The sequence below is a fragment of the Uranotaenia lowii genome, chromosome 3 (assembly GCF_029784155.1).
Source record: "Uranotaenia lowii strain MFRU-FL chromosome 3, ASM2978415v1, whole genome shotgun sequence".
NCBI lineage: Eukaryota > Metazoa > Arthropoda > Insecta > Diptera > Culicidae > Uranotaenia > Uranotaenia lowii.
The window spans coordinates 216,256,265-216,328,353 of NC_073693.1; the positions used below are offsets into that span (position 1 = coordinate 216,256,265).

The window sequence follows — 72,089 nt, forward strand, 5'->3', positions numbered from 1 at the left end:
TTCCTATAGTATTAATTTTTCACAAAAAAAGGAATCTCCTTATCATCTTTACAGAGATATTTAAAAAAAAACTAGCTTGGTTCTCAAGTTACGAAAATATTATAATTTTTGAGCACCACGAAATAAGCTCTTATGATCTTGAAATAACCTTGATCTATAATGTACGCACTGCAACATGATGTACACATTGTTTCTCAATTTTTACCATCATAAAATTTTTGATTTTTCACTTTTATCAATTTTAAAACACGTTTTTACTTAAATTTGTTGACTAGGGGCATATAGAGCACCATATTATCGAGGCATAATGAGCATTTTCTGCCGTAGAATCTAGCAGCGAATTAAAATTGATTTATAGCGCCACACCTTGACTAGTTTTCATCCGACGATTTAGCCTATTGGTAAGGTGTCGGAGAGGTAATCAAAAGACTAGAGTTAGATTTCTGTTCGAGGTGATTTTTTTCCATTCACAATTCATGATCGATTTTTTTATTGTTACATTATACGGCTAGTAGCATCATCCTCCGAACAAAGCACTTAATGTATGAGCGTGCGTGAATTGTTTGTATTCTACAAACAGACCTAGATTATTTTGTTATTGCTTTGTTTGGTGAATCTACGACTCACCTGACTTCATCAAATTGAATTCGCTGCTAGATTCCCCGGCAAAAACGCACATCTTGCTCTGATTAATGGTGCTCATACTGCCTCAGGGGGGGTTCTCATTATGCCTCCACAGTGGCTGGTTTACAGCTTATGGCAAAATATTTTGAAATGCGTTTTTTAACGTTTTCATCTAGTTTTTCACGTTTCAGCCCGTTAGGGAATAGGCTTTTCAAGTGTCTGAACACGAAACAATAATGTAACCTCCATATTATAGCTATGGTTAAATAACCGTTTTCCTTAAGGTGGCCATTATGCCCCCATCTCCCCTAAAGCTAAAAAACTAATAATAATATTCGACAAAGTTGAATGAAGAAACAGAAAAAAACTATCCCAATTAACCATTTTGGCCAGGTTGACCAAAAAGAAAAATGACAAAATTGACAAAATTGAAAAAAAAAAAATGACAAAATAGACCAAATTGACGGAATTGACAAACTTGACTGACTTGACATAATTCACTGATTTGACAAAAATGGCAAAATTGACAAAGTTGACAAAATCATGAAAATTGACAAAATTTATAAAATTGACAAAATCGAGAAAATTGGCAAAATTTACCAAATTGACGATGACAAAATCGAAAAAATACACTAAATTGACAAAATTGACAAAACTGAAAAAACTGACAAAATTGATAAAATTTACAAAATTGACAAAATTTAAAGTACTGACAGAATTGACAAAATTGACTAAGACAAAATCGACTAAAGTCACTATATCCACAAAATTCATAAATTGACAAGATTGATTAAACTGGCAAAATTGACAAAATTGACCAAATTGACAAAATTGCCAAAATTGAAGAGATTGACAAATTGACAAAATCTTAGAAAATTGAAAAAAATTGTTAAAATTGGCCAAATTGACAATCAGAAAATCGACAAAATTCACTAAATTGACAAAATTGACAAAATTGACAAAACTGACAAAATTGACAAAACTGGCAAAATTGACAAATTTGGCAAAAGTGACAAAATTGAAAAATTTGGCAATTGAAAAAAATGGCAAACTTACATAATTAAAAATATTGCGATTCCAAAATTTTCAAAATTTTTGATTTTCAAAATTAATTCTACCGATTTTCTACGTTTCGGTATCGTATTTTACTCTAGCAATTGAAATTTTATCCAATAATTTTATCAATGTATTTGTTTCCATTACTTGAGAGGTTGGATTATTTAAAATACATGGTCATGCATCATTTTTCAAATTTTATTCTTAATTTTTATACCCCTTCCATTTTGAAGTTACCATATGCTATAACTTCAAAAAGAGTAAATTGAGTTAGATTATAATATCAAAGAAACGAAATTATACAAGATATTCCAGAATCTAGTCATTCAAAAATCTCCAATTAGTTGCAAATAATGTTATTGATATGAAAATTATGATTATATAAAAATACTTTTATCCTATTAAAAACTTCAAATTTTTATTTCCTGAATTCTTTTTGGATTTACTGCGTATGAAATTCATTAATCATAATTCATTTTGTGACATATGTACCCAAATATAATTTACAGGCTGTAAGAAAGGCTACAATCCACTGTCAAGTGTATTAAATCGGGTTTTTTACGAAGCTTTTGATTGTATTTAACGATTTTGCAGGAACAGGAAGTTTATAATTCTGCAAAGTTCCTTCCACAGTGCTGCTCGTTGGTCTCTTGGGAATGGGAATGTTGACTGCTAGTTAATTACTCTTAGATTGGGCATCACAAAGCTGTGAAATGAAAATAAAATATTGCTGGACATTGGACTGAGTCGATTTGGGGTGATTTTTGAATTTCTCGAACTCTGGGGACTTAAAAGCTTCGTTTTGGTCCAAAACTCATCCATGATTTTTTGCAGAATTTTTTAGTAACGTTTACATGAGGCAGCGGAAAATTTCTTTTAAATAATAATTTATAAATTGGCACAAAAACCCTTAGCAGGCTCGGTTCCACAGAAAAAACAAAAATGATGTTGATTTTTCAGTACAAAATATTCAATTTTCCCATACAAACTAAAAAGTTCAAATTTACTCATGTAAACGTTACTAAAAAATTCGGCAAAAAATCATGGATGAGTTTTATACCAAAACGAAGCTTTCAAGACCCCAGGGTTTGAGAAATTTAAAAATCATCCCAAATCGACTCAGTCTACTGTACATTAAATAAAACTGGAATAATTTCACTTTGCTTTCATTTTAATTTCTTTCGAAAACCAAGTATTCAAATATTTCAAGATTTAGATAATAAGTTATTATGTAATTTTCTATAGAATTATAAATTCTTACAAAAGTTGAAAGTACAACGTCTTTATTCAAAACTTTTTATTCCTAAGTAAAGTAAGATCTAGGTTCGAGTTAAACTGTCCTACTTCAAAAATGACTTTTGTCTTCATCTCTTCTGAAAGAATGTTTGAACGAATTAGATTTTCTGGATTTATAAAAATTACCTGTATTTCTGCTCTGGATTTTCAAATAACGTTTGGCATTTCATAATCGATCTAGTTTTTCGTCAAATGTCACCAGATACCGCCACACGGGTTGAAAAACATTCTCAATTCATTCCACTTTTTTCAAACTGATGAGGTTTCGAGTTGTCACAGTAAACAAACAAAATCGCAAGGGCTACCGTGATGGAAAATGATGATTTCTCCCAAACTGTAGCGGTGCTATCTGGTGGTGACATCGCAATCGCCTAGCTCCAAATCCGTTTTGCGAAGAATGAAAATAGAGTGTTCTGTCTGTTTGTTTGTGGTATAACATTGCGCTTAACCTCAATCGACAGAGCCGAGTAAATGCAGGATAAAAAAAAGTTATGAAATTTCGAACGATATGTTTGGGATTTGCAACAAAATCATTCTTTGGAAAATTGAGGGGTCTTGTTGTTGAAATAAGTAGTCAGTCGCATTCTTTAGACCTCTTCTATGAGTGTAGAAGGGTAGTTTTGATTCATATCAATAAATGAATAAAAAAAATTAAAATGTTTTCGGCAGAAATAGATCGAAAACATTGTTTAAACATGTACAAATATTGGTTGAGAAATAGGTGCAGTTACCTTGGAATACTGTCACGACCTATCCCAACAATGACCTGGCTGACCGTTGGCTCCGACGTCCCCTCGTTCTACAGCATGCAATATTGTAGAACAATGGCCTTGTGCTGATGCGTTGGTCGTCAATGTTAAGTGTTGATGGTTTTCCTTATCTCCACTTTTACGGAAATAATAAAGCCGATTCTTCGAGGGCACACATGCACTTTAATTTCACTTAAAAATACTGGGTTTACTTTAAAAACAATTTTTAGGCTTAAATTTAAATTGATAACTCGATATAAAAAAAAACTCTCGGGTCAACTCAGACCAAACCGATCGAGATGTGTTTCGGGCGGCAACTGTCCTCAAGACTCGTGTTGGTCGGGAAACAATGGGTCGTCGGGAGGCTGGTCAGCACCAGCTATAATTTTCCTCCTCACTATCAGTCCACCTCATCATCTCTTTTCATAGTACTCTACTAACGAATTCCAGGGTTGTGAAAAGGCACGTTATCAAACATCCTCACCCACCCTGAAAAATGTATCTTTTTTCTGAATCAATTACCCGTCAATATTCTGACAAACTTATTTCTGATTCAATCAACTCTAAAATTTATAGTTCGGACCTTTCCGACAAACTTTCTGACAATTATCTCTGATTCAATCAACTCTAAAATTGATAGTTCGGACTTTTCCGACAAACTTTCTGACAATTATCAGACACATTCTTACTATAGTTTCTGAACATAATACAGACTATTTTTATTGATATTTTTTCAATTCCGATGACAAAATTTCCTCTGACTCATTCGATTCAGATATTGGTAGCAAGCATATTTTCTCCACTGGACGTTTCAAAAATCCCTTTTCCGTTTTAACACGTTCGTCGCCACGTCACCCATATATGGGTGACGGCTCTCTTAAGCAAGGTTGCCGCTCAGTTCTGCCACGCGTTGTAAATCTGAAGCTCTCTCGCTTTACTTTCATGCTCTGAGATTTTTTTTGGGCGACGAACGTGTTAAGAGTAACAACTCTCACAATTTCATCTTCTCCCGGATGAACCTCGTGAATTCTTCCCATTTTCCACTTGAGTGGAGGAAGATGATCTTCGTGGATTACCACCAATCGACCAACATCTATCGAGACAGCAGGGCGCCATCGCTTTGTTCTTCCTTGTAGCTGATTTAAGTATTCCGTTTTCCATCGCTTCCAGAAGTTCTGAAGATTTTTCTGTACTGATTGGACGGTATTAATGCGATTAAAGGGAACCTTCAACAGCTCTTCTTCAGGAATCGACTGCAGCGAAGAACCAATTAAAAAATGTGCAGGTGTTAATGGTTTAAGGTCATCAGGGTCATCGGACATCTTGGTTAATGGTCTGGAGTTCAGGCAGGCTTCTACCTGCACCAAAAGTGTTGTCATGTCTTCGATCGAGAGCGCAGTTTCCTTCATGACCTTGAAAAGGTGTTGTTTTGCAGACCGAACAGCTGACTCCCATAAGCCACCAAAGTGCGGACCACTGGGGGGATTAAAATGCCATTTAATTCCATCATTGGCACATTCCTTCGAAACCTTCTCTTGGAAATCTTTATTTTGCAAAAGATGCCTGAGGTCCTGAAGGTAGTTTTTGGTTCCCACAAAGTTTGTCCCATTATCTGAGAATATTTCTTGGCATTTTCCTCTTCGCCCAAAAAATCTTCTCAGAGCTTGAAGGAATCTTCCTGTCGATAAGTCTGACACAAGCTCTAAATGTACTGCCTTCACCGCCATGCATACAAACACAGCGACATAAGCTTTTACTGCTACTCTCCTAGGCCCTGGTCTGATAAGAACAGGACCAAAATAGTCAATTCCGGTTCTACAAAATGCTCTAGACGGTGTTGCCCTGGCAGGGGGTAGATCTCCCATTTGCTGTTGAACTAACAGTGGTTTTAATCTGAAACATCTTACACACTGATGGACCACAAGCCTTATTAAGTTTCGCCCACCAAGGGGCCAGTATTTCAGCCTTATAACGGCTAACATTAGTTGAGGACCAGCATGCATCAGTTTTCCATGGTAGTGTTCTAATAATTTCCGAGTGAAAAGGTGTTTTGCCGGTAAAATAATCTGGTGTTTCGTATCTGATAATTCCTGTGAACGATTTAATCTGCCACCGATTCTCATGATTCCATCTTCAGGTGAAATGTAAGGGTTGAACCAACGTAGAGGGGATTTACATGCAACTACTTGACCAGCTGACAAAGCCTTCCATTCATTGGGAAACGTTTCTCGTTGAACTCGGGAAATTAAGATAAATTCTGCATGCCTTAGTTCCGCTGTTGTCAGAAATTCTGACCCTTTCCGCTTCTCTTTAGGAAGTTTCAGCATTACCATGACCTTTAAATAATATGCAGTTCTTCGTATTAGTTCTGTGTATGTGGCGTGTTTGCTGATGTACCAGATGTTGAACTCTGCAAAAGGTGCAGCGACATTGGCAACGATTTTCCGACATCTTTCCTTTTCAACATCGCTTGACAAAGGTACGACCGGTTTCGGCCAAAATTCTGAATCCATAACCAACCAACTGGGTCCGTGCCACCAAAGCGAACTATCTAATAAGGATTCTGGATATATTCCACGCGAAATAATATCCGCTGGGTTATCAATTCCCGCAACATGACTCCAAGTGTGGCCTTCGGTTATAATTTGTATTTTTGAAACACGATTTGCAACGTACGTGGTCCATGTGGTGGGTGTCGATTCCAGCCAACGCAATACGCACGAGGAGTCTGTCCAAAAATGTACCTTACACGATATTTGTAAAGATTCAGCTAGCTTTTGGTAAAGTTGAGCAGCCATCAAGGCGCCACACAGCTCCAAACGTGGAATCGACTGGCACTTGAGTGGGGCTACCTTGGATTTAGAACTGACTAAACGTATCCAAACACTGCCTTCTGCATTTTTGCTTTTCACGTAAGCACACGTGCCAAAAGCTTTGACCGACGCATCCGAAAAACAATGTATTTCCACCGAAACAGCCTTGGGAATGATAAGGCAACGACCAATAGAAATTTCTTGCAGCAAGGGAAGTTGTTTGTAGAATTTCCACCATTCCTCACCCACCATTTTGGGTAAAGGTGAATCCCAATCCAGTTTTTTACCATTACTATCTTCATAAGTCCAAAGTAATTGTAGAAAAATCTTTGCTGTTGTAATAGCAGCTCCAACCAAACCCAATGGATCAAACAAGGACGCAATTACTGATAAGATCTTCCGTTTTGTTAATTGTTCCGTTAATTCCAACCGTGGAATTTGAAATTTAAGCTTCAAAATGTCCGATTTTGGCCTCCAAACCAAACCTAGGGTTGTAACTGACGGATCTGGATCTAACAAGATTTCTTCCGACTCCTTTATCGCTAAATTTTCCTTTGAAATGCCGTCCAACACCTCAGGGCAGTTCGAGGCCCATTTTCGAAGTAAAAATCCACCTGACTTCATGATGGCATCGAGTTCGTGGCGCAACATAATTGCTTCTTCTTTTGAGTCTGCTCCCGTAATGACGTCATCCATATAAACATCAGTCTGAAGTACCTGAGCTGCCCTTGAATAGTGTTCCTTCTCATCAATAGCTAGTTGTTTCAGTGCTCTTGTTGCTAAAAATGGAGCAGGCTTTGTACCATATGTAACCGTATTCATTTCGTAAACGTCTACTTCTTTTTCTGGAGAACTTCTCCACAGAACGCACTGCAGAGGCCTGTCTTCCTGCCTAACGTAAACTTGGCGGAACATTTTCTCGACGTCTGAAACTATCAAAATTTGCCTTGTCCTGCTTCGCAAAATGATAGATCGAAGATCTTGCTAAATTGTCGGACCCAACAGTAAGGCATCGTTTAATGAAACCCCCGAAGAAGTTTTGCAACTTGCGTCGAAAACAACACGAACCTTAGTCGTTGTACTGGCCTCTTTTAGAACTGGGTGATGTGGGAGAAAACACCGCTTCTTGGAATCCATTTCTTCAACCTTCCGCATATGACCCAGCTTAATGTACTCATTCATAAATTTATGATATTCATCGTGTAAAACAGGATTTCGTGCTAACCTGCGCTCTGTACCTTTGAGGCGATCAATTGCGATTCTTTTCGATTCACCCAAACGCTGAATAACAGCCTCGTTCTTTGGTAAACTGACAACATACCGGCCATCTTCCGAACGTTGAACGTCTTGTTTGAAAATTTCTTCACAACGCGCTTCTTCAGGCGAAAAACTGGGACCAACATCGATTTCCTCGCTTGACCAAAACCGGGAAACCATTTCCTCTATAGTTTCCGTAACTGACACATTACAGGTGATTTGGTCACTTGTTTTTGATAAAGATTGACCACCGCAAATCACCCATCCAAAAACAGACTCAATCAGTGTTGGAAGGTTGTTGCCCAGAGAAATTTCCCGACCTGATTTGAAGAACGAGAAAAACGATTCAATTCCCAAGACAAGATCTACTGATCTGCATTTGAAAAATGCTGGGTCCGCCAAAGTTATTTCCTGGGGCATCCTCCAGCCCGAAATATCTACGGATTGCGTTGGTAAGTTTGCTGTAACCTTAGGCAAAACTAAGAAATCCGCCATTAAAGTAAAATCCGAAATTCTCGAACGAATCTTTGCTTGAATTTGTTGCTTCACCTGTGAATTTGATTGACCAATTCCTTGGACTGTAACCGACACCTTTTTCCGACTTGCATTGATGAGTTGACTCACTCTTTCTGTAGCAAAATTGCATTCCGACCCGGAATCGAGGAATGCTCTCGCTGGAACCTTAACGCCATGCTCATCCTCCAACCAAACAACCGCCGTGGCTAGCAAAACCGTAGATGGACGCTTCACACCTGACGCCGACGCTGACGTGACATTCTCTAACTCGTCTGACTCGACATTCGCAGCATTTACCGTATTACCATTGTTCCGATGATTTAAATTACTTGTGCTAGCAGTATTTCCGTTACCATATCGAAAGCAAACCAAAGTGTGATGGCGTCCCTTGCAATTCCGACAAGAAAATTTCGATTTGCAGTCCCTTGACTGATGCCCAGCTCGAAGACAATTTCGACACAACGCCTGTTTCAATAAGACCGAATCCCTTTCAGATGCATTGAGTTTTTTAAAATCAGCACACTCGTGCAAAAAATGACCACCAGAACACATGGGGCAATTAGAACCTGACGTTTGAAAAGACCCGTAGCTTGTTTTCACAAAAGGTAGCCGTGGTTTCGAAAGATGTTGATGCACAAATTTAGATTCAGCAGATTTGACCGGTAAAGATTCCAGAACTGTGACCTTTTTCTGAAGAAAATCCATAAGCTGATTGATTGTTTCTTGTTCTTCAGAAGCTGAGTGCTCTTCCCAACTGCGACGCGTAACTGGATCTAAACGACTGGTTAATAAGTGTACCAACAACAAATCTTTGTAATCAGCAGCTTGAACTACCTGATCCAGTATTTGAACAGCCTTGTGGAACTCTTCCACCAAACCATGCAGTTCCGATGGGGATTCTCTCGAAAGTTGAGGGAGCTTAAATAAAGCTTGAATTTGTTTCTTCTTTAACAATTTGCTGTTATTATAACGTTTGACCAAAAGATCCCAGGCCACCTGATAATTTGCCCGCGTAATTTGGAGAGAATCAATCAAACTCTTCGGCTCACCTTGCAGACAGCCCTTCAAATAATGAAACTTCTCTACATCCGGAAGATCAGTCTTCCAATGGATTAGAGAAGTGTACAGATCACGAAAACTCATCCATTCGTCGATGTTTCCACTAAATGTTTGTAGCTTTATTTGTGGAAGTCGCACGTGATCTAAGGTGTGTTGAGCAGACGTCTCATTCAAGCGATCTACACTATCCACAAAAGGCTCCTGAAGATCCTTGAGCTTATCCATTAAGACAGCCTTCGCTTCATAATAAAAATCACTAACATCTTGGCGTTCTTTGGAAAAATTAAAATCCTCAGCCACAAAATCTTCGTGAGTTTTTACTTCAATAATTGTATCGCTAAACCTCTCCCACAAATCATCAAGTCTTTCCAGCCTTACCTTGATTTGACTACAAGTGGTAGTTTCCCCAATAATGGAGATAAATTTTCGAATATCTTCAAAGTCTGTAATCGTTTCCGATAACTTCACACGCAAAGTCTTAAGACTGCTTGACTTGGACACCTTGGGAGGCATTTTGGACTTTTCCAACCACAAAACAATAAAAGGAACCTTAGCTCCAACTTGTTATAACCAAAGACCACAAGAAAAACTTGATTCCAGTTGACTTCCAACCAAGGAGTGAAAATAGATTTCCAGCCGGTAATCTTACCCAGGGCTTCGCAAATATTAAATTGTAATCTATGTCAGTTATTTTCTTATATTTATTTACAACCATAAACAATTTATAAACTTTGTTTCAATTAATGCCATGCAAAATGTGAAACCTTTTCGCTCACAAAATTCGAACAAATTTGTTTAAACAACCACAATATTAGATATTTTGCATTAGTGCAACAACTTTAGCAGCGGCACAACCACCAGAGAAATCTTGGATTTGATTTAAGTTGATTGAAGAACGTCGAAATTAGAGTTGATCTGATTAAAGTTGATTGCTTAGAGTTGATTGATGGATGAGGAATTTTTAAAGATGAACGTGAAGCTCGGTAATCACAACCGAAACAAAGGAGCACTCTTGAGATGGACTGATGAATAGCTAATTGACCCGTTTTGACCCGTTGTTGCTTACCCGGACCAACCTTGATGACCACTGCGTTGAACCTCGTTGAATGCTCGCCACCTTGCCGACCGTTGTCCGCTCTCGACCCCGCTGCCGAACCAATCGACCACCGACCCAATGGAAACCGCCCGTTTCCCGAAATCGTGCCACCCGATGAACCGATGCGCCGAACCGACCAAATGGACCAACTGGCTCTTCCGAATCTGCTTCGTTTTGCTGGGTCACCGTTAACCTGATCACCCTTGTGATCGACCGACCGTAGATGATAATTGCCCAGGCAAACGAATACGATATTTGTCGTGTTGAAGATGGCGATACCACGCCAAGCCAGGAATACTAATGGCGTTGCCCAATTGTTCCGACCGAACAATAGCACCAGACCAGATGGCGTGCAAAATGGTCGCGTTACCTTCCGAGTTGAGCCCCAAATATTCCGAATCTGCTTCCAAGGTCCAGGTCATCCGGTTCGAAGGACCAAATGGTTGAGAAATAGGTGCAGTTACCTTGGAATACTGTCACGACCTATCCCAACAATGACCTGGCTGACCGTTGGCTCCGACGTCCCCTCGTTCTACAGCATGCAATATTGTAGAACAATGGCCTTGTGCTGATGCGTTGGTCGTCAATGTTAAGTGTTGATGGTTTTCCTTATCTCCACTTTTACGGAAATAATAAAGCCGATTCTTCGAGGGCACACATGCACTTTAATTTCACTTAAAAATACTGGGTTTACTTTAAAAACAATTTTTAGGCTTAAATTTAAATTGATAACTCGATATAAAAAAAAACTCTCGGGTCAACTCAGACCAAACCGATCGAGATGTGTTTCGGGCGGCAACTGTCCTCAAGACTCGTGTTGGTCGGGAAACAATGGGTCGTCGGGAGGCTGGTCAGCACCAGCTATAATTTTCCTCCTCACTATCAGTCCACCTCATCATCTCTTTTCATAGTACTCTACTAACGAATTCCAGGGTTGTGAAAAGGCACGTTATCAAACAAATATATTTAACTGAAGATGTTTCAAGCGCCTTCAAATTTTGAGAATAACAAATAAATCTGCTGAAAATGAACAAACTTATGAACTGAACAAGAAATCGAGAATTTAGCAAGCAAAAGGAAATGTGGTTAAATATTTACATACGAATAAGTTCAGACCCTTTATTTCTGGGTGGAGTCGGAAAGAAGGAGGCAAGTCTTTATTCATATAATATTGTGCATACGGCTCTGTAACTTTCTGGAATCCATCGGAAGTTTAGTTTTCGCGGTTCTAAATATGATAAAAATTTCTCAAAAAAGTAAAATTTAGTTAGTTTCTATTGATTTTCATGTTTTTAAAGATTAAATAATTTTCCATCACAGTTTTTAAGCTACTAGCTAATCATTCATAAAAACAACAATAGCTTTCATGTAAAAAACAAATGATTTAAGTGGTTAAAAATAAACAGCAAAAATAGTAATCCGGGCCTATGACCCTAACCAGCTAACTGTGCTTTTTTTTATCCGTAAAGGAAAATTCATATACCTACTCAAAATCCAGTGCAAAGTTGAAATTGACAAATGGTTCGAAAAACAGCTAACTTTGAAAATTCGTAAAATATTCTGTGTTTCGTATTTCGAAAATCTAAAAATGCAAAACTGTACCAAATTACGGCAACTTTCCAATCCTCATTTCAAAATTTATATAGTGTAACTTAAACATTTTTGACGATTTATTGGTTGAAATAAACTGTTTTACACCACTTTTTTATATTTTATTTTGCCGTTGATTTTTGTCCTATCGCCTCGATTAATTGTACTAAATCACATAATTTAAAAAAAAAAATTAAAAAAATATATCCTTATAACTCATTTGAGTTACATTCTGAGGTCGGCAAACAAGAGAGATATATTGGTTTTAGTCAGGAGTGTCAAATTGACACTCCAGGGACAGTAACGGGTAAAAATTTCAGGGACGGATGAGGGTTTAATAATGGGGGAAGGAGGAGCGAGGAGTTATCAGTAACTTTTATAGAGAAATTTTCACTTTTCGGTGGGTACAAGATCGATATTTAACTATACATTTTTCGAAACAAGGAGCAACCTATTTCTTAAATACCTGTTTAACTTGATTTTTCAGGAAAAATAGAAATTAAACGATATATAAAGCAAATATAACTGAAGTACCGTGAAACGAGGTAACTTTGATCACCGTGGTATCTTTGACCAACTATAAATTTTTGCACATTATCATCAATAATTCTGTCTATAGTTTGATTATTTGAAAACTGTTTTCAACATTTGAAAGCCTATTTTTTCCAAGGCTCGCAAACAAACATATCTCCTGATGAAACCAAAAAGTATTTAGAAGCTAACAGGTTGTGAAATGTGAAAAAACTACTTTTTTTTGTATACATATAGTTATCGTGCTATTTTTTAAAGTCATTTAGTGATAAATTTCAAATATTTGAAAATCAAGGACACTTTCCAGGAGTAAGCCCGTATTGGACAAATGAATAGGAATTCTACCAAATGGTTAACTTTGAAGAAAAAATGAAAATGGAAATAGTGGGAGGGCCAAGAGAAATGTATGAAGGTGAAATTTCATTTGTATTTTGTAGCTCAAACTGTTAAGCAAATATTTTAATTTGTGTCCTTAAACGTATGCACAAAAATGGTTATTTTTTAGATTATAAATGTATTCAAATTAAAACGTTAAAAGGCAAGGTAAAATTGATAAATAAGCATTTGCAAAAATTATGACGATGTTTTGTATCCTTTATGATGAAGAAAACTTGTTAAAAAAGTCAAAATAGAAACTGATCAATGTTACCCCAATGTATCAAATTCTAAACAGAGACGAAATCGATTTTTAAATCAAACTTAAAGTTGTCCAAAAAATTTCTGCAACCATATTTTATGTTCATAGGAGTCCAGTACTGGTTTTAAAAACATGAAACATGTCACATTCCCCTAAACAGAAAAAAAAATCAAAAAGTATTGAAAAAAGTGATCAAGATTACCCCGGATTACGGTATATATATAAAAATTGTAATCGTGAGACATTTTTTTTTTGTAAAAATAGAATCTGTATGCATTCTGATTCTACGCAAATGTTTCATTCAAAAGATTTTAGGTTCTTCTTTTTTGAAGGAAATGTAATTTATTTAGCTGAAATTATTGCAAAATATTTAATTTGATCTGTTTACTACAAAACAAACCTATCGGTGAATTTTTTATTTGAAAGAAAAATTGGAAATCCTATAGCTTAAATTTCAATCGCGTTTTTCTCGTTTGCATTTTTCCCACATGGAATTTTATTGTTTGGAACGACTGTATAAGGGAATATCAATATATTTGTTTTAACTCTTGAACGATCCAGCATTCAGGGTGGAAATTTGAATATTTTTTCTTATTTGATTTATCAATATTTAAGACACGTTGGCTAAATTTTTAATTTTTCAATGTATTTATTTATTTATTTATTTTTTTTTGAGCCTAAAATCGTTTTCCCATCATGTTCAGATCAAGACCTGCTATTCATGTGGCGCAAGTTAAAATCTGATAATTTTGATTTTTCGGATTCCGGAACCTGCCAGATTGGCCAGTACACATTGGCAAAATCTCACTTCCAATACTCTCCTGAATTAAACTAACAAGGAACAAGGTTTTTCAAACATTTCATTGAGATTCCTATGAATGTTACCAACATGATTCTATGACATTCAAAATGTTAAATGTCGCCATAACATTTGCCAATTTGCAGTGTTCGGCATCGCTAATTGACAAATTAGCGCCGCTAATTAAATCGATAGCTCATATAAAGTTAGCGATCGCTAATTAAATACGCTGAATGTGTCGAAAAACTTATCGCTTTATGCATAAAGCGCTAATCGCTAATCGCTAACTGTTGACCAATATTAAGGCTGGAACAAATATCAAATTAATCTTCAATCACACCCTTCCCTCTTTCGATTTTTAAAACTAAAGGGGGAATAAATAAAGTTTCAAGTTTGAAGTTCAGTATCAGTTCAAGTTCAGTTCAAGTTTAAATTTAAAATTAGATAAATTGATCCAATTTCCATAAAATTATATGAGAAAAATCAAAACTGCCAAAGATAGCAATTTTAACAAGTCTCTGTGTTCTTCAAATAAAAACAACCGAATTTTCGAACAATTACAAGAGCAAAAGAACAGAATGTGGAAGATGGGAGCTATATCTTTTTTTTTTAATTAAATTTTGGTAAAAAACTTATACGATTTACCGGTTTTGTGCAAAGTAGATAAAATGCAATTTTGTTGCAAACAATCTTTTGTGCAATTCATTCCATTTTGTTGTTTTGGCATTTTTTTTACATTATCTTCACTTAAAATCTTTAATCTGTTTTCCCCTTTTTCAAACTTACTGGAGCTTTATCAAACGTTTATGTAATTTCTATTTGAACTTTGACCGAAGGCTACAATGGTGATTTTATCGCATTTTTATATGAACAAATCTGTAATATCTTCAAAAAACTGTATTGTGAAAAGTAAATATATCAACTATTTGAAAGCAATTGCTAATGAAGAGATGTTAGAAATAGTTTTATATTGTTTAACACCTTTTATTATTATCTTCTTCTAAAAATGTTGTGAAAAAAGTGCTAAAAGAGAGAAAAATGACACTACATCATTTCTTTAACTCGAGTACGCATTCCACCTATGAATCCAATTAAGCAATCAGAATGATGCCCAATGTCACCTAACTTGATTAAAGAAAAATGTTTATTCTATCATTTATAATTCGAGAGATTGATACAAATATATGGAAGTTAGCGGTCTTTAATTAGCGGAACTTTTCAATTCGCCAAATCAACCAAAACTTAGCGGCAAAATTAAACCGCTAACGAAAAGGTAGCGGACTAACTAGCGAATAACGGATTAGCGTTTTTGTGCCGAACAGTGCTAATTTGAATATCATCGAAGCAATGACCGACTTTCATCTGCTTAGCTTAACTTTTTTTTTTCAATGACTATCACAGTCTCGATGCAAGTTATGTCATTCATCCCAAATGTTATTTGACATTTTCTCGAGGGAATTTCTAAGCGATGGCATTCAAAAAATCCAAAAGGACATGTTTTCAAACTGATGAATGTCGCTCTAGGCTTCGAAGCCATGTTAAATGATATTCTGACAGTTATCATCCCTGGTTTCACCTAAATGATTTTGCAACTTTGGTTGTTCATCCATAGGTGTTAACAACAACAAAAACTAAAAAGTTCTAACTGATTTTTTTTAAAATATTATTTACTTAAATAACGTAACGAACATTTTATCTTCGACCAACCACAAGAATCTCAATTGAGCTACAAAACAAAACTCTCAGAAACGTGTTCTAACATAAACATTAAGATATTCTGCCCAGAATAGACGGTAGAAAACAAAAAAAAAACACAAAACTACACTTACCTTCTTAGCTGTGTTGCTCGGCTCGATGGCAAAAACGAAACAAAAGCACTGTAGCGTTTTGTCTCTTGTCCTGTTGAACTTTCTTATCTTAGTCTGAAGTACACTCGACAGACAGGTATAATGGCAAGTCCACTTTCACAAGAAATAAACTGCTTCCAACAGGATCAACCATTAGATGCCCACTTGACGTTGCCACTTTCTTCCTTCTGCCGCACTTTCTTCCACCTAGTTAGTTTCGATCCACGGAAATCCTTCGGCCTGTTTCGAGATTTCTGTTGGAGGAACAACCACAGCTCAGGGTTAAGGTGCAAAATCAGAGATGCCGCCCATCAGAAAATATTCCACCCCAGAACAGATGCTACACACCCAATCCGATCCGAAGGTTTGGTCCAGATTTCAGAAGAATTTCAAAGCAACTCAACTACCAACTAACTTTTGGTTGACCCCGAGCCTCTGCTTTGCCTTGTGCTGGACACCGCCGTGAGGATTCCGGCTCTTCCAAATGGGACCCCGACTCGGGCCTCCGACAACTGATTAAACTTTTATGTTTATGCGCTGCCCCCTCTACTTAGGTTGTTGCTTTTGTTGTTGACTTGTCTTGTTCTTGGGCTTCCGTTTCTTCTTTTTCTTGTTGTTTCCGGCCACAGGGGTTTGCTTTTCTTCTTATGTGTATTTTATTTCATTCCTTCTTACATCACTTTGCCTCTTCCGACTCCGACTTCGGCCGGAGATGGCGCTTCGTTCCGTTTCGCACTTTTCGCACACCGGCTGCTGCTGTTCCTTTTAGAGGGAGGGGAAAGAGGCTTCTCTGCAGCAGTTACAATGTGACACAATACACTCACTAGCTACTGCTACTGCTTCTGCTGCTGGTGCTTTGTTATTCTGTGTCGCCACCTTTGGCCGGGTGCCATCCCAATCCACCCACACGATGTTTGACTATTCCACCACTCGTTTTGGACCCAACGTTGTAAGTAAACGAGTCAGGGTATGGTCCATATATTTTTTCCACTTTTCGCTACACAGAGAGTGACACTACACTATACAAGGAGGAGCAAGGGCACTAGAACAAGAAGAATGAGAACATTTGTGCTGTTAGCACTCAGGTAAGGGCTTTGGTAGGTATCTACATAAATATACATTATCGAAGGACACAGCCATCATTCGATCCGAACGTCCTGTGTGGGGGTGGGATTCCGTTGTTGTTTATAATATTTACTTGGTTGAGGATAATCTCGAATCAAATGTTTCCAATCGGTTTCATTTGTTAAATTTATTACAATTATCCATTGGTAAAATAAATAAGTTTGGATGAACATATTCCCACATTTTCCTCTTTGAATGTGGTGCTTCGTGATAATGATCACTTAACGAAACCAAACGACTCAAAGTTACTTACAACAAACCTAAAATCATTTGAGCCATTTTTATTCAAGAAAAAGAAAAAAAATCATATCGATAGAAATGAGTTCCAAAGGTCAGTAAGCCAACCTTGAGATCCGACGGTGAATGATCAACGGAAGTCGAGCCTACTAAAGCATGGATCTTCTTAAATCTGGACGCAATGTTTATTATACCATAGCGAATCTAGAATGTTTTAACAGTACATTGTTCGGAAATGTTTTTTCTATCAGTGCTGAAAATTTCATTACGATTCGTTTTGTTCCAGAAAAGTTACACGTGATGGAAGCCGCGAGACGAAAATTAATTTTCGACCCCCACGTCAAAAACCCGACGTGGTTCCTTGAGATGCATACTATCAATCGGCAGGTTCATACCATGCGTTGTAGTGGACCTAAGGATCGGAAACTGAATTTGAAGGTGTTGAAAACGATCAAGGTAAACCCAGAGCTGCGGACTATGCCATCGCCAAGAAATTCAATGCCGACCGGTGCACCGTCGGAAGGAATACGATCTTATCGGGCCAGTAAGCAACCAAACCGAACATTGAAGAAGAATATAGAAGCCCCTACAAGGTTCTAACGAAGTGCGACGGATGCATCCTCATAGATGACGGAAGGTACGTGAAGATGGATTTTGGGCGTCTTCCTGGCCAAAATGTTACAAAGTCTCTGGTCGAGGTGATGTCTCCGCCAAGTTCAAATTCTTTTTTGCCGATAAGTTTGCAAGAAAAGGTTTGATCTGGCAAGGTATTTACAGCATTTTGAGCATTTTTCACAAGCGCATGGATGTTAAATCCAATTAGGAAAAGGAACGGTCGTTAGTTTACTAACTTGTTTACTTGTAGGAAAATTGGTAAAGCCTGTTTTTGTGGTCAGTCGGGTAACCTATAGTCGTGAAAAGGCATTTTCGCATTCCGCGTGAAGTGCCAGAAGATAAACAAATAAGGCCGATGACATAGTTAATGTGATGCGATGCTAACCGGCGAATGCAATTCAATGCGATCTGTGTTTCGCATTATATTTCGTAATATTTAGATTAAACCACCACGAAAAAAATATAATTTTTTACCACCACGAAATAAGCTTTTATGACATTAAAATCATCCCCAGACAACCATTTGATGGGTATTTCGAATTTGCAACACAAATATACGTGCAAATATACGTGTAAACACATCGTATATAATCCAGCAAAACCAGAGTATACGTATCATTTTAGAGGCCATATAGATACATTAGCACTCATATTCTTGATTTGGATTGGATTGTCGTAATAAAATCATGCAATGTATTTAAATACCATAAAGAATATGCAAGGGCCGATATACGAAAATGAGTTTAAATAACATTCTAAACGATATAATCTGTAAAATAAAACACGACTTCTAGTCTAGGTCTTGATTATAGGGCTACAGCTTGACCAGTTTACATCTAACGATTGGGCCTCTGATTATCCTTCCGACACCTTCCAATTGGAATTGGACCCCCATTACCCCTGTGAATTTACTAGGAAATTTGACTTTTTCGTTGATAATTTGAAGAATTTGATGGAAATTTTCCACTTTTAAAACATGTTATTCTAGAAAGATTCTTGCTCTTCAAGTTCGGTACAATAGAAGTTGGATTTTCGAGTAATTTTTATATGAAACTAGCTGACCCGGTGTGCTTTGCTACACCTTTCAAAAACGAATGATGTTTTCAAAAATTATTCAATTTTTTTTTTATTGTTTTGTTAGTATTATTTTAAAAAAATTACTACATAATTAAAAATCAACCGTAATACAATAAGACCTGCAGCTGGAGTTTCGAATTGCAACACAAATATGACATAAATCCTTTTTTTTTAATATGCCTTTATTCGTACCAATTCATCATTACATTTATATTATATTATTGCATTAAATTTGGTATTCTGTTCAATAATGAAGTGTCCAGACTCCAGAGCCCTATAGTTTAATAATCACTAAAAATTTATTTATTCGATTTAAATTTGCTGAGCGCAATGAAGTATTTAATGTAGGAAACATCCTGTAATGTCAAATGAAAAAAATATTTTAAACTTAAAACTAAAAACTATATTAAAATTAAACTAATAATAAAAAGAACGAATCTCTGCGATGGAAGAATGCATCGATTTGCCTCAGAAGTTGGAGATGATGTTGTTGGCCATCTCTTCGATAGATTTAATGCCCGCAATCCGATGAAGATCTTCGGTGCTGTGCCAAGGTGGAAGCCGCAAAATCATTTTCAAAACCTTGTTCTGAATCCTCTGAATGGCTTTTTTCCTCGTCGCACAGCAGCTAGACTAAATCGGAACTGCATACATTTTTGCTGGTCGGAACACCTGTTTGTATATGAGCAGCTTATTCCTCACGCAAAGTCTGGATTTCCTGTTGATGACTTAAATCCTTTCTTTCCCTGTCTAGCGTGGGGGTCTATAACAATCGTAGAAAGATATCTCGTAACCAAATACCTTTCCATGCCATATTTGTTTCCATTTATTTGCTTCGTTAGCATTAATTGAGAACTTATGCTAACAAAATTGTATTGGGCTCACCTCCCTCCTCCTATGTATCTATTCACTGAAAGGAGGATGGTGTGTCAGATAATCATAGAATCATAGCAAAATGATTTTCCATGTTAAGTTTTGACCATTTCTCGTATTTTGAAAAAAAAAAAAAAAAGTTATATGTAAGCCTCCTCTTCCCATCCTATATTCCCAATTCTATCATCCTACTGCAATGTGGCTTGTGATATAGATCAGTTGGCAAGTCTGTTGTCTCCTGAGCCGATGTCCGCGAGTTCGAGCCCAAGAGTAAACATCGAACACAGTTGGATCGGGTAAGTTTTTCAATAACGATCCGCCAACTGCATCGTTGATAAAGTCGCGAATGCCATAAAGATGGTAAAACGACTATAATCGAAACAAAAAAAAAAATCCTACTGCAAGAAAAGAATTTGGAAGAAGTATTTTTCGTACTCAAATACTTTTTGATGCCAAATTTGGTTTCATTTCGAGTTATGCAAACAAAAATATATGGAATCTTCCCTTTCCCTCTTTATATATTTCCGCTGAACAAAGGTGGGGCATCAATTTATGATAGGAACATTTCTCGTATCCAAATACCCTCATATGCCAAATATGGTTCAATTTGCTCGATCAATTTTCCAGTTATACTGAAAATTGTAAGGGAGAGCTTTTCTCCCCCTTTTCATCCACCTTTTTTGAAGGAGTGAGGGATACCAAATAATCATAGAAGCATTTCTCGTACCCAAATATCGTTCCATGCCAAATTTGGTTTCATTTGCTGTTGTAGTTTTTGAGTTTTGCTGTAAAAATTGTATGAAACTCCCCTACCTATTTCCTTTCTCACTGCTGGAAGAAAGAAGAGGTCTCAAACAATCATTAGAACATGTCACATTCCCAAATACCCGCCCATGCCAATTTGGTTCCATTTGCTTAATTAGTTTTTGAGTTATGTAAAAAATTATAAAAGCGGCTATCCCCCCTTTATTTCTTCTTACTGGAAAGAGGGATGGGTCTCAAATAATCATAGAAATATTTTTCGTATCTAAATACCCTCCCATGAAAAATTTGGTTCCATTTGCTTTATTAGTTTTTGAGTTATGTAAAAAAATATGAAAGAGGCCCCCTCCCCCTTTCTACTGGAAAGAGGGAGGGGTCTCAAATAATCATTGCAATATTTTTCGTATCCAAACACCTACCCGTGTCAAATTTGGTTCCAAAATCTTGATTAGTTTTCGAGTTATATGAGATTAGAACAATCATGTTACGTTCCCAAATACCCGCCCATGCAAAATGTGGTTCCTTTTTCTTTATTAGTTTTTGAGTTATGTAAAAAATTATAAAAGAGGCCCCCTCCCCCTTTTATATCTCCCTATTAAAAAAAGGGAGGGGCCTCAAATAATCATAGAAGTATTTTTCGTATCCAAATACCCTCCCATGCCAAATTTGGTTCCATTTGCTTCATTAGTTTTTGAATTATGTAAAAAAATATAAATAGAACCCTCCCCCTTTTCTACTGGAAAGAGGGAGGGGTCTCAAATAATCATTGAAATATTTTTCGTATCCAAACACCTTCCCGTGTCAAATTTGGTTCCTATATCTTGATTAGTTTTCGAGTTATATGAAAAACTTTAAGGTAGCTCCCTCCTCCCCCCCTTCCTATCACTCCACTGAGAGGAGAGAGGGGTACCTAATATTCATAGAAATATTCCTCGTTCCCAAACACCACCCCATGCCAAATTTGATATCAATTGCTTGATGGGTTCTCGAGTTTTGCAAAATATTGTCTTTTGTTTGGGAGGCCCTTCCTACGCTTCATGAGAGAGGGAGGGGTCTCAATTCATAACAAGAACCTTCCCCTGCCTTCACTACCCCCACCTGCCAAGTTTCACGCAAATCGGTTCAGTAGTTTCCGAGTCTATAGGGAACAGACAGACAGACAGAAATTCATTTATATATATATAGATACACCATCGAAGTTCGAAAAAATAGTGGATTTTTTCTACTCAAATTTGCAAAATTTGAGAAATAGTTCAAATTCTTCCATGAAAACGTTCAAGTCAATGTTGTTTAAGATCGTTATTAGAATAAAGTAATCAAAACACAAACTTTTAAACCAAATCACAATCATTGATTGGCAACACAAATAACACACGGCGTAGTTGTAGTGTAGTATGTGTAGTTAAAAGTTCTTACGTTGGCACAACCCACTAAAATGAGTCATTGATTGGCATTTTAGTAAATCTAGTTTACAATCATAAATTGACGTTAATTATTCTACAAAAGAACTGAATATGGTAAACCGGTTGGATAAAAATCATGACAATCAGATTAACAATCAATAACATACCAACTAGACCTTTTAAAGCTGAATATTTCTTAATTTTTGCACGTTTTAGCTTCAAGATGACATTGCATTCATCAATAAAATGAGAGGAAAAACATAATGCAATCTTCAAAGGATCAAAAAAATTCATAACATTGTGAAATAGAGGTCTTACAACCCTATCAAAGAGAAATTGAGTTAAATTTTTGTTTTTTTATTTGAAATTTCTGCCATCCGCATATAAATTTTCGATACATTCGTTTTTGTGACGTCACAACAAAAATCCAATATGGCTCTCGACACTACCTTATTTAAATATTCCTTGGGTTCCGGCAAAAATTTTTAAAATCCATTTTTAAACGTTTTCATCTTCTTTTTCAAGTTTCAGCCAGTTAGGAAATAGACTATGCTTGCTTATCGAAATTTAGTTCTGAATATTAAATTTGGAATTAAATTAAACCCATTTTGGAGGTTTTCATTCCATAGCACCTGTCGTTTTCCTTGGCCATGTCTGGTTTTTCGGATCCACTTTTTGTCTAGGGGTTTGGCTTTTCTCCGTTATTCCTACTTTTCCAATTTACTTTCCTTTCTAGGCTAAACAAAACAGTCAGTGACTCGGCACAGTAAACTCTTTCAAAACTGTGAGAGTTCACCGAATGTTTTATTCGCCTCGAGAAGAAAGATTTCTTCACCTTCTGACCTCTTGCAATGTCTGTAAACGAATGACCACTTTTCGAAGCCGCCTCGGTATTTATCTCTTTTTTTTTACCCCTAGCACACGCATTCTGGTGCTCACGGCGACAGAAAGAACCGAAAATACACCCGTAAAATTTATAAGTTGCAAATTTTGCAAATGCGTTTTTTTTTTCAATTAATTAATTTTATTTCATGACATAATTTTATTGACATGATGTATAATCTTTTTATTTTTGTTTTTGCTTATTTCTTTATCCATACTACAATTTCTCCCTCTTCTACTCTCAGTTGTTAACATTGTATAGTGCCCAAGTGGATGGCATCTCTATATTTTGTCATTGAATTTGTCAACCATTAAAATAACGGACCTGCGGTTTTGTGGGCCTTAATCCAATCTGACATTTGACCACTGACTATACTTACTGGACATTCATTTTCGTTTTGTTGGATAATTTTATCAGCAGTACGCTATGTCGATTTTAGAGTGCCCAACGAACGGTTTAGATAAAATGCTGTCCCAGTTAGAAAGTGCCATCCAACTATTCTCCTACAGGGCCTTTATTTGTCAAATTTTGCAGGTTTACAAAACCGACGGTAAGTTGCAAGATTAGCCTGAAAATGGTCCGATTTCTTGTGTCAAGCAGAAGTATTATAGACACCTCAATTTATGCAACGATATTGACCAGCTTCTTGGCTAGAGCGCAGTTTAAATAAAAACACCGTTTTATTATCATCTGAACCGAAGTTAATCATCGATTCAATAATTTTAAACTGTTTTCTTACACATTTAGATGTTCTCATCGTTTAACTACAAAATCAATAAGAATTTTTTTTTGAAAATCAGACCAATTTTCAAAAATCAAGACAATTCAAGTTTTATTTTAATCAGATGGGTCTTCCGAAATCAAGACAAATCCTGAAAAATAAGGACACATGGCACCTCTGGTTCCAAGTTTCATGTCTGTGTGGTCAGTGACGAACCCAAACTAAATTTCAAACATAAAAAATAATTGCATACTTACACAACAAGCATTATGGTTACTCATTTGTTGAAATTTTGACTTTTCAACTCTTCATCTTCCTTCAGAGGAAACACCATTAACATTCATTTTCGAAATTAGCACCATCTGCCACCCTCTTGATTGTACCATGGCTTGTACATTTTCAGGTATTTTGCTATCTTTTCTACGCCTATCTTCTGACGTATTTCTACAACTGACGTTGTATACTACATTTGACTACGACGGTCAAAGTGTAATGTTCGTGAAATGTTTGACTACGACGGTCAATCATAACGTAACGCACCTTCAATTTTTTTTTTGCGTTTTAATTTTATTGAACGCACCATTTTTGTTTTTGCGTGTGACTTAATATGAACGCACATTTTTTTGCGTATCGCACCTCTTTTTTTTTTGCGACCTATATCCCGTTCACCTACCGTTTCTTGGGAGCAGCTGCGCCATTGTCGTTTTCCTTGGCCATGTCTGGTTTTTCGGATCCACTTTTTGTCTAGGGGTTTGGCTTTTCTCCGTTATTCCTACTTTTCCAATTTACTTTCCTTTCTAGGCTAAACAAAACAGTCAGTGACTCGGCACAGTAAACTCTTTCAAAACTGTGAGAGTTCACCGAATGTTTTATTCGCCTCGAGAAGAAAGATTTCTTCACCTTCTGACCTCTTGCAATGTCTGTAAACGAATGACCACTTTTCGAAGCCGCCTCGGTATTTATCTCTTTTTTTTACCCCTAGCACACGCATTCTGGTGCTCACGGCGACAGAAAGAACCGAAAATACACCCGTAAAATTTATAAGTTGCAAATTTTGCAAATGCGTTTTTTTTTCAATTAATTAATTTTATTTCATGACATAATTTTATTGACATGATGTATAATCTTTTTATTTTTGTTTTTGCTTATTTCTTTATCCATACTACAGCACCTATAACCAGAATTGTATCCCTATTTTCGTATTTCGGATTCTGTATCCAGTTGAGGATTCTTGATTTTCAGTTCGAACAATCATAAGAAATTAGAATTGAAAAGCTTCTTTAAAATTCTGGTTCAGATTTGGTTTTGCATTTCATATCAAATTTAAATCATGTTTTTCGAGTTCATCGAGATCGAGATCTTATAATTTATTCTTAAACAAATTTTAAAATTTAAAGCTGAAAAGTCAAATTCAGATCTTTGTAAATTCGTTTTTAAATTCTGATTCACATTACAGATTAACAATAAATAATTTAAATAGTGTATTTAGATTAAACCTGAATTACAGAATTCAATTAATAGATAAATGAATGTGGGCTCTAAAACTTGGGTTATAAAACTTTGATTTGGAATTAGATTCGGAAATCGTATGTTTGTACATTTCAGAAATCGTATGGAAATATGATTACAGATTCAAAGCGCAATTTTTGAATTCAGGTGTAGAATGCAGTTTCAAAATTAAGAAAAAGATCAAGCTTGTAAATAAATATTACAATCAACATAAATTGTTGAAGAATTCAAGAGATCATGAAATTAACGCATTGTGGATATGTCTTCTTTTTTCTGAATTTAAGCGTTAAACTTGATTCGACAAAATTGCACACAAAATTTGCCGTAACCTAAAAATGCTAAATTTTTATAATTTAGTCCAGAGGTTTCAGAGATATAGAATTTTAGAAATTTCGGTCCTGTGTGTGTGTTAAGATTGCTTGTAAATTCAATTACCAGATTTCAACATTCTAAACAAAATTTGTTTGTTTACACAATTCAGCTGAAAATCACAAATAAAAAGTAGAATTTGAGTTTTTTGTTTTATCCGAAAAAACCCAAAATTTTATTCAAACAAAATCATTCACAGGATTTTCATAAGGGAAATTATTCTTCATGAAAAAGATTTGCTGTTAAGGAACCATCTTCACCTTATAAATCTGCACAAAATTCTATATTTTCTCAGTGTATTGTTTAACAATATTAACACATCAATGACACAAAAATTCGCCATTTAATGTTTCAGAAACCAATAGACAAAATTCTGCTAATTTAAATTTTGTAGAATGAGGTTTCTTTAAAAGATTCATAACAATTGAATTATGCTTTTCAGTGAAGCATACTAGCGGCAGGCGAAATAAAAACGAGATATTACGTATTAAAATTTTTAATTTGATCCAAGTTTACATCAAGAAATTAAATCCCATAATCTGATGATTTTTATCCCTTTTTTTTAATTTTCTTTTTATTAATGGTTCAAAATTTCCAAAATAGTTAGGAAGATTGTGCTTGTTTGATTTGAGTAAACAATAAGGTTATTATTTTTAAATGGAAGACTCTCCTAAGAAAAGCTTATTTTATGCTTAAATCACCTCAGTTGGATCTACCAGACTTTCAAATTCATTTTCGATGAAAACGAATTTAGCTCACCTTTTAGTTTAACTTCAAATGCCCAAGCACTTGAAAATTATTTTTTATTATTTTTTGTATTCGTGCGTTGTTGGTCAAAAAATTTTAGGTAAAAATCAGTCACCCAAATCCCCCCCCCCCCCCTCCCCAATGAGTCGGTTCTTGCTACGGCCCTGCCTCTTATATATATATATATATATATATATATATATATATATATATATATATATATATATATATATATATATATATATATATATATATATATATATATATATATATATATATATATATATATATATATATATATATATATATATATATATATATATATATATATATATATATATATATATATATATATATATATATATATATATATATATATATATATATACACCTTGGTCTTATCCAGAAAAAATACAAGCAAATCAAATGAAAAACTCCAATAATTAAGTACCTGTTAGAATAATACGTTTCATCAATCATGTTTCCAAAATTATCTGAACAACTACCAGAACTGAAATTTGTTAAATCAATTTACATTTAAACATAGAAAAAGTGGGTAAACTAAAAATTGTTATTGATCATTTATTTCAAAACGATAGAGAACTGAAAGTTCCGTATCAATTAAAAGAGACAAAGTTCCAGGTCAAATTAACCCAAAATATATACAACTATGAACCTACATGTTCAAATTCCACATAAAAAAACTTCCCACTCTAGTCAATCAAATTGGTAGACTTTCGCTAATGAACATTTCATTTACAGAAAAGTTATCCCAGCCACCCAGAAGCAGAAAGACCCCTAGCTATCTGTACTTTGGCGCCTCCGTCAGTCCATCCGTTCGTCCGTGACTACGTGCCAGGACTATAAAAAAAAAGCCCAAGTAGGATAGGTACTGACTCGCTCGCTCGCTTGCTCACCGCAACACCGAAATAACTTGTATCGATCCTTTGGCTGCTGCTACTGCAAGAAAACTACTAGGCAACGGCATAGTCACATCGCCATAAAACTTGCCGCAGCACACCTTTAGGGCGTGTTCTAAAGTCACTGTACCGTGGAACGGTAGGAAGAAAGGTTGGGGTTTAAGGTAGACGAAACAACGGAACCGAACCCCGTACAACAGGAGAAAATCACGATAAGCAGGTATTCGCTTCGCTCCCGCATTGGAATGGGAGAAATGAATAATAAAAGTTTAAAGTCTGCCGATTATCACAACCCCGTAAGAATTGGCAATTACAATCGATTCAGTTCGTTGTGATTGGAGGTTCAGTGTTTTGGATTTTGCTGTGGGGGGTTTGTTTTTCCATTATTTTTTCTGGTACAGCGAAAAACCGCGGGAGGCTCATTATATCACACCACAGGAAATTGTTTCCTTTGTTACGCGGAGAAAATCACCTGGCACAAAGGATTTCACCACAGCACCGGGATCGAGAGCATCCGTTTTTCTTTCCGAAAGGAAAATTCGCTTTGCTCCAAAACCAGAACACCCGCTGCCCTTCACACTTTGTACACGTTCCAACATTCGCCAGGTAAAAATGGACCTGTCTTTCACAGTTGCCTCCAGATCAAAGAGGACAAATCTATTCGCTCTTTGTAACTTTTCCAACCAACAAACTTCATCCTCAGGAAAACGTCCATCCGTTTAGAGGACCACTCAGTGGCGCCCCACTTCTTGTTCACAAAACTTTCACACCAAGAAGAACGCTAGTTAGCCTCTCGATCTGCTGCTGTCGAAATTTGGTCGAAGGAGAAAAGGATATTGGAATCCCACCCCCAAACACAACTCAAAGACCACCCACCATTTCCTTCGGCAGATCGAATAAAAACGTCCAAGAACACGTTGTCTGCACAAATCCACTGCGAACCTTTTCCCACGTTTATTGTTATTTTTATTGTTGTTGTAACTCCAGGATACATTCGCTCGCTGTACGATGCCCCACGCACCACTCACCAATCCAATTGTAATCTACCACCCACCTACACACCGTAACGTCCCCCAAAAATGGCCCCAAACTGAAACCAACACAGGAAACGCGAGACTCCGAGAGGACTCAAGACGTCCAACGCGCCGCACCGATTCCAAACGACTGACTGACTGAGCTGACTAACTGAATGACTGACTGAGCGAAAGAAAGTATAGTACCTACTACCTTCTAGCTACTAGAATGTACCGAAAACATGTGGAGCACAATGCTGACGATGTCCGACACCAACCGCCGACAACGGACAGCTGGAAAATTTACCCCACCCGATGCCCTACCGGCGGACGCCATTCTTCGTCAACCCGAACACATCTACCAAAAAGCACTCTCGGGTTCGGGAAAAGTCGGCTGTTTTTCCCGAGCGAGCACGTGTACTTCGGGTGGGTGTGTATTGATGATGGCGGCGTTTGTTCGGGTGTTTCTTGCGGGTGGAAAATCTACTACTCTCCGGCTGATCTTTCTTCATATATGGCGATGAGCGAAACGTTGCACGTGTCCTGTTGATTTACGTATGTAGGGTTTGGTAGTGCATCTTTTCTTGTTTTGACAGATTCTACGATTCGGTGGCTGCGATGTGGTCGCGATGTCTTTGTTGGGTCTCTGTTGCCTATAAGCAACCGAGTGGCCTAAACCCAGAGTGCCTCCAGTAGGGTGGGTGCATACTGAGGAAAAGTAGGCAAGGGGTACTAAAAGTTTCTCATTGGTGGGGGGTGGAGACGGTGCGCTTTTTGACAGCGAATTGTTCGCCTACCATGCCTACGATTACGATTGCCTGTCACAAGGGTCACAAGATGGACGATTCCGTGCATTGGTATAAGAACACACCTAGCTTTACCCGCCTTGGCCTAAACCAGTAGAGTTTTCAGGATTGTTATTATGGGAGTTTTTACAGGAAGTTGCAAAAATGATCCTTTAAATATCTTTGAGGAAAACTCACAATAGAAATTTTATTTTAAAAATATTACAGAAAATATTGATTAACGAAGACTCTTATTTGATTCGGAGGTATAAAGAGGTATGTGCTTTTTGGACATCATTACCCATACGGTGCAGAGAAACTTTCTTTTCAACGGCTTGAGGTCTGATTGCTGCACTATCTAAGATACTACTCAAGGATGATTCCCGATGCGAAGCTGCCATCCTACATCGACTGAAATGACATTTACCTGCGTTGCACAAGGGGGAATAAGTACATACTTACACCGCGAAGAAATTCAATATCTTTCCTCCTACACCCAGCCGAAAAGGAACGTTAAATTAACCTGGATTTTCACGTAGGCGCTCGTTGCTAGAATTTTTGGTCGATTTACGTGAAGCACTTAAAAATTAATAGAAAATCACTTGATCTTTACGTGAGATTCACTGGGTTGCATGCGCACAAAACACAGACCCATGCAATCTACGTGAAAATCACCAAGTATAGACGGGTTTGGTGATTTCTATGTGATATTCACGTAACTCTGAATGGATCATTCACGTAGCATCTATGTGAAAGAATACAGTATTCAATATCGCGTCCACCAGTTCAGGCTGAAAGATAGAGAGATTCTGCGGTGATGGAAAAGCTGATTTTTCGTGAGTAGGTAATAAAAATTTGGTTTTTTCGTTGATGTTTATGATTTTTGCTATTTTTAAAGGATTTGGAATTGGGGCCGCTAGGACGCTCAGCAACCGCGGCTCAATTGCCATTCCATAGGTGGTGTTTTGATAAATTTAGTAAAGTGTTAATGTGCAGTCGAAGTGATAAACTACAGTTACCATGGAAGTATAAATATGTGTGTCTTGAATTTCATTCGACATAATAAAACTTCTCTGCGAAATTAAAATATGTTTTTAATTCAAGATGCGAAATAAAACACCCGCTACATGCCAATCAATATGAAATCTACGTGAATTGCATGTAGCAGAACGAATACCTTTTCCACGTACGAACCACTTGAGCACGCATGAGAAAGTGGAGTAATAGCCGTGTTACTGAACGGGGCTACTGAACGAGCAGCACTGAACGCACTCAAGTTGATGACAGTTTTCGAACAGGAAAAAAGCGAGAGAAAAGAAAGCGGTTTATTCGGCGGGAAAGTCGTAGGACGAAAATAAACCATAACAAAAAAAAACAATAAATTCGCGTTAGGTGTGAAGTTGTTTGGAGCAGAAGAATCTACTTTTGTCATATTCGTCCTAAAAGTACGAGCTTAGGCTTAAAGTGAGAACTTGTTGCAATAGTACGGAAGTTAAGTGAGATCGCTTGAGCAAAGGTAGGAGCATGGATGGCAAAACTCCTCAGATCGGCTTCTCCAGTGAAAGAGAGTGCAATTTTTTTCGTCTGCTCCCCCAAGCTGTGCGGGGAGAGATAAATCGCACTAAAATCAAGAGTGAGATTGTCAACACATAAAAGTGAGCGCATTCAAATCCGCTGATGAAGAGAAATCCCTTCTCCGGAAAAATCGGTTGCGCATTGTGTTGAGGAGAAATCTAAGAGCTAACTCAGTATATTCTTAGTACGTTCATGATAAAAGATACTTTTCTCCGAATCAAAGGTCCCAGAGGTGCCCTGTTCTGATCTTAATTGCAATTGATTTTGTAATAAAAACAGTTTAACCTCTTTAACTAATGGTAATCTTCGGTTCAGATGATATTTTAACGGTGTTGTTCGGTATAAACTACAAGCCACCTAACTTCTTATCAATTCTGTTACATAAATTCAGGCGTATACTGCACAGCTATTTCGACTTAATTTATGCAATCTAAGAATAGCTGCATTTCATTTCCACCAATATTCTGGTGTCCTGAAAAATCCTGTTTTTTGTTCTTCGTGGTGTCCTGGTCGCTACCTTTTGCAATAAAAAAGAATCCAAAACAGCAAACAGCAGTTGGCATGGTAAGGGGGGGAGAAATTGTTGTTATTTTTTCTACGTTGTGTGGTGGGAGTCTAAATATTTTTTTTCTTCATTTACTCTGAGGTGTATGACGGAGACACAGTGCGCTCTTTGTTTAGAATTCTCTTTCTCCCACTCAGATGCAAATGCTCTCACACTTGCCGTCCGAGTCACTTACAGCTCGTGTAAACTCGGGTAACGAGTGGAGCACGATCAGCGAAAGAGGATTACACTCGGAAGCCGAACTGAAAACAGTGTTGTTTTCTCCCGGCTCTTTGTTGTTTGAGAAGAGCCGACCAACCCTGGGTAGGAGTATTATTAGTATTCTAAGTGCGGTTTGAATAATTTGGAACCTCTTAATTTAGGGCAATATTGCAGATACGCGCTGGTTTAGAAGACACCCTAACTAAGTACAACCAGTTGAGTAGAGGTGAGAATTTCATTGAGAAATGTTAAAAACGTTAATTAATTAAGCAATGTTAAAGGTGGCTAGCGGAAGGCAGCTAATACGAATCGAGACAACAGGAAGCGAATAGGAGAAGTTACTAAACGTATGATAAAGAAACTTTGAATTTAATCTTTTCATCAGCATTATCTTTTTATCGTAGGTTTTTAAAACGCACCGAACTTTGAACGAATAAAGGAGTGTTACAAATTCGTAAAAAAAACCTTTTCCTTTGCTACGCGCCTCGCAAGTACCAAAAATAATAAGCCATATACCGTCATTTTCCCATCGTTTTTAATATACAGCAAGGTTAATTTCCGAAAACCGTTAAAAAAATACCGTACTATTTTCGGAAAACCGAACCGAGGTCTCAGGTCTCAAGTCTCATGTCTCATGTCTCATGTCCCATGTCTCATGTTTCATGTCTCATGTCTCATGTCTCATGTCTCATGTCTCATGTCTCATGTCTCATGTCTCATGTCTCATGTCTCATGTCTCATGTCTCATGTCTCATGTCTCATGTCTCATGTCTCATGTCTCATGTCTCATGTCTCATGTCTCATGTCTCATGCCTCATGTCTCATGTCTCATGTCTCATGTCTCAGATCTCAGGTCTCAAATCTCATGCCTCATGTCTCATGTCTCAGGTCTCAAAAAGATTCTAAGTTTTTTCCTTTGAAAAGGACTTGGAAAATTTTCTCTCAAATACTGTGTAAATTATAAAACCGGGTAAAAAAAAGCCATTTAAAAAAAACCGCGTAAAAAAGCCGTGTAAAAAACCTTACTGTGGTTCAGAAAAAGTTTGTTTGGACTTGAATAATTTTAAGCACATGAGTCCTATCTAGTGTGATTTTTTTTTTTGAGAAATCGAATGAAGGCTATTTGAGCCATCACACGCATGAGGAAATGGAGTTATAACGGTTTTAACCTTAATTCCGATAATTTTTCACATATTGCAGAAAAGCATGTTTGGTCTGGATAATTTTTTACCAAATGGGATTAATGTTATGTGATTTTTACTGAGGAATCAAATAAAGGCTGTTTGAGCCACCGTTTGCTTTGAAAAATGGATCTATGTCTGTTTTTACCCCCAATTCCCCTAAATTTTTCAGTTAATTCAGAAAAAACAAATTCTGACGTGAAAGTTTTGAACATTCGATCTCATTCGCTCCAAAACTTTCCAGTTCGAATAAGCATTTCCTGAACTATATTAAAATGTTGGGAAATTGAGGGTAAAACGTATATTGCTTCTTTTTTCAATGCGTGCGCGGTGGCTCAAACAGCCTTTATTCGCTTTCTCATGAAAGAACAGGTCACATTTGGTTAAAAATTTTCAAGTTCAACTTACTTTTTTCATAATTAATTGAAAAATAGGAAAATTCAGGGTAAAATCAGTATAACTCCATTTTTCGAAGCGTGTGGTGGCTCAAACAGCCTTTATTTGATTTCTCAAAAAAAGTCACATTAGAGAGGTCTATTTTTGTCCAAAATTATCGAGTTCAAACTAGTATTTTTCTGGATAGTTTACAACATATAGAGGAATTAAGGGTTAAAAAAAGCACTATATTTTCGTTCGTAAGCTCGTGCAGCGGCTAAAACTACATATATTCAATCGGTTTTGCAGATATGTTTACAAAAGGAAAGAAAATTTTCATAGATTTGGTTCATGTAAGAGGGAAGATATTAAGTTTCTTCGCGATTTATTTATTTTTCCCCATTGTGCAATGTGTGTCTTGGAAAAACAAATCAGCATAAAATGTATATCTGATGGAAAAGTTCTGCAGAGCCTTCTACAATACTTTTCAAGGTGATAACATAGATAAATTTATCTTTTGAACGAATTGATAAATAAAAATTGCCATCCTTAAAACACTTGAATTGAATTTGTATAAAACCTAAACTTAGCTTTTTGGCTTTCTTATAGAAAGGCATAGCGAACGGTCAGTTGGGGATATCATCAATAAAGGGTCCAAGACCCCACTTTATATATACCAATCGACTCAGCTCGACGAGTTACGATGATGTCCGTGAATTTGTATGTTCCATTAAAACGTTCTTACTACATTAACTCCTATTCTAGGTTTCACGATTTTGATGAATTTAGTATCAAAAAATTGGTTTTTTTTCCTGTAGGTCATATCTCAAAACCAAAAAAAAAACAAAATTGTTTAAGATTGTTCTATTCCATAGAACATATCATGCTTACGTTGGCTCCAAAAAAGGTAGCCATTTGCTCATCCGCAGTAGCCAGCAATCGCTAAATTAATTACAGAGGCGATTGATAATTTGACAAAAAGTTCATCAAACAGCAGAGAATCGATCCCACGATATCTTCCATGAGACTTCAGGAGGCTATCCTTTTGACCACTAGTGAGCGTCGAGAGATGTGACTCTCAAACTTAAACAGTTTGAAATATTTTGATAGTAATTGAACTCTTTGAATATCAGTTCGCTTATCCTCCAAAAAGCGTACTGGCCATTTCTTTTTATATATTTAGTTTGGTAATTTTTGCTTTCGATTTTCTTTAATCATAATCCTGTTTTGTAGATTAATCATATATTATTCAGAAATAAGGTATCCATCATTGTGTCATATGTTTCCAAAGTTAATTTACACTCTGTAAGAAAGCCTCCAATCCACTGTTAAGTGTATCGGGTTTTTCTATATTCTATTTGAGAAAAAAAAAATCATCTTTTTAATTGCTCATTTTGGGATTCTATTCACTCGTAAAAAAGCATATTATGTATATTTGATACCAAAATCAACAGTGCGATGCGAATTCAACCAATGCAACGGTTTCTCTGATAATTTTGTATGTTGCTTGACTTTGACATTGTTGAATATTCAAACCATCAACCCTCATGGATCGTATACAAGCTATTTTTGCCGCATGACATGATTACTTCTCTCAGAAGGAAGCAGCATTTAGCATGTTGAAAAAAAATCGATAAATTTCATGGGTGTGCTAACACTAAACCGTGTTTGTTAATACATAATAAGGTAAAACTATCATGAACCGAATTTTGAAAAACCACGGCCTTTTTAAGTTTAGAAGGTATAATACCGTACAATGGCCATCCAACTTTCACGTTTCCAATTAATTTCCAGTTCAAACTTTTACAACATACTGGTAAATAATCGGTGCAGCGCATTTAGCAAAATTGAGCAATCCTTCGGATAACTAACTAGAAAGAATATTGAGGCTTAGGCCTTTACAAATTTTAATTTTTGTAACGCATATATTATTTCATAAGCTAACAAAGCATTAAACCAATGTGGTGGAAAGAGTGGTGATGAGAAAGAAACGTTGTAAAGGTAGTAGTAAAGTTTTTTCATCGTAAACAAAGTTGTCATGACAAAGCCATGCACCACCTTATTAAAATTGTAGTAAATGTAAATGTAAGTAAATGTAATTGGTTTTCGCAACCATTTTACGAATCATTAACATTACATCCCTCACATGCGGTATTGCAACCATCCGCATGCGCTTTACTATTGTATTGACTCGACAAAATTCACGAAACATGTTTCGCTATTATTCTGGTACTGCAAAAAACCGGCAATTCCAACCCAACACCTTTCCATAGACCATAGAAACATTCTGGTTAAGAAGTGGTGAAACGTAGTCGGAGTGGGAAAAGTTGGGGTAGGAAAACGGTAAGAAGGATGGATAACCAAAACAAACCTATTTTTTATTCATTTTTGCGTCCTCTCGAACTTTAAGGTGGTTCGTGGCAGAAAGGAACAGTACTTATTAATTGATCTGGTAGATACTTCTTAATGATTGAGTTAAGAAGAAAATATTTGATCATAAATGTTAAACTCAACTTATTAGAAAAGCGAATGTGACAAATGAAATCAAGTCAGCTGGATGACATAGGTGGAAATAAAACGTTCAAAGATCTACATTTTAAATGTGCTCTCTTGCAGTTGTCGTTGTCAGATGAATGATTTGTGTACGAGCTAATTATTTGCTGGGCAGCAAAAATTTAACTTTGTTTTCTTATTATCTTGTACACAAAATCATCCATTCGACAACGACAAGGGGGGACATTCAAAATGTAGATCTTAAAACGTGCTTGATCGCTTTTTTTTTCTTGAAAAAGCGTTGTTGGCGTGTTCGACTTTCGCTAAAGTCGATACCGATATGTTCAGTGGCTCTTAGCCTCAAAATTTACTGGATAATATATTGTACATTTCAATACAACAAAACAGATTTCCAACATTCTGGTAATTCATTTTGCTTTGTCGGAAGTCAGTCGGAAGTCCGGACTTCCGAATTAAAATTTAGTGCTGGCGGAATAATATTTGTTTATAGTATTTAATAAATACTATTTATGCCTCTTGAAACAATCACTATATTCGTACAAATTATTTCTACGGACCAACCTACTGCCGGTTGAAACACACGATGCACCACGTGAAAATTCCGTTAAATGGAAATGGGATTCATTCAAGATCTCCGCAGTAAAAGATATAGATTACACGATACTGAATAGGAAGCTATATAAATACACTTTCTGAAGGTTTTGTTTACGCTAAACAGTCTCACTTCATATGTTTCTTCCGTGTGAGGAATATTTCTACTTACAACACCAACAGCCACACTGGCAGCCTGAAAGATTCTGCTGTGATGACTCTATACCTGATCGTATTACAATTGGAAAAAAAGAAATATAATGCGTTAACCAAATTTGTTAGCAAGTTCAAGTTTGAATCTGCCAATGGTAACCTCAGCTTAACTTTACTCTTCCCCCCAAGAAAACAATTCTACGATCTTTTAGTTATGTTCCCTTATGTTTGATGCATTTGATGCCTTGAACAAATTTTACAATAACTAAAGGCGGTCATTTTGACTGGAAACATTTAAGGGTGGTTCATAAGATTTTCGAAATAAGAAAATTATTTCCTAACTGTAATAAGATAGAGGCCCTTACATTATTTTACAATATTGTAAAACATGAAAATTCATCAATCTTTGTCAAAGACACCCCACATCTATCTCTTGAACTGAACATTTTATGACAACTTGTTTTCATGAAGTTAGGGTGGTCCTATGAAAATCAGTTTTTTCTTGATTTCTTTTCACCGCGATGTTTTATCAAAAGTTTAAGTTATGAGGCAAAATGTGTTGAAAAATGACTCATTTGAAGCTTCGATAACTCTAAATGGAGCTAGTCGAAAATTTTATTGTTGATTGCATTTGAAAGTTTATGTTACAATCTTTACATTTAAAAAAAAACTGAAGTAATAGTTTTTGATTAATGCGTTTAATCGTCCTATGAAATATACTAAAAATCGTCAAAATCTTTATACAAATATTTTCGAACGAAGAATGATATCGGTGGAGTTTTGAGTCGGTCGCACTCAAGGGAGGGAGGGCTCCCATACAAAATAATCATAGAATGTAATAGAAAGCTGTAAAATTCAATCTATCGACAAGTGAATCTCATCAAATGTTGTTGAAAGTGCTTACGTTTACTTGTTCAGACAATTTTTAATACACAAAGGTCCCTTTCTTTAAAGAAATGGGGGGTCTCCATCCAATATGAAAAAAAAAACAAGAGAAAAAACCTTAGCAGAAAACACGTTAAGGTTATTTTTATTGAATAATTGGGTTGTGAAAGGATTGTCTCGTGTTTTCTTTATACTGAATGGGAACCCTGCTTTTCTCTGACAGGATGAGCTTTTGTGTACTAAAAACTATCTAAACGTCCAAATGTAAGCAATTCCAAAATATTTGATTAGATTCATTTGTGAATAGATTTGATTTTGCAGCTTTTGATCCTATTTTACGATTATTATGTATGGAAGCCCTCCCTCCCTTGAAAGCGACCGACTCAAAACTCCACCGATATCATTTTTCACTCAAAAAACTTCTCCATGCTGAATTTCACATCAATCGGTCCACTAGTTTCTGAGTTCTAGAAGAACAAATGTTCAAATTCGCTTTATTTGCATAGAGGTTTTGACGATTTATAATAAATTTCATACAACGATAAAACGAATTTATCAAAAAACTTTTCTGCAGTTTTTTTTGATATTGTAAAGATTGTAACAAAAACTTTCAAATGCAATCAACAATAAAATTTTCGACTAGCTTCATTTAAAGTTATTGAAGCTCTAAATCAGTCATCTTTTTTTTCAACAAAAGGTGCGCATTAGGGGTGATAAGGTCATAACGAACACCCGGGGCATAATAAGCACTCCACTTTTCTACAAAAGTACGTATTTTCTTTAATAAATTTTCATAAGGATTTGTTTCGTTTTTCCTATAATATAATTTTTTCACAAAAAAAAGAAATATCCTTATTATTTTTACAAAAAAACCAGCTAGTTTCTCAAGTGACGAAAATTTTATAATTTTTGAGCACCAATAAGCTCTTCTGATTTTTAAATCATCTTGATCTAAAGCATGGATCACTACAAATCTGGACGCACTGTTTATTTTACCATAGTGCTCCTAGTTGTCGGATCTGGAATGTTTTGGCAGCACTTTGTAGAAGAGTGTTTCTTCTACCAGTGCTGAAAATTTCATTACGATTCGTTTTGTTTCAAAAAAGTTACACGTGATGGAAGCCGCGAGATGAAAATAAATTTTGAACACCCACGTCAAAAACCCGACGTGGTCGGGTTCAAAAATCGCGAAATCGTTAAAAATGGTCAAATCAACCGTGTGTAGCGTTCTCAAACGTTTCCGTGAGATGCGTACTATAGATCGGCAGGTTCATACCAAGCGTCATAGTGGAATTAAGGATCGGAAACTGCATTTGAAGGAAGGAAAACACAGGATAGTCGGAATATGACATTGCCAAGAAATTCAACGCCGTCTACGCGAAGGAATACGATCCTATCGGACCAGTAAGCAACCAAACCGGACATTGAAGCAGAATTTAGTAGCCAAAGGATGTGCCCGCAAGTTATACAAGAAGATTCCAACGAAGTTCGACGGATGCATCCTCATGAATGACGAAACGTACGTGAATATGGATTTTGGGCAGCTTTCTGACCAAAAATTATGTAAAGCCACTGCAGTGGTGCACTGCACTGGTCATGTTGATGTCCCCGGCAACTTCAAATTCGTTTTTGCTGATAAGTTTGCAAGAAAATGTTTGATCTGGCAAGGTATTTGCAGCTGCGGACGAAAAATTCCGGTTTTTGTGAAAAACAAGACCATGGACTCCGAAATTTACAAGGAGGAATGCCTGAAAAATTTTTTTTCGTACATTAGATCAGAGGTCGGCATTAAAACGCTATTCGCTAGTTATTCCGCTACATTTTTGTTTTGATATTTATTTTTTAACTTTATTTCTGGAGAACTTACGGCTGAAAAAACTCCATCTCTTTAAAGAAAATAACATTTATCAGCATTCTTGTTTGAATAATTGCACATAGTAGAGTTTGTTTATCCTTTTTTCCACAGAAATCTCGTAAGAAAATAAATTTGTCGACAAAAAAGTAGCGGACTAATTAGCGATTAGCGATTTAACTCCAGACACTAGAAAAAAACATGTATCAGCATTCTTCCTTCACTGAATACTTGTGGTGACGTTTGTCTATCTGCCAGTACAAAAGTTTGGGGAAAAAATTAATGAAAACAATAATTATCTAACAGAAACGGAGCAGACAATTTAGCGATTAGCGCTTTAATGCCGAACACTGGATCTCACAAAGGACTAGTTTAGTTTTCGCCAGATTTGGCAAGCTGCCACTACAGCTAGGAGGTTCTACAGTGGTATTGGGCCAACGGGTGGATTTTGTCGAAAAGGACATCAACCCACCCAACTGCCCTCAATTCCGCTCTATCGAAAAATTTTGGGCAATTGTCAAGCAGAAGATGAAGAAGAATGGTAGGACGACTCGGGAAACAACAGAGATGAAGAGATTGTGGAACAAAATGGCCGCTGAGGTCAGTGAATAGGGTACTCAAACTATAATGAGTGATACTCAACGAAAAGTTCGAAAATTCATCAAAACAACATCGGAATAATTTTTTTATTATTTTTCCTTTAAAGTGCAATAAAAACCCTACATTTCAAGTACAAAACATTTTTATTTCGTTTACATAGCTCCGAGATAGACCCGTTTTAATGCGTCCAGATTTGTAGTGATCCATGCTTTATAATGTACGCACTGCAACATGATGTACACATTGTTTCTCAATATTCACTTTCATAAGATTTTTGTTTTTTCACTTAAATCAATTTTAAAACACGTTTTTACTTAAATTTGTTGGCTCGGGGTGAACAGAGCACTTTTGATCGGGGCACGATGAGCGTTTTCTGCCGTAGAATCTAGCAGTGAATTCAACTCGATGTAATCAACTGAATTATTGAGCTACAGCTTGACTAGCGATGTGGCCTATCGGTAAGGTGGTGGTCTATTGGTGAGGTAATCAAAAGACTTGAGTTCGATTTCTGTTCATGGTGTTTTTTTTACATTTACAATTCATGAACAATTTTTTTTGATTTTCACATTATACGGCTAGTAGCATCATCCACCAAACAAAGCACTAGAAACATAATGTATGAGCGTGTGTGAATTGTTTGGATTCTACAAACAGACCTAGATTATTTTGTTAATGCTTTGTTTGATGAATCTACGACTTAACTGACTTCATCGAGTTGAATTCACCGCTAGATTCCCCGCCAGAAAGCTCCCTTTCGTGCTCCAATTAATGGTGCTTATACTGCCCCAGATGGGGGTTCTCATTATGCCCCTACCATGACTGGTTTTCAGCTTTTGGCAAACATTTTTAAAATGCATTTTTAAACGTTTTTATCTAGTTTTTCAAGTTTCAGCAAACTAGGGTAAATATACTATTTAAGTGTTCGAACACGAAACAATGATGTAATTCACATATTAAAGCTTGTTTTCTATGGTTAAATAAGCGTTTTCCTTAAGGTGGCCATTATGCCCTTATCTTAAGGTTGCCGGATTGCCCGGTTTTATCCAGGTTTGCCCGGATATTGAATACTATATTTGAGAACAGTCCGGTTCGGCCCGGTTGCCCGGATTCCATTGAAAATGCCCGGATTTCGCCCGGATTTATTCACTTTATATGGAAAATTACACAAAAAAAAACGAAATTTTTTGAGTTGGTTTTATAAAATAATCATGAAAGGTTTATTGAGAGCCTAAAATACGGTTCAAACTCATCGAAAGAGTTTTGAGGAAAAAAAAAAATTTCATTTTTTTTCTTGATTTATGTTGAGGAAATTCTTAGTTTTGAGAAAATTTGCCCGGATATTGCCCAAATTTATGGTCGTCAATTTGAAATCGAATGCCCGGATTTCACCAGGTTTTTATATAAAAATTTCCCGGTTTGTCATGCCCGGATACATGCTGAAAAAATTCTGGCAACCTTACCTTATCTTCTTATAATTATTTAAAATTTTGCTGAATTAACAATTTTGATAAAATATGTATCCCATGAAAAGATATCAAGAAAAACTGTTTTTCATAAGACCACCCTAACTTAATGGAAACAAGTTATGATAAAATGTTCAGTTCAAGAGATAGATGTGTGGTATCTTTGTCAAAGTATAATGAATTATTATGTTCTACAATATTGTTTAATAATGTAGGCCTCTATCTTGTCACATTTAGGAAATATTTTTCGGATTTCAGAAATCTTATGCATCACCCTAAAAGTTTTTTAGTCACAATGATCGCCTTTAGTTGTTGTAAAGTTTGTCCAAACCATGAAATGCATCAAATTTAAGGGGAAGACGTCAGTAATTGTTTTGATTTTGAAATTTTAAATTTCATTTCTGAACCACTCACTGCATTGCAGCAGGTGGTCAATAACAAACTTATAAAATGATTCCAGAGTACTGTTAGAGACAAATTAAGATAATGAATTCAAACACATACATAAAATTGTTTAGGATCCCCTACAAACGTAAGAAATGAGAATAAATTAATTGTGCACTTTACAAATTAAGTTAGAGTTTTTTTTTAACAAGTTGTTTACTAGTTTGAAATCAGATCTAAACACTTGAATTCTATCAACGTACATAATGTAACATTGAAAAGGATGTAATATCTTTCGTTACTAAATGAAACATACATGATAATAGTAATAATAAAAAAATTAAAAAAACGAAGGAAAGTAATTTAAGGTTGACCCCAGAAGATTATTTAATATCAACTTTCGCTGGATATAATTTTTTTTTATTTCTTTCATTATTTTCTTTGTCACAGTGTGTTTTGTAGAAGAACTTGAAGAAAAAAAAAACAGTATCGCTAATGAATTTAATTTTATAGGAATTTTTTAATCTTTTGCAAACCCCGATACCCTGATACTGAATTCGAGCTAGCAAAGAAATTGCTAGTTTTTTACTCATATCACCTTCTGCAGATGCACACTTCACTTGATAAGGTACAGATAAACAGCATAAATTCATTAAAAGAAATACTTGTGCAAGTCTACAAAATACATAATCTAAGGCAAACCGTGAGATTACAGATCAAAATGTAACGGATAGATAATTACGTTGCACCCCAATAAAAGGTATTTATTTTTGAAAACCAGTAGGAACTATGAAAATTGAAAACAAAAGGTAATCACTTCCAAAAAGGGTTATCTTAAAATTTTGTTTAAATAGTCTAAATTAGAGATACACCGAATATTCAGTAGGCCGAATATCACCAAAAAACCTTTGAGCCGAATATTCGGCTCACCGAATAGTTCAGCTTAGTATTCGGCCAAATAGACCAAATATTTAATTTTGAAATTCATTCAATAACAGATTTGTTGAATTTTCCAAATTCTGTTTTAAATATATATCCCTTAGTTTCATAAAGTAACAAATTTGCAACAGATAATGAATGGAAAAAGTATCGTATTTAATTTAATTTTTTGTCTTGAAGAACTTATCACTTCCAACTGTTAAAAAATGACTTTGAGGGAAAATTAAAAAATCATGAAATGAAGGGTTAAGTAAATATCCAAAAATAAAGTTTGAAAAGTTCCCCAATAACCAAAAACTCAAGGTTTTAGTGAAACATCTTAGGTGCACAGTTTATTTTTCTCTGAAGACCTTACTGAAGAATGCTTAAAAGTGTCGCTTAATACTTTGATCAGAGCTTTGATATAGTTTATTCCAGATTTTTTTCGAATAATTTTGTGCTTGCAGATAAATTATAAAAAATCGAGATCAGCCAAATTTTGCGATGCTGCCCTGATATGTCCAGAACGTTTCGAATTTTTCCGGGTTTATTCACATTGTTTTCTAAATTAAATAAAAAAAAAAACTCTATTCCTCTTTTGTTTTAGTGTCCCAAAACTATTTTTAGAGATTGAAAAATTAACACAGGTACACTCTTTTTAACCCTTAAATACAATTTGAACGCTGCTGATGTGATTCCACGAAAAATTAAATTAAAAAAAAATGTTTCACTTCCTTCTTGTATGTTTTGTAATAATGCCTAGATGTTTATTCAGATTTACCTATTTATTTAAAATTAAAAAAATCGAGCAGAATTTCATGGCCTAGTGCATACGAGCGATGGAAAGTATAAGGAATCCTAATTAAGGATCATCGTTCTTTTAATATACTGTTTTGAAAATATTTTGCTCGTATTCGTTCTCATCTCATCGATGTCAAATCAGCAGTTTTAAATTTAAATTGCAGTTTCGACAAGTTTTGTCCTTAATTTCACTGGAATTCATTCTCTTTTCGAGAAAAGCCTTAGAAACGACAAGTCATGTCCTTTTAATAAGTGATAGCATTTTGAAAATTGTCTGATCTTTCAATGGATAGACGAGAGACCCATTCTTGAAGAATTTTTTATGCATTACACATCTGGGTGAAAATAATAAACTCTAAAACATGAGGGGCATTTAGATGAATGCAAATGAAAGATTTTGAAATAATCGCTTTTGTTTTATTTTCAAAAACTCGACAGATTATTCGACCGAATATTCGTTTCACCGGATATTTGTAAAAGTTAATAGAAAACCATTATTTGGAACATCTCTAGTTTAAATAGGAATCAAAACCCTTATTACACAGAATTACTGTTAAACATTTTCAACCATAAGGAATTTTCACACTTTAATCCCTTTACTAAAGCGATAAATTAGTAACCAAAAGTACCAATCGATGGTGAACAATGCTCGAAAACAAATGTGAGAATAACTTTTTCTCTGGTCGCCGAAGTATTGCTTCAAAGATACATCGAATAAAAATAAACTGTTCAAAGGGTTGTGCTTTCAGAAAAAGGCAATAGGTTAGACTATTATCTAATAATCAGGTAATAAAAAATTCGATTCAATGAATGTTTAACGTTGATCACTCTTTGGTTTATTCCCTTTAGCAGCAGCAGCAGAAAAACTGACAGCACATTGAAAGCGAGCTTTTGCCATCACGAGAAAAGTAAACTTTCAAGAAGCACAGCAAAAATCGAGCAGTTTCCAAGCGAGCTTGATGCGACGCTTTTTAGATATTGGAGGGTTACAAATGATCTTTTCCCTACCCCCATCTTCCACCGAGCGGATCTCTCGACGATTCATGCTTTGATACGTAACCAACTACAAACTATACATGGCCACTTTACAGTCATTGGATGAAACGTGGTCCGATTGATGGTTTGTTATTCCTATTCAGCAAAACAGCAACAGGGCTCCAACAGTCTGCCGGTATTCAACGGACGACGGTAAATTTTCAGTTTAGAGGGGACGCTCATGCGCTTTACACTTCATTCACGGTAACTAGTTGGATACGTATCTGTTGAACGCTCGATGATGGAACCATATCGCTAGAACCGGAACGCGTTTCGTTCCAATAAAAGCAAACTCGAAACCGAGCACCTTTGGGTAGTCTGCCTGTCTCTACGGGTTAAAGGTACGAGTAACCTTAATGGCTCAGAAATACATAAACATGGAAAACTTCTCTGTTCAAAGGAAAACTCCGTCGGCAAGATTTGTCGACACCGATTAACGCTAAACGATAAACGATATAAAAAAAGTAATCAAGTAATAATTTCGTTACGAGAAAACTTTAAATTTACCGAGGGACAAATTCGACTACTTTTTTGAAAAATTTTTGAATCATCTTTTTTTTTATTTAGATTATCAATAGGTATTTAATTGAAATGTTATGACGAAATCAAAAGAAACAAACATTTTTAACAAGTTTTTCAACTTTTCTTTTTTCAGTATGCTTTTAAAAATGGTTAGACAACACAAGGTGGAGAAATCTGTCTTTGCGTGAACTCCCGACGAGTAAGGATGCTTGGTCTGGAGCAAATGGATGTCAGCTGGGCACGGAAACAGATTCAGTTCCACTCAAAATAAGACGAACACAATTCCTATAAATTAAAAATTTTGTTCTTTCACAGATCCCTGACGAAGAATGGCTAAATAATGCTTATGATGGGATTGAGCCTGTATTAGTGGACGTCGTACTCAACACTGCGAACTACCAGAGAATTTACCAAATTACGCTGCCTACGGACTTTGTTTTGTGCCTTGGTTCGCCCGCATCTTGAGTCAGCGGCAGTCCTCTAAGTTTACCCTCTCAGTACGTCGGCTTCGCCCGTGGACGATTCCGGAATCTCCTTTATATACTCATCGATGTTCTTGGTTGGAACTGGATATCCTTGCTGATCGATGATAATACTTGAAAGCGGCTTTCGTTGGAAAATTGCTGCTCGGAAGCATTGATGCACCAAACATTCTTGAGAGAATTGACTTCAACGTGATGCCTAGACAACTAAGAAGTCGTGAATTCCTTCGGCTTGTTTTTATCGTAAACTTTACGACCAGAACGAGCCTATCCGTGCAATGTGTGTAGTGTTTAATGATAAATTTAGCGAATTTGATTTCAATATGACCCCGGATCTGTTTGTGAACCGCTTACGAGCTTCAATGTTAAGATGATATCGTTTTATTGTAGTACTTGATGATTTTTTGATTTTATATTCTGATCCACTATATTTAATGTGTTATGTAAAATCCCTAAAACTAGTTTTAAATATCCTGACAAACTATTGTATCGTTCATTTATCGTATTTGCTACATTCATCGATGGGTTTTTATGCCTTGTGCTTTTCCCATCCCATCCATTTAGACATGTCGTTCGATGGATTAAAAATAAATCTACACACTATTAATTTTTTGGTGTAAATTTATGTCAAATTGGATGCACATAATCGAAGCATCACTTTTGACATAAAATTATACTGGCGAAAGACAGAAACGCTTGAAGACATAAATTTCCAGACATAAATTGAAGACATATTTGACATAATATTTTATCATCCGTGATGTAAAATTATGTCAAAATGAACGCACAAAAGCGAAGCATCTCTTTTGACATAAAATTATATCATTTCAGAAATCATATCCCGTCGTGCGAATTTCGGGTGATACGAGCTTTCTGAGACATTAGATTTAAAGGTGAAAATTTTCATGAACATAAATATGGCTATTAATTTTGATTCATATTTCTGTCCATGAAAATTTAATTTCTAAAATTTAATATCTTCAAAAGTTTGTATCACCCAAAGTTTGCACGACGGAATGAGATTTTCTGAAATGATATAAAAAGTATTAAAAGTATGGTTTCAAACTATGAATACTGAGTCATATTTATGTCCATGAAGCAGGCATTTTTATTCTAAGTTAACAGAAAACAGGTAAACAGGTATTTCTCTCCTGAACAATATTGTTTGTCATTTGAATAAAAATAATTAAATCAATGTTAAAAGATAATTCGTTTATTTAGTTAATCTACCAGCTATGGATAACATTTTACAATCGAAGGCGGATCGGATCTACTCGAATTTTGTTTTAAAACAACACCGAATGGGATCAGGAGTTTTCTCCTGCCTTATGAAGAAAAAACTCATTACTTCGGATTCTGTCTGGCGTACATTTTATCGAGTCCTTCCTAAACATGGCTTGCAATTTCAATTCCTGGTCTATGTACAGTGGCAGTGATTATTCCGTCCGTCCATTGAATAGTTCCCTCCTGTCAATGCCGAATAACTATCGGAAACGTTCGATTTTAATTGACCATCGTAAAAAAACGAGTGTGTCAATGCCATTATAAACCATTGAGGAACAAACTGATACTGCAGCTAGTAATTTCCATGTTTCGGCTCCAATGCAGAGAGTAAGAACAACAACATCGTATATCCTGGAGGTTGGCAAAACAAGACAGCTAAGTTTAATACCGGGCCTTTCCGAAAACACAATGCTCAATTTGCTGGAAAATATCATAATGTTATTATTAATGATAATGTGATAAAGAATTTTGATGCCAAACCTACCGCGACATAGTAAATGGCTGCAACGTTGGGGTCACATCAATCACATTTTTCTGAAAAATAAGGAAAAATATCCTAATTCTTCTTGAAGTGTCAATCGAAACAGTAGAAGGGATTAAGGAAGATAAATTTGATTGGCTTACCACTGGACGTTTGAAGCTCCGGTAGTAGTACCGAAAGTTTGTCATCTAGAATAACAAATTCCCTTAATTTTTGCAGTTACGGGTTCCAGTTTGTCAAACGATGTTTTAAATTGGGCTTGGTTCATAAGATCTGATGGTTCCGCAGCCTCAAATTGGACATTGGACCCAATACTTTCCCGAATGTGTGGTATAACAGTAGCTCTGACAACCAAACTGGAAATTTGGTACAAACCACTCGCACAATTTCTAGCCCATGGTAGCCGGGACCAACAACGTGGCTCATTTCGCTCATATAAGGTACTTCGTCGATGGCAATCAATTAGAGTAAGTTGGCAAGATTTGGGGGTGAATTTCGTCTGGACGACCATGACCAACTTTGGAAAATATTATCATTGGAACACTGAAAGCAAGAGTTCGATTTGTATATTTTAGATATTTAGTATAAATTATTATTAGTTCATTAAGGACACTTGGTGTCCAAATATTATTAACCATTTCTTACCTGATCCTCATTTGGGATATGTTGTTGGAATCCTGTTTTACGAACTCTGTGTGTCCCGGCGGCAATAGTAAAAAGAGAACTTGTACAGGCCACCAAAACGGCGAAAACCGGAACATTTTCTTTGACGAGTTGCTGTTTCACTCGCCCCTTTTTTACAGTCACCGTATTTGGTGCAAAACAGAAAACCGAAACCAAAACAAAATAAACTGCACGCTCCGATTTGCTACACAAAATTGAGTTTGATGGATGATCTCAACAGAGTTTAATTCTTTAAGTTATTCAAATTTAAGTAAGCAAATCAGGAGCGTGCAGTTTATTTTGTTTTGATATCGATTTTCTGTTTTGGGCGAAATGCTCCACAGATCAGCTTCAAAAAAGATGTTCCGGGTAGTTCCGGGTTTGGCCGATTTGGCCGTTTTTGTGGCCTCTACAAGTTTTGCCGGCTGTCAGTGGTTGTTCTGTGTCGGTGGACTATATAATGCGAAAAAATCTAATCCTTCCGGTTTTTGTAATGTGATCGATAAATTTCTGGAACTTCTCCTGTACCATCAGCCAGTGCACTTCCCAAGCACAGACTTGTTACTAGTACGGCGAATATTTAATCGGTACAGGTAATTTTCGGGAATTCGGTGCCGGCCGGGAATTATGATACAAGATGGAATGGTCAGCCTAAACAGATGTCAGCCACACAACGCCACTGCTATTGATCCTGGATTGTACTGATTATGCGCAAGGCAGCAGAGGAAGTGGTAAAATAGTGTCATTGCGGCTACGTTCTGCAGTCGTATTTACATGGATAGTCGCTGATTCTTCCAGAATTTGGCTACTATGAGAAAAACAGGTTAGTTGAGTTGTGATTTAAAAAATAGTTTTGGCTTATAAAATTCCTATTCTACAGGTTGTACACTTTCAACTGGAATCATACAGCTTGCCCAAAGTTTTCCACCTGTGCGTTGAAAAATTCGTAAATTGCGACTACAAACGTCGGTCATGGTCGAAATCAACGAGAATTTTTCTTGAATATAGCCAGCATCACTAAGCCCAATCAATTTTAGCACCACTGAAAGTACCATTTTGCAAATGAAAATTATTGTGGCCTTGTTGAAATTCCAACTAACAACTAAAAAAATTCGGTGGGCGATCGGTACAAATTAAAAGTTAAATTTTTACATGATTTGGATTACATTTGATGATACGAATCGCAGTAAGTTATTTATTAGTATTTCTGAGAATAAAATAGATGATCTTGAGAACAGTGGCAATTTATTTGCTAGTATAATGATTGAGACACCAAATTAAATTTCTAACTTCTTCAAAACTGAGATTTAGGAATCAGTTATACAGTTTGAAAATCTGATAACCTATAATCTGATTGCACCTGTTATTTCCGAAAGAAAACATTAAATAAACGAATCGAGCCTAGGCAATTCAATGCATCAAAGTTTTACAGTCCATTAATATTTATTAGAGCATCTTCAGTAAAAGTCGCCGACGATTAATCGCTAAGTGAATTGAGAAACGAATAGAGAACCATACAGGTTTGCTTTATAACTTACCTCAAAGTACTGAATGTTATTTTTAAGAATTTATAAATTTTCGATGTGTTTGGTTTGTTTATATCCACTTTTCATTTTTGGTAACCATCAGAGCAAACGTTTCTTTTTCTATATTTGAATTGTGATCTAGAACTTAAAACACACAAAAAAATAATAGTGTTTTTTGTACGCTACTAGGTATAAACTTTTTTTACTTACTCTTCGAAACCATGCCGAAACATGGCGATTCAATTGATTTTCCAATGCGTTTCAAATAACCCATGTTTTCGATGGATCGAAACTCATGCGACATAACGCATTCATGAAGTTTATTGCCCTCATGCACTCGTTTCACATTCAACAGCATTGATGTTGAAATAAATGGAAAACAAAATAGGTGTACCCTTTAAAAAACCTTAATTATCTAACAGAACTTTTTTGCGACTCTATTGTATTTCAGATGAAAGAACTTTGCCTAACGATGGTTTTTCAGTTAATACATTTAAAATTAAACGCCAGATGATGTAAAATTAGAGCAATATCGACAAAAGTAATGAAAAATAAATCCTTTTTGATTCAAATTTAGGTTTCTTCTTGTATTTTGTGAGTGTATGGGTTATTTAGATTCCAAGTGATGTAAAATTAAATATTTTTGGTTATTAGATCATCACAAACTTAGGTCTTTAAGCGTTTCTGGCTCGTGTAATTTTAGAAAATTTTTGGTGTGTATATAATCTATATTACACGTCCAAAAAAATTTATGCCTTATGTATATGAAAGCGGAAGTTAATGTCTTCATCATGAAGCCAAGAAATATTTTTTTAAAATTTTTTTTAATGAAAGGGTCACACAAAGTTAAAAACCCGATTTAATACACTTGACAGTGGATTGTAGCCTTTCTTACAGATTGTTAATTATGTTTGGATGCGTATGCAAGACACAATATACAAAATTCCTAATAAAAACCGGAAATCATATTAAAAAATACTATTTAAAAAAAAGGATGCCCACCCATGTGTTTCAAATGATTCAACGTTTATTCTGAGAAACCTCTGGAGTGCAGGATACGGGGATTTGCAAAAAATAGTTGGGTTGCATCATATTTGCATCTCACTTACTTTCAATCATGATACATATATCTATAAGTCATATTTGTGTCAGTTTTGTTGGCATATTTTCAAGTTGGTCAATTTTGTAAATTAAGTTTGAATCATTTTTGTCATTTTTGTCATTGTTATCCAATTTGTCAGATTTGTGAATATTGTCAATTAATGTAATTTTTGTTAATTTTGTTTGTATGTATGTATGTATGTATGTATGTATGGTAGCCACCTTGGGTGCACAGTCGTTCCGCAGTTGTGGCTAAGGCTTCATCAACAAATCACCGTAAGTTACCACATATCCATTCAATTACAGCTGGATGCGACGTTCAAAGGATGGATTCGTAAGTAGAGTAACTTACGATATCCGAAGGGTTAGGATCGATTGGTCTCGAGATGTTATTGCCGAATATTCAACTAACTCACTATGCAAGTCTCTGTAGTTCCCGTCCCCGTCCCCAAGATTTGTTTTTAGAAGAACGCGTCTATTGAAAATTTGGTCAGTTTTGTAAGATGTATTATTTTTGTAAAAAAAAATTAATTATGTTATTCTTGCGATTTTGTTCAGTTTTGTGAAATTTTGAAAATTTAACAGATTTTTATTTTTTTCTAAAATTTGCGAATTTGGTCAATTAAGTGAAATTTGTCATTTTCTAAATTTCGTCATTTTGGTTATGTTTGTCATTTTTTTTCCAAATTTGTCATGTTTGTCATTTTGGTTTAATTTGTCAAGTTTAAGAAATTTGTCAATTTTGTAAGTTAAGACATATTTATAATTTTATCATTCACTTAGAGAAAACTTGGCGTTGAAACCAAAACAAAATTGATTTTGATAAAAAAAAAAAGTTCTATTGAAACAAACTTCTTTTACTTTGAAATAATGTATGTAATGAGTTTGATTCTGAAGAAATAATTTTGGAACAAAGGGTTTATTCTTTAAACTAAACAAACCTTTAAATAAAAAACTAAAAAAACACCATTTAAATATCATCTGAACCGAAGATTTTCCTCTGTTAATTTGATTCAACTATTTTATAATAGATTTATTCGATTTTCTCATAGTTTAGATACAAATTCGTTTAAATTTGAGAGGTTTTCATAAAAATCAGGACAATTCGGAACATTTTATGCACCAATTCAAAAAACCAGGACAACTCGAGAGTTTAAAAAAAAATAGGACGGTCTCTCGAAAATCAGGACAAATCCTCATTAATCAGGATACTTGGCACCTCTGAGCACAAGAGAAACAACAACAACAACTGAACAATTGTAATGCACGTCAGGGGTGCCAGGTGTCATGATTTTTCAGGATTTGTTATGACTTTCAAGAGGTTGTCCTAATTTTCAAAAACTTTCGAATGGTCCTGATTTTAGAAAATTTGCCTTAAAAATGTCCTGAGTTATCCTGATTTGTCAATTTTATCAATTTTGTCAATTTTGTCAATTTTGTCAATCTTATCAATTTTGCCAATTTTGTCAATTTTTAATTTTGTCATTTTGGACAGTTTTTTTCTGTTTCATTAATTTTCACAATATGTTTAGTCAATTTTGTCAATATCTTAATTACAACTTAAACTCGACAATATTTAAATTATGTATTTTTGATATTTGTTTTCAACAACTTGTCAGGATTCATGCTAATACCACAGAGAATGCTAATACTAGATGAATTGATCCCAGTATGACATTATTTTCCAATAAGATTCTATTTTCCCTACCCAACATGAGATCAGCAGCGGTATCGATTATTTCAAAAGGACGTACGGCCACATGTAAACAAATGGAGTTGTCAGCTGGGTGAAAAAGTACCGTTCGAAGACCTACATTACAGCACAATTTCTTTTTTTGTCACTCCAAAATTAACAAAAAAAATCCCGAAGTGGGAGGTAAATAAAATTTGAAATATTTTATGTAAATTTTGAAAAAAAAAATCCAAAATCCGAAAAATTACAAGATTAAAAATCAAATTTTGGAAGATGGGAGTTATTTCACATTTTGTATTCTTGATTTTATTGATTTATTTGATGAAAAATTAATACTTGATTTATAGATTTTGTGCAATGATGTAATATGCAATTTTGTTGCACACAACATTTCGTGCAATTTATTCCAATGAATTTGTTTTTCCCATAATTTTTTATTATCAGCCCCCATCCCTCCTCCCCCCCTCACGTTGCTTCAACAGGATTTGATTAGATGTTCCGAATTATCAAACACGTTTTTTTCGTTCCGAGCTAACTGCTAGTTTCGCCCTTATGAAATGCTACGCTAGGTTTGTTTACATTTTGCGCGTTCGCCCATTTCCAAATTTATTACAAAATCATCTGACAGATTCTCGCTTGCGTCTTAACTCGTCTAAAATTTTAGCACAAAACGATCGCGGTTTGGGCACAGGCTAAAATTTTGAGTCAATGCTACTAAATGGAGAAATTGTGTGCGTATGATTCGGACGATTCACACCAACTCAATTTCTCTCATGCTCTCACGAACGACATAAGCTCGAACGGTATGAGAGAAATTGAGATGGTGTGCTCCACTCGCGTCCCTTATGTGGTTTCTCCTTCTAAAGGAAACCTTTGCTTGCGAATATAGCGTTGGGCTATCGAAGCGAAGCCCGCCATCGCTGCAGAAAAATGCGATGTCAGATGTTACACCCATCGATTGGAGTGTAATTGAAGAGTATACGATGGCAAAACAATTGGAACTTCGGTTCCAATTAATGGAAACCAGTTCGGTTAATACTGAAACTGGTTCCATTGTAAACTTTTCGTCACCTTAGTCAAATGGCCAAATTATGTCAAAAGTGTCATTTTGTTACTATTAAATTTTGTTTTCAATTTAATTTTTTGACATATTTTCGTTTTGGAGAGTTTTGTCATTTTTGTAACTTTTCAGTTGACAAAATTGATGTAATTGAAAAAATTGACAAAATTGTGACAAATTTGACAAATTGACAAAATTAACAGAATGATAAAAATTAGAAAATTGAAAGAAATTTACAAAATAGACCAAATCGACAAAATTTAAAAAAAATTGACAAAACATATTGTCTACATTGATGAAACAGAAAAAACTGTGCAAAATTAACAAAATTGAAAAACTTGACAAGATTGAAAAGCTTGACAAATTCGACAATAAAGACAAATTGCAATCTTGTTAAGTTTTTCAATTTTGTTAATTTTGCACAGTTTTTATCTGTTTCATCAATTCATATTGTTTTGTCAATTTTTTCAATTTTGTCAATTTTTTTCAATTTTGCCCACTAAGTCAATTTTGTCGATTTGGTCAATTTTGTATAATTTTTTCATTTTTTTTCAATTTTGTCAATTTTTTAATTTTTGTCAATTTTTTAATTTTTGTCATTTTTGTAAATTTTGTTAATTTGTCAAATTTGTCACAATTTTTTCAATTTTTTTCAATTATGTCAATTTTGCCAATTTTGTCAATTGGCACAATTTTTTTTGTTTCAACAATTTTGACAATATGTTTTGTCAATTTTGACAATATGTTTTGTAAATTTTGCCATTATTTTTCAATTTTGTCCACTAAATCATACTTGTCAATTTTGTCGATTTTGTCAATTTTGTAAATTTTTTTTAAATTTTTTCAATTTCGTCAATTTTGTAATTTTTGTAATTTTTGTACATTTTGTAAATTTTGTCAATTTTGTTAATTTGTCAAATTTGTCACAATTTTGTCAATTATTTCAATACTGTAAATTTTGCCAATTTTGTCAATCAGCACAGTTTTTTTCTGCTTCAACAATTTTGAAAATATGTTTTGTCAATGTTGACAATATGTTTTGTCAATTTTGACACTATGTTTTGTCAATTTTTTTCAATTTTGTCAATTTTTTTCAATTTTGTCTACTAAGTAAATCTTGTTAATTTTGTCGATTTGGTCAATTTTGTAAATTTTTTTTTCAATTTTGTCAAATTTGTAATTTTTGTCAATTTTGTCAATTTTTTTAAATTTTGTCAAAATTGTCAGTTTTTTCATTTTTTTCAATTTTGTTAATTTTGTCATTTTTTTTCAATTATGTCAATTTTATCAACTTTGTCAATTTTGCCAATTGGCACAGTTTTTTCTGTTTCATCAATTTTGATAATATATTTTGTCAATTTTGACAATACGTTCTGTCAATTCTGTCATTTTTTTCCAATTTTATCCACTTAGTCAATTTTGTCCACTGTAAAATTCCCAATTTTGTAAAATTTTCGATAGGGTCAATTTTGTATTTTTTTTCAATTTTGCCAATTTTGTCAATTTTTTCATTTTTGACAATTTTACTAATTTGTCAATTTTGCTAATTATGTCAATTTTTTAATTTTGTTGATTTGGAAAGTTTTTCCTGTTTCATCATACTGACAATATTTTTTGACAATTTTGTCAATTTTCTTAATAACAACTTATACTCGACAATATTTAAAATATGTATTTTTGATGTTTGTCTCGTCAGGATACATGCTACTACTAGATGAATTTATCCCAGTATGACATTATTTTTTTCCAATAAGATTCTATTTTCCCTACCCAACATGAGATCAGCAGCGGTATCGATTATTTCAAAAAGACGTACGGCCAAATGTAAACAAATGGAGTTGTCAGCTGAGTGAAAAATTACCATTCTAAGAACTACATTACATCTCAATTTCTTCTTTTGTCACCCCGAAATTTACAAAAAAAAACCCGATGGGGGAGATAAATAAAGTATGAAATGTTTTATGTAAATTTAAAAAAAATCTAAAATCCGAAAAATTACAAGATTAAAAACCAAATTTTGGAAGATGGGAGTTATTTCACCTTTTGTATTCTTGATTTTATTGATTTATTTGATGAAAAGTTACTTGATTTATAGATTTTGTGCAGTGATGTAATATGCAGTTTTGTTGCACATAAACTTTCGTGCAATTTATTCATTTTTTTTTGTTTTTCGCATTATTTTGTTTATTATTTATTTATTTATTATATTTTATCGCGATGTTCCAACAGGATTTGATTAGATGTTCTGATATTTCAAACGCGAAACTAGCAGTCAGCTCGGAATGAGAAGCTTACTGCTAGTTTCGCCCTTATGAAATGCAACGCTAGGTTTGTTCACATTTTGCCCGTTCGTCCTTATACAAATTTACTACAGAATTATCTGACGGATTCCCGCTTGCGTCTTATAACCCTTCTAAAATTTTAGCACAAAACGATCGCGGTTTAGGCACAGGCTAAAAGTTTGAGTCAATGCTACTAAATGGAGAAATTGTGTGCGTATGATTCGGACGATTCACACCAACTCAATTTCTCTTATGCTCTCACGAACGACATAAGCTCAAACGGTATGAGAGAAATTGAGATGGTGTGCTCCGCTCGCGTCCCTTATGTGGTTTCTCCTTCTAAAGGAAACCTTTGCTTGCGAATATAGCGTTGGGCTATCGAAGCGAAGCCCGCCATCGCTGCAGAAAAATGCGATGTCAGACGTTACACCCATCGATTGAATATATTAAGTTCGGGGTAGTACCCCTTTATGAAAATCCATATTTTTATAATGTGGTTTGAAGTTATGACTTCAACAATTTTTGAAACCGGTTCGGTTTATACTGAACTGGTATAAAATATAATTTGCAATAATCTTGCATGTAGGAAATTTTCTTCTACTTCCTCTTACTCGTTTTGTCGGCATGATGACATCATGAGTGTGAGTGAGGCTGTACTTTTAACCACCGCACACATTGAGCGCGCCCATCATGTTAATGACGTCATGTAAAATATGACGTCATATATACAATAATCTTGATTTTAGTGATTGCTGGTTGTGGCTAGCAAGCCAAATTGACACGTTTTTTGGAGAGATGATTTTTGATATTTACTAGAAAAAATTTTTTTTAAACTATTTTGTATTTTTTTCTTTCTTTTATAGGTTGAAGAAGAAAAAAAATCAAAATTTTCAAGATAAAAATCAGTTTTATTGTACTGCTCAGTTTCACAAAAACGTCGAGAACAAAGTTTACAAAAATTCACACAAATACACACAAATACACAGACATCATCAGAACTCGTCGAGCTGATTCGATAGGTACCTATAAAGGTATATCTAAGACCCATAATTGATGATCTCCCAAATCGACCGATAACTATACCTTTCTGAAAGAAAGGCAAAAAAAGTGGTCTGAAAAACCTACACACTATTAATTTTTTGGTGTAAATTTATGTCAAATTGGATGCACAGAATTGAAGCATCACTTTTGACATAAAATTACACTAAATAAAGCAGAAACGCTTGAAGCCATAAATTGAAAGACATTAATTTTATGACATATTTTACACAATATTGAATCATCGATGATGTAAATTTATGTGAAATTGGACGCACATAAGTGAAACATCTTTTTTGACATAAATTTAGATCGTTACAGAAATAACATTGCGTTCGAATTATTCATAGGGGCATTTTTTGATGAATGTCATCTTTCATATTCAAAAAGAGAAAGGCGATACCCGTTGTAAACAAATTTTATTTCAAGAACGTTACACTATTGATTTTAAGTTCATCATAAATTACATTTTATTATGGTAGGAGATCATTATTGTTTATGAACAAAGTATTTGTAATTTCTCTTCAAGTTTTGGTTTTTCTAATTTGTCTTTTAACAACAATCATTAGCAGAGTCGTTTCATGCATATTACAATCTATAAGTTTAAACTAAGCTAACAAAAATTATGTGAGGAACTACATTCATTACACTAAAATCTGTTAAATTAAACGCCTGAATTTACACACTTCATTATACGAATGAGTCAAAAATGTTCCACATCTTCCACTGACAACCTTATACGTCTGTATATATGTAGTTAATGGATTTCTAGGATGATAATGCTTTTTTAGACTCAAGTGTTTTAAGAACAATACTAATGCAGTAGTTAACTGTTAAAACAAATTACACAAAAAGGATTATAGGAACAAATGCTGAAGATCTATACGTAGATAACGTCGTACTGAATCATGTACCTACATTTTTTCCTAATGGCATACCTAAAGCCTTTCGATCAGGTCTTTAGACCTAAACTTCATGTGTATCTACATTGATTTTTGACTTTTCAAGTATCTGATTATATTCATTCTACGTTAAATGGAAAACATAAAAACAGATGTTATAATCCGTCCGACTCCAGAAAAACATATGATTATCAAATTAAATTGACCTAGAAACTACACATTCACGTTCTGTATTATATTTTTCTCTTACTGGCATACTTTATATTAAGCTTTGTGAATCTGTTTCTTTTTGTTTGCATTTTACTACATAATTTCAACTGAAATGTTTTTTTTGAATTACTCGGTAATAACCAACTGGGAATCAATTCAAATTGAAGTGATAGTTCTCTAATAGTGTGTTTAATGTTTGGCATGATTCTGCATAGGCAATACTCCTATACTGAATAAATAAACTAACTCCCATACATTCTATAAAAAAAACTAGGAATTTCGAAACAAATTGTATAGGTTGACTGATATGAATTGTAGAAAGAACTAGCATCTCAAACTGAATGAATCAATTCTTTTATTCAAGATATCGATGTCTATATTCAGGCGTTTAGAGACATCGGGTTAAAAGAAATATTTCTGGTATAGGGTACAGTTGAATGGGATGTATAAAGCAAGGCGTTTTATTGTCTTCCGATTACGAATTATGTCTGATAAAATAGCCAGTTTAACAAGCGAGTACTGTAATAAAATAAGCAAGCCATTGATTTTTTTCGGACCAGGTATTTTAACTATCTAGTTTAGAAAACATTTATGTACTTAATCATATCTTAAAGACCTCCATATACGATGCTTAAAAGTAATATTTTAAATTGAAAACTTTAAGTCCAAGACTTAACTTCATCTAAAATGTGGTATCCTACTCATTGGAAATAGTTTGATAGATACTAACTCCGACTTCTCGATCGTATTGAGTATGAAGATTTCCATGGTGCTTCGGATGATATCCAAGATAATGTCGAGATAGTGGTACGTCCGATGAACTAGAACAGTGAAAGTTCCGGTTCATGTGAAAAGGTTTGGAATCATATACGTCAAATCAACATTTTAGCTCGAGTTGAATATTATAAGGCATTCAGTACTTTACTCACCTGTTTTATATTTTATGCACTCGCTTTTTATGCTCCAGGAAACTACCGGAATGTCAACACCATAAGAACAATTCGAAGTAATTCCTTCAGTTTTCTGCACTCTGTCAGAACCTGTCGTGCCAAGAGAGTAACAATGTATGGTCGTTCAAAAGAGTACTTAGCGTTTCACATTTTTCTGTAATGAAAACAATCAAATAAGTTTAATTTTACAGAAGAAAAAATTTAAGGAAAAATTACGTACCCTGAATTTTGGTATCCCAAGCGAACAGTCAACCAGTCGACGGGCAGTCAGTGCAACTGAAATGCATAAGCTTGGATGAGGGCCAAGAAAAATTCGTCGGCACTATCCGGATCTCCACCTCAACGATTTCTTCAGCAGCAAACTATGAGTTCTGAATTTCCCTTAAAATAAAAACAACATTAAGATTTATTATTTTAAATCATTCATAAAACAGCTTACCTGTGGGTTGTGACATGAATCAATCGATAACATTCGATGGAATTGAGTCTGGGAATCATATTCCTAATCGTTGGTTTACGAAAAGCAACATAACCGTCTAGCACTCAGAGCCATATACATTTTTTTTTGGAAAACTGCAGTACCATCGGCTTCTTAACTACATTCCAGTTTGCCATTGGTCGTCGTTAGGAACTTCCCGTCACCAGATTCTCGATTTCGTTGGAGCGCTGGACCAAGCAAACACCGCGGTTGCATGACCTGTACGAAAAATTAAGTGTAACTTTTGCTGGTCGATCGGCTAGTCGGAAAGCAGGACTTTTATAAACTACTTACTGTGTCCATCGTTATAACCAAGATTGTTCCTCCTTCACTCTTTTGCGGCAACTGGGAACGAAATTATTCAACCTTGATCTGAAATAAGAAAACTTAGAACGGAATTGAAAATTGAAAGCAAAAATGTAGAAACCTTTTACTCCATCAATATGTAATTCCAAAACAGCTGACAATGCGTGTTTACAATTTGGATGAAGGGACTAGAATAAGTTTATTCTAGTCCTTCTAATTTAGGTGAAGATTAGCAGGGATGTTCATAATATTATATTCTCAGACACATGATTTTACATTTTAAATGATTTAAATTTCGCATTTTTGTTAAAATACACAAAAATTTAGATTTCAGTGATGTAAAATTAGGTCTTGTAAAATTTGCAGTTCATTTAATGTTTGCAGTTGTTAGTGTATGGGTAATTTAGATTCAAAATGATGTAAATTTAGATCATATTTTGATTAGATCAAAATATCATTAGGTTTTGAAGCGTTTCTGGCTCGTTTAATTTTATAAAATTTTTGGTGTGTACTTTTCATTCGATTGCTAGTAAAAACTGTTTGAGCGATGGTAGAGTTTTTAAAAAAAGATGACTACAAAATTTATTTAATTCCAACATTTTGTAGTCTTTAGATTTTTGATGCAACAAAAATTTAATTTACTGGAATTTTTCAAAATGACTACTTTGCGCGATTTTTTTACAAATTGAAACTTCATCTGTTTTAGTGGTCCACCGCCATGTTGTACCCGGATTTTCAATGCTTTTACTTTGTTTGGACCAATAAAAAGTATATTCATTGGAAAGCAAATTTAATCTACATTCTAGAGAAATGCAACAATTCCCGCTATGAGATTTCACAAAAATATGAAAACTATAAACGCAAAACCATTCCTGAATCTCTAGAACCACAAGCAGCATGTCCAACAGAACGTGTTTGTTTGCTTTCCAAGTAGGTACGGTGGGTGGTGATTCGGGCAGAGAGCCGAAATAATGATGCGTGTCGTGACCAGTGATGTCAACTGTTTTTCAGAAATGTCCGGAAGATTTTGAAAAAATGTCTGGAAAAGTGTGGAAGTCTGGATGGCGAAGTTATGACCTTTTTTTTTGTCGCCATATTGCAATATTGCCATAAAGAATAACACTTATTACTTCATTAATCATACATTCTATACACTACCAATGCCTGACACTATTGTGGTGATGTCGGCGGTACTACGTTTTATGCTTTACTTCCTGTTTCACTACCAAATATTTTTTTTGGCAGTGTAATATATGAACTACAGCAGTTTTCCTGAGGCATGTTTTTCGGATTTTTTTTCTTCCATGCTGAATAACGAAAAAACTAGTAGCTTTAGCTATATTTAATGTTCTAAACATATTTTACTGACATTACAAGGTTTCTATTGATATAAGTTTTGTTTAGATCGGTTGAACACCTCAAATGTTATAACGATTTGAGCTTGTAGTGTCAAATTGACACTCCTTGTGCTGATTAGGGTAACGAAATCCATTGCGGATGAGGGTTAATTTGGTACTGAAATCTACTTTTTTTCAATATGATGAAAAAATCTACGCCCAGAAGCTTGTGGTCCCGAAGGATTAACTTTTGAGTCCTTCGATAGTGCTCGAACGAATCGAAGAGTCTGCGCTTGCGAGTTGCGTTCAAGGGGATCACGCCGTTACTTTTAAAGAGGTACTTTGATGATTGTTTGATGGCAACAAAAAATGATCAACAAACTGAAATCGTTGACACTTTCAACGGTTTTCATCAACGGCTGCAGTTTATCATCGAGCGTGAGAAAAATGGAGAAATTCGGGGGGAACAGGACATAACGACGGAGTGGTTCCCGAAGGACGAAAAAGGAAGCTATCTGAATTTCGATTCTCTAAGCCCATTTATCCATGAAAAGAACACTGTTGTCGCTCTAGTATATACGGCTATCAGACTCACATACACACAATTTAGATAAAAAAAAACGCTCAATACGGTTAGAAATATCCTAAAACTTAAAAACTATCCTAGAAATATTGTAACAAATTTAATTAAAAAGCTCACAAAATTTATAATAGTCTCAGTATAACTAGAAAAACACTAAACAATTTTGTCAATTGCGCAGGTTTAGGGGAAAAACTATCAATATATCTTTGGCAATTCGACATCAATGTTGCTTTCCAACCTGTAGATAAAATCAAAAACCTGATTCTAACAAAAACCAAAGATAAAATCCCTAAAACAAAAATATCAATGCTAAATGTGGAAAATGTGAAAAATCATACATAGGTAAAACAAGTCAATTCCTAGAAAAGCGAATAAAACAACATAAAACAAATGTATCAACCAAACAAATGAGTACAGAACTAGCACAACCCAGTATAGAAACTGGTCAGCTATTGAATTTTGAAAAAAACTAATATATTAGAAAGAGTAGCAGGCTATCATGCTGGAATAACTGCTGAGACTTTTACGTTAAAATTAAAGGTGATGATATTTAATGTTGTAAATAGACAAAGAGACTCTTGTAACTTCTAAACAGCTTACGACCCTGTAATCTCGAAATTGAAACAAACACTGACACACAAATGTAAACGCAACACAAAACAAACTGACCGAAAACAAATAAGAATAGACGGAGGCCAATAAATTGTAAGATTTTTAAAATTGTTTGTTTAGTTAAAATTTATCGTTTAAAATAGAACTTTAGTGTCCACTGAAGAGAAGCGAATGCCATAGTAGCTCGAAACGTATTGACAACTGGTAAAAATGGTTTTAATCATTCGAAAACTCGCCGAAAAAAGTCGATTAATTAATTCACTAAATCAAATTGCTTCGAACGGTGACACATTGTAACAAAACATTCTCTGGCCCACTAATCGTGATGTTAATCGAGGCATGTCCATAAAAGTGTTTATAATCGCCATACTCGTCAATCACATCATTTGCTTCGAAGCCGTTGCTTAACATCTTTTGGTCAACGCAGAATTTCTTACATTGGACCTGCTTCTTACTTACAATTGTCTCCCAGAAGTTGTCAAAAATCCTAACGACCGCAACATTTTCAAATCGAAAGTGATACGTCACCTCAAGGAACTTCAGTCATAAACCTAAACATCATGCCAGTATTTTTATTTTTTGTTACACATATATTTTAACTAATTTTTTTTTCTAAAGTAACATTAACATTTTTTTTGTAAATATTTTTTCCTAGTTAGTATATTAGCTTTATCAATTAATTTTTAATTTTTTTTTGTATTACTTATTTATAAAATATGGATCTCTTCAAAGGAATACTCTTCCCACTGAGATTCATTCTTAGTTTTGTTTAGTTTACTTGTCTAGCTTCATTCCCTCGCATTAAGTAAAAAAACATTTTTGTTAAGGTTCTCAGCATGAATAAATTTTGCTCGCGTTTTTGTTTTTTTGATTGCTGCCAGACATGCTGAGAACAGAAAGCGTCCATAACCAGGGGGCTCATATGAGCTTTTTGGTGTGGGGGAGTGTGGTGGGCCGCTTTATATGTGAAAAAAAAATCCCAAAATTATGGAAAATAATTTAGAATTGAAGAAAATTCACTTTGAAGATGATTCTAGAAGAATATGGAAGAATAAATCCGACGATAAAACCGGGAGCCTCCAGTTTGCGAACTTGGACTCGTTTTACAAGAAATTTATTGCTCGATCAATCTCTCGCTGTTGAAATTTTCCAGGAACTCATTTGACAGTTCCCGCTTTTACAAGATAAAGGTTTTTTGCCTCACACCGAAGCTTTTTATCCACACGCTTCAAAAATGATAATAACTGTTTAGTTTTTTGGTTTTATTATTTCTCGATCATTTTTGTTGGGTAATGAAAGGTTTTTCAATTAAAATTTGTGTTTTTCGTAATGAAATAAATTTTTAAGGGTAATAGATAATTTTCAAATGTAGGAAAAAAATTACATAAATCTCAATTATTTCAATGAAGCTTCAAAATATCTACTGATATATAAAACAAACAATTTCTGAGCTCTAAATATTTCCAGTAAACCGTACATTTTAATCTTTTTGATACTCGGTACATTCCGCTGAGTAGACATCGTTTTTAATAATTTCCCAATTTTCCATCTCTCCAGCTAATAAGGCATTTATTCGCAACACATGAATCTACGAATGAGCGAATCTGCGACAAGAAAGTCTTGTTTGTCGAAGTTCATTACTGATCTAGTTAATTACTGCATTAAAACGGGCTCTGAGCAGGCCTTTTCGACGCATGATCGATCTGTTACTATAGCGATTAATACCGACTGCCTCATTTGGCGTCTCATTGTGTTCAGCACTATTCTCAACGCTTAGCTTGGCCCACACAATGTCTTATTGAAATCACAACAGGGTCAAGCCTCCACGGAAAAGAAATTCCATCCTTGGTTCACATCTTCTCAGAAAATAAAAACCTTCAATACTGAAATATTGGTTTTTGGATTTTTTCATATGCAGACATGGATTTCCGGAATAAATGAATGTAGGTACCTAAATAAAAAAAAACAGACTTCATGAGGGATTTTAATGCTAAACAGTCTTAAACAATTTTATTTATTGCTCATTCGTTCTAAGGAATTACATATTTTATCAACACTGAAATGTGAATGAAATACTGTCAACAGCCACTGGCGTTTGGAAGATGCTTCTTCAAAGACTCAACTTCCAGATTGAATATCTTTTTTTTCAACACACATTTTTTTTCTAATTGTTTTTTTTTAATCGATAAATGCAACTTCGATAATGCATAAATACGCTAGACATGAACTCAGTTTAATGGTAAAAATGAATGTAATGAAATCAGTGGTCCACCATCAAGGCTCGTGAGATTCCAAAAATCTTGACTAGAGATTTCATACTAAGCAATAATCACTGAGAGACAATCCCGCATCAGAGGGTGGGTCCAAGCAATCATCACCGAATTCCGTTGCGCCACTGCTGTTTGATCATGTCCGACACCTTCTCGCCAACCATCATGGCCACCGCATTGGTGTGGGATGCTGGAATGGTGGGGAACACGGAACAATCGGCCACCCGGAGGTTTTTGATGCCGTGAACCTGCAGTTCCGGATTGACGACCGTCGAGGGATCCGACGCGGGGCCCATCTTGCACGTCCCAGACTGGAAAAAGAAACAAATTGTTAATTTTAAGACTTTACAAATGACGCTCAGTAGGTATGCGCTTGCATTTGACCAATTTGAAAAAAAAAAAAACGGGGCGCATCATGCTCATGCAACAGCAAGGTTAGATACAACGTTTGTATACCACAACACTCATTCAATTTTAATTTTTATATAATGTAATAAAGTTATCATTTAATAATAACAAAATGATGATGAGATTGTTCACACATCGTAAGAAAGTTTTTAAAAAGTTTTGATTCTCACAGGAAATAAAAAAAAGAGCAAAAACATACAATTTATTTTATTTTTCGATGCCTTAAAAAACTTTGCCCAGTATTGCTTATAAACTTAATGACATCGTCTGCAAACTTTTTTTTTAACAAACATAATATTGCTTTTATTATCATACCAACACTGTAAGTGCAAAAACATTTTTCGGACAATCACCATTTTTTAAATAAATATTTTTATAATTCAGCTACCAGTCTGGGATAGAATACACCAGAGACAAATCAAAGAATCGCTATTTAAATTTCATTTCCATATGCTGGAATATCATTGTTCTGCATCACGCGTTTGTTAATTTCAGAATATCATCCATCTAAACATATTTTTTTTAATTTTAGCTGGTTGATTTTTTGAAGCATTTTTTAACCCTAAATGTATGCAGCACCGTTATGCTCTTTCTTTAAAAATGCGTTGTCACATCACCCATTTATCAAAAACTAAAAAATTTCAAAAGTTTTCATTTGATTTTTCATTAAAAACAAAGTTTTACTGCAACTTACCCATTATTCTTAGAAGGGGAAAATTCGCATTTTTTTTGTAAATTTCAAAATAACTGGTAAAAGCAATCATTATTCTGATTACGTCAATTTGAGGTCCTGTATAACTTTTGATGCACAAGCTGTATGATTATCTGTGGATATTAAGTTTTTAGAAGCCATTTAACTTGAAAAGTGTTGTATGATGTCCCAGTTGACGGTACTTTAAACGAGCAATTTGTTTTGAACCAAAAATATTACATTGTTCAAAAGTTCATATGTTTATATGTTAGCATTGTTACACGGATACGTTATTTGCATTTTAAACTTTCTTCTTGTACCACCTCTATTCTTTTAACGAGTTAAAACCTAAAAACGATTTTTAGCAGAAGAATTTGCCAAAACATACTAAACTTGGATTGATAAGTGGGTTAGGATCCTTCTGAATGCTGGTAGTATTTATTGATTCAACTCAAATAAATAAAAAATCTTAGTTGTTTCAAGAATGTTTATTGTTTTTGGAAGCTGTGACACCCTAATTCTGATGGAAAATTTTAATGTTAAATTCAGAGTTTTTACTGAGATTTAAAATTTTAATCCATTCGTAGTATGAAGTTTAAGTAAAATTTAACATGAATATTTATCATTACGAGCTACGACTTCAGTTGTCCTTGCTAAAAATAAATTTTCTGGAAGCCTCAAACACTACTTTTATCATTAGGTTTTTGTAATTTCTGGTCTAGATAAGTTAGAAAAGAGATAGTATACATTAGGGCGTTTTTATTTAGTACTCACAGGAACAATAGTGAATGCTTGTTTTTGATTTATCGATTGATACTATGATGCAAAGGGTAATGATGGCATAGTCTTCAAATCCTTTTTCAATTACTGTGGTTTTGAGGTTCAGTTCTAATGTTGAATCCTTCCCTCAAAATAGTCTTTTAATCAAAAATAATCTTTGCTGTTTCAGAATATATTCACTCCTAGAATTTTCAATTGAACGTTATTAACCCGCCCTTTGTCAGGGTTTACTAAAATCGGTATTAAACCAAAGCCAATCATTGTAGTTACCGTAAAACGGGGTAACATTGATCACCGGGGTAACTATGATAAACATGAAATTTTTCCATACAATCATCAATAACTAAATCTAAAGTTAAAATATCTCAAAACTTTTTTCAACGTTTTTTATTAGAACATCTTTATTTGAAACGGCTCGTACCTGTAGGCTTTAGGATTTTTTTTGTTTTAAACGTTTTAAAACTTTTAAGTTGAATTTCAAATTGGGAAAACTTGCTGTGTTTTTTACAATTTTAAATGCAAGAAGGTAAAAATGTAGTTCCAAAATCTTGAAATATTTATTTTTTCGGAGGCTCTCAAAGAAACACGCTTCCTGATGAAATGAAAGCGTTCAGAAACAGCAAGTTGATTTATGTGAGAGTCCAACTTTCTTCCTTAGTAAATACGTAGTTTTGGTGTAATTTTTGTTGTAGTTTGAAGTAAATTTTTAGAATTTAAAAAATAAATAGGGACTTTTTCAAAGAGTAAGCCAGTTAAGGACAATAGGCTAGAAATCCTATCAAAGGAAAAAAAATTAAAGGGGAATATTGCGAGGACCTAGGGATTCGAGTGATGGCAAATTTTACATTTTTTTTTTGTTGTTCAAATTTTATAAGATGCTAAAAAATTTTGCCCCTTAATTTATACAGCATCATTGTCCATCCATCGATTTTAATTGTTGTTCGGCCTTAACACATTAAGGACCTAAATGTTGTTTTTTTTTTAATCGCGAAGAAATCTAAACCAAGAAGCACCGAAAATCAGCATTGTATATCTCACAATTAACTGAACCAAAAGTTACAAATTTATTATCTTTGAGCCACCGAAAGCGTTGTGTTCAATTTTGTGGATTTTTATGATTAATTTTATATCATTTGAGTTTGTTCTTAGTAATTAATAAACTAACATTTGTAAATATTATGAAAGTGTTTTGTATGCTTTATGATCAAGAAAACTCGTTACAACCGTCGAAATAGAGACTGATGAATTTTACCCTAAAGCATCAAATTCTTAGAAGAGACGAAATCGATTTTTAAATCAGATTTAAAGTAGTCTAAAAAATTTCTGCAACCATGTTTTACGTTCATAGGAGTCCAATACTGGTTTTAAAAATATGAAACATGCCACATTCCCCTTAACAGAAAAATAATCAAAAAATGTCGAAAAAAAAAGTGATCAATCTTACCCCGTTGTACGTTATTTACTTTCTTCATAGAATTTCTAGAACACGTTAATCCAAAAGCCTATACCATTGCCATTACTGTTTGACAAGCACTTGTCTTGTCCAAGCTACAGCTTTATTTTAAACATGAGAAAACTGAACAAAAATATTGATTTTTCTAAAAGCTCTTATTTTGAAAGCCTAACAAATCCTTGGTCCATGAAATTATACTTGTATTTTTCTATTTAAAAAAAAAATACAGGTCGAAGAGTTAGAACTAGGGATGAACCATCCCAGAGGATGAAAATCCCGTACAATAAAAAGAAGAGTTAAAACCATTAAAAAAACACGGGAGAGGGAAATACGACAAATATTAGTTTCCTTTTGGTCAAAATGAACGTCAAAGTTTTTGCAAATTTTTAAAATGAAATTATGGTATCCGGATTTTGATTTTAATTTTTTTTATGGAGAAACGCAAAAATTTGTTCGCAGAAAGTCACTTTTTTCGTTTTTCTTGAATATTTTGTTCTCACGCAATGCAAATGAAATTCCAAATTATGGAGCTTACTGGAAAATTCTCTGGCTACAACTTTGTCGCCACAAACAGAGCTTTCTATTTTTCATAAAAAGACAGAACTTTATTTTATTTTAACAAGATAGTTTTTGATTTTTGAGCATTGAAATGTTCTGAAGAAAGATCTTCATCGAATTTCTATCATTTGCAAAATTAGTTAGGATTACCAGATATTGAGAGTCACCTGATTCAATGGTTTTATTTTATTTTATTTTCAGTAACTAACTCTTTCAATACAGAGCAAAAAAGCATACACTGGCAAAAATAACCGACAAAAATCGGTAAATGTGGAGCTCGAACCTTTTGCAACAAATTTTTACTGAACTAGTCGAGCCCCGGCCTTTTCCAAACACTTCTCTACCACTGGACACTACGACAACGACTGACTGCCCGAGCCATTCATAGAAGGGATGGTAGCCCATACGATGACTTAGCATACGGACTACAGACTCGACTAGCTAGCATACAGCATACAATATGGGCGCCCATGAATGCAGAGGGCGAGAGGATGAGTGACTGAGCGACCACTATATATTGGTATATGTGAAGCAATTCGGATGACTAAGTTGAATATGTGTACGTATCAAAAAACAGCATTGCGATTGAAACGGTCGGCGCCATTTTCGTTTTTCTTCGGACTGGACAAGCGCCAGCAAGCTTTCGTGAAAATAAAACCGTCTTATTTTTAAATCGCGAGTTGTTCGTTCAACATATAGTGATAAATAAACCATCCGTAAGTTGTTTCGTTTATCTGTATAAAAATTTTCTCTTATCTTTACGTGCAAATTGTAGTTCCGATCTGGGCTGGTGTGTAACCTCAAAAGTGTAAATTGTGCTACTATATTTCCGAAAAGGTTGCCGTAAGTATTGTGAAATAAATCAATAGAAACCGGAATAAATTTAGTTTTTCCCGATGTGCTCGTTACAACTGTCGTAATTCCGGATAGTGAAAAACCTGAAATCGTGGATTTTGTATTTTCGAAGGATCCTCGAAGGATTTACCGTAAGTTTGATCAAACAGATAGATTTGATTTGCAATAAACTGAATTGATTACCTTGCAGTGACTCGATTTGTGAAAAACCTTTTCGGCGAGATGCATTCTTCAAACCGCACTAGAGGATCAGCTCGAGTGAATCCATATCCAGCCACGGAGCAAGAAGCAGGTTTAGCAATGCGTGCGAACGAGGTTGAGGCGGTTCTTTCGGAATTCGACCCTGACAATAGGCGTAACCAATCTGCCGAGGATTGGTTGAACGAAATCGACTCGATGGCGGAGATCTTCGGATGGGACCACCGACGTACGTTGCTTTATGCCTGTATGCGTCTAAAAGGGCCAGCAAAGTTCTGGTATGACGCATGTAAGCAACAGCTCCGAACATGGGAAACCTTTAAAGAACAGTTTCTGGAAAATTTCCCAACCGTGATCGACTCGGCTGGAATCCATAAAAGACTGATAACCCTAAAACGACGACCAGATCAGTCAATGGAGTCCTACTTTCATGAGACTGTGGCTCTAGGCAGAAAAATCCGCTTGACAGACGACCTGATCAAATAGTACTTGATTAAAGGACTACCGTACGCCTCCACGCGAGCCGTGATGGCTCAGGAAGCGAATGGCACGTTGCCGCAATTCCTCAGTGCGTTAATGAGGGTTGATCGTGCTACGAAGGATACCGATAAGCGAGACTCTTTCTCAAGTGGACGCGCTAGAACCTCCAAGACACCAGCGAGAAAGTCGACGGATAACTCCCAAGGCACCTTGGCGCCCTCACGAGGCGGAACTCCCCGATTTCATACACCACGCAGTGCACTGTCAAATCGTTTTCCTGAAGCTGGACCACTCGACTAGCTAGCATACAGCATAGGGATGTACATGAAGCACTCAGTCTCCATTGGCCTTGAGCAGGCATGTCAAACTCGTTTAGGTGTGCGGGCCGCATTCAAAATTTTCTATGACATAGAGGGCCGCAGTTAGAAAACATAACATATTATTTTTGCGGAGATTATAATCTATTAGGTTTATGTTTTCGACCGGGAATGATATATAGTAATTTAATTTTGGCTTTTTCGGTCTTGGATGTAGATCAAACAACGATGGTTTTTGAAATACCCTGAAGACCGAAAAAGCCAAAATTAAATTACATTATAATCTATAGGTACAATACAATGGAAAATAGTTATAAGTAAACTTGAAATGAAATTTTGCGTTAAATTTTTATTAAAACTTGGAATGTTTAACATTCTTATATTATAATACATAATATCTATTGTCCTGATGCTTGACATCTTTTCTTTGATACTAGTTTATTAATATCAGGTTGAAGTTTATTTGTCACTGACACTTTCATTATTGTGATAAATTTGTTTCAGATATTCTCGAACGATGAGGAGGTTTTGTAGCTTTCATTATGGAAAAAATTGCTCACAAAGATAGGTAGGTACTTGCAAATATAGCAAGAATTCTGGCAACAAATTTTCGTAACTCAACATAGCGTTCAGGCAAATAGCTGTAAAATTTTGGTTTAATTAAAAGCAAAATACATTGAAGTGGCTGTTTCAATGTATTTCGTTTTTAATAAAGAATCGCACTGCAGCTCTATCAACTCTGGTTGCAAATTATCAGCAGCATTTTCAAGAGCAAACGAAAATGGAGATACAAACAACGAAAATTCTTGCTCGTATAAATTAAAGTCACGAAAACGGCTTTTGAATGCATCTAGATACAATTCTAGGTGAAGTACGTGTTTATCAAATGATGAAGCCTCATTTGATTTGATTTGATATTCGTTTATTTGAAGGTTTTCTTTGAAAATTTTATTGATCCATAACCGTAACTTCACTTGAAAGTTTTTTACATCATCACAAGCAGTTATGATATTTTTTTTTTCTTTGAAGTTTTAAGTTCAAATCTTGCAGGTGGCCAGTGAGATCAACGGCAAATGCCAAATCCTGAACCCAATCGTCTGCTTGAGAATGTTCAACAGGTTCACCTTTCATTTCCAAAAATAATATTAGGGTAAGTGAGCCCTATTTTGGCATGGTCCTTTTCTTGGCATGCCAACATGTCTTTTCATGTTTTTCAGGTCCAAATCGAGCTTAAAAAATTTTGAATATATTTTCATTGCGAAGAGAATAAATTGTTTCAAATCTATGCATACTGAATTTTTTGATTATTTGTACTTTAATAAAAAAGTTAATTTTTTTCGATCTGCATCCGAGGAAATTGTGTTGGAAATCACCGTATGAAAATCAGATGAACTCACCTTTCTAGTGCAACTGTTAAATTCACATGCGATTTCAAACGCGGACATTCATCTGAAAAATTTGCAATAAATACTCATGCTTACAGTTGAACTCGACAAAAAATTAAAAAAATACTAGAAAGACTAAAGAGTGAATATTTATTTAGATTTTGAATTAAAAATTAAAAACTAATTTTGTTCCTTTTCTTGGCATGCAACTTCAATCGAAATACACCACCAGTGTTGAAAGCTGGAAAAATACATGTTCATTAAAGAGGTATTTTTGGGCTGATTTTTTCCCTAAAACTTCATTTAAAACTACGCAAAAATGTTTTCATACTAATTGGGTTGTATGATAAGACCGTTGCTATCAACTTAAGCTTCGAAATAAGTTGGAGAACATAAGTGATTCGACTAACTAAAAGTCATATCCGAGCATTGAAAATGCAAAATTCGCTATTTGGGAATCATGAATCGAAGGTACATTGGTATGCGTGCGAACAGCATTTCCATTGAAGTCTGCCAAGCAAAAGCCACGTGGTCTCCTACAGAACACAGTGGTTCGAAATATTAAAAAAATCTAAATTAAATTAAGCATCTCACAAGACTTAAGATGTTTTTCTTATCTAAAAATTGTTAGATCGATGGCAATTTATGACTTAAGTATATAAAATACATAATTAATTGAATTTTTGCATCGTTTTCTTTTGCCTGGGAACCATATACCTACTCAGATTTATTTTTTTTATTTTTGTTCTTATTCCTTTCATGGAAACAGAAGTTGAAAGTTCAGAAAAATATCGTTTGCTTTCCAATTATTCCTTAAAATGTTTGATTTGAGTCGAATTAAAAAAAAATGTTTTTGTAAGGTTTACATTTTAACATCTATTTGGCGTGTCAAACCACTGTGCAACGCCCCGGGCATTCGAGATGGCTCTTGCTAGAAGCTCATAATCTCGGCTAACAAATTCAAAAGGGCAAAATTTTAAAATACCATTCAAGAAATTTTTCAATTTCTTGCTTTATGAAGCCAAACTCCACAATATGAAGACAGTTGTTTGGTAGTGAAAATAACCCTATGTGTCGCAATCGCATTGCGGAATTTCTGGACTTCCGACTTTTTTAAATGAAAGCTTATTTTGTGCTTCCCTTCCAACCAAATTTCATCAACACCGAAAAAACTCTTCACAT

General features: G+C 35.0%; 2 protein-coding genes and 1 long non-coding RNA gene across 6 annotated transcripts in view; all 3 read right to left on the reverse strand.

Moving 5' to 3' along the window:
* Window positions 1–7,522: 7,522 nt before the first annotated feature.
* On the reverse strand, window positions 7,523–9,883 carry LOC129753085 (uncharacterized). Its single transcript, XM_055748887.1, has one exon. It carries the CDS (start codon window positions 9,881–9,883, stop codon window positions 7,523–7,525), a length of 2,361 nt encoding a protein of 786 aa, XP_055604862.1.
* A 36,914-nt stretch (window positions 9,884–46,797) lies between these two features.
* On the reverse strand, window positions 46,798–47,564 carry LOC129750612 (uncharacterized). The gene is made up of 3 exons (XR_008738430.1): window positions 47,417–47,564; window positions 46,915–47,314; window positions 46,798–46,824 (listed from the first exon to the last, which is right to left on the reverse strand). It is a non-coding gene; the product is annotated as an uncharacterized LOC129750612 (long non-coding RNA).
* A 14,556-nt stretch (window positions 47,565–62,120) lies between these two features.
* LOC129751498 (glucose dehydrogenase [FAD, quinone]-like) overlaps window positions 62,121–72,089 on the reverse strand; it is a 208,644-nt gene continuing 198,675 nt past the window's right edge. For 3 of the 4 annotated variants that reach the window (XM_055747033.1, XM_055747035.1, XM_055747034.1), the window contains one exon: window positions 62,121–64,093. In XM_055747033.1, coding sequence (XP_055603008.1) covers window positions 63,887–64,093 — 207 coding nt within the window. In that variant the 3' untranslated portion in view covers window positions 62,121–63,886. The remainder of the gene's footprint in view (window positions 64,094–72,089) is intronic. The other variant, XM_055747032.1, reaches the window with a different exon arrangement.

What these genes read in the sequence shown, in the direction of transcription:
- LOC129753085 (XM_055748887.1), bottom strand. Translation starts at nt 9,883, where the DNA reads ATGCCTCCCAAGGTGTCCAAGTCAAGCAGTCTTAAGACTTTGCGTGTG.